At 37.9% G+C, this 71,425-nt stretch overlaps 6 protein-coding genes across 16 annotated transcripts in view; 2 read left to right on the forward strand and 4 right to left on the reverse strand.

Moving 5' to 3' along the window:
* LOC138904642 (uncharacterized) overlaps positions 1-234 on the forward strand; it is a 1,049-nt gene extending 815 nt beyond the window's left edge. The window contains exon 2 of the mRNA XM_070193148.1: positions 1-234. This exon is cut by the window's left edge and continues 248 nt beyond it. Coding sequence (XP_070049249.1) covers positions 1-234 — 234 coding nt within the window.
* A 21,550-nt stretch (positions 235-21,784) lies between these two features.
* LOC104096832 (2-hydroxyacyl-CoA lyase) lies at positions 21,785-25,978 on the reverse strand. The gene is made up of 2 exons (XM_009603264.4): positions 24,251-25,978; positions 21,785-22,537 (listed from the first exon to the last, which is right to left on the reverse strand). The coding sequence occupies exons 1-2, from the start codon at positions 25,658-25,660 to the stop codon at positions 22,223-22,225; spliced, it is 1,725 nt and encodes a 574-aa protein (XP_009601559.1). The 5' UTR covers positions 25,661-25,978; the 3' UTR covers positions 21,785-22,222.
* A 3,646-nt stretch (positions 25,979-29,624) lies between these two features.
* Positions 29,625-33,535, reverse strand: LOC104096833 (probable histone chaperone ASF1A). The gene is made up of 3 exons (XM_009603265.4): positions 33,134-33,535; positions 30,485-30,600; positions 29,625-30,348 (listed from the first exon to the last, which is right to left on the reverse strand). The coding sequence occupies exons 1-3, from the start codon at positions 33,240-33,242 to the stop codon at positions 29,995-29,997; spliced, it is 579 nt and encodes a 192-aa protein (XP_009601560.1). The 5' UTR covers positions 33,243-33,535; the 3' UTR covers positions 29,625-29,994.
* A 1,782-nt stretch (positions 33,536-35,317) lies between these two features.
* LOC104099979 (DNA ligase 6) lies at positions 35,318-58,209 on the reverse strand. Of its 11 annotated transcripts, XR_011413804.1 has the most exons (20): positions 55,679-58,209; positions 55,418-55,535; positions 54,881-54,962; positions 52,658-52,760; positions 52,432-52,528; positions 51,450-51,552; positions 50,413-50,532; positions 50,019-50,066; positions 49,521-49,618; positions 49,339-49,404; positions 45,862-46,021; positions 44,978-45,173; positions 44,414-44,521; positions 43,820-43,945; positions 38,074-38,108; positions 37,912-37,973; positions 37,647-37,808; positions 37,484-37,572; positions 36,860-36,959; positions 35,318-35,670 (listed from the first exon to the last, which is right to left on the reverse strand). XR_011413804.1 is itself a non-coding variant. In XM_070195198.1 (19 exons), the coding sequence occupies exons 1-19, from the start codon at positions 58,053-58,055 to the stop codon at positions 35,362-35,364; spliced, it is 4,278 nt and encodes a 1,425-aa protein (XP_070051299.1). In that variant the 5' UTR covers positions 58,056-58,203; the 3' UTR covers positions 35,318-35,361. The 11 variants fall into 11 exon arrangements, 5 of the variants coding, with proteins under 5 accessions (XP_070051299.1, XP_070051298.1, XP_070051300.1 ...); XR_011413806.1 differs by lacking the exon at positions 44,978-45,173 and having other exon boundaries at positions 55,679-58,207; XM_070195198.1 differs by lacking the exon at positions 44,978-45,173 and having other exon boundaries at positions 43,896-43,945; positions 52,667-52,760; positions 55,679-58,203.
* A 7,592-nt stretch (positions 58,210-65,801) lies between these two features.
* Positions 65,802-69,441, forward strand: LOC104099980 (ATP synthase subunit beta, mitochondrial-like). The gene is made up of 9 exons (XM_009607127.4): positions 65,802-66,520; positions 67,016-67,091; positions 67,258-67,346; positions 67,613-67,730; positions 67,824-67,927; positions 68,013-68,171; positions 68,282-68,506; positions 68,591-68,902; positions 69,076-69,441. The coding sequence occupies exons 1-9, from the start codon at positions 66,056-66,058 to the stop codon at positions 69,187-69,189; spliced, it is 1,662 nt and encodes a 553-aa protein (XP_009605422.1). The 5' UTR covers positions 65,802-66,055; the 3' UTR covers positions 69,190-69,441.
* Positions 69,442-69,666: 225 nt separating this feature from the next.
* The window catches only part of LOC104099981 (loganic acid O-methyltransferase-like), a 3,770-nt gene continuing 2,011 nt past the window's right edge, over positions 69,667-71,425 (reverse strand). The window contains exon 4 of the mRNA XM_009607130.4: positions 69,667-70,196. Within this exon, the coding sequence (XP_009605425.1) occupies positions 69,837-70,196 (360 nt within the window). The 3' untranslated portion in view covers positions 69,667-69,836. The remainder of the gene's footprint in view (positions 70,197-71,425) is intronic.

Here is a 71,425-nt window from a genome sequence, read left to right on the forward strand (position 1 = left end):
TGTCACGCCAAGACTGTTACCTTGGCGATGCCAGAGTTGCCTAGATTGGAGTGGAAGGGTTCATCTATCAGCACACCTAGTCAGATCATCTCTTTTATGAAGGCTCGACACATGGTCAAGAAGGGTTATTTGGCTTATCTAGCCTATGTTCGAGATACTACCGCAGAGACTCCGGCGATTGATTCAGTACTTGTAGTCCGGGAGTTCTCTGATGTGTTTCCTTTTGACCTTTAAGACATGCCACCAGATCGGGATATCAATTTCTGCATTGATTTGGCTCCAGGTACCCAGCCTATATCTATCCCACCATACCGCATGGCTCCAAAAGAGTTGAAGGAGTTGAAGGAACAACTTAAGGAGTTCTAGCAAAGGGGTTTGTCAGGCCGAGTATATCACCTTGGGGCGCACCAGTGATATTTGTGAAGAAGAAAGATGGGACTATGCGGATGTGCATTGATTACCGCCAGTTGAACAAAGTCACCATTAAGAACAAGTACCTATTGCCGCGTATTGATGATTTATTTGACCAGTTGTAGGGTGCTAGGGTATTTTCTAAGATTGTCCTAAGATCAGGGTACCATCAGTGGAAGATTCGAGGTTCGGATGTTCCGAAGACTGCTTTCCCGACTAAGATATGGCCATTATAAGTTTCTAGTGATATCCTTCGGTCTGACTAACGCCCCGACAGCGTTTATGGATTTGATGAACCGAGTGTCCAGGACGTATATTGATTCGTTCGTCATTGTCCTCATTGAAGACATCCTTATCTACTCGCGTAGAATGGAGGAGCACGAGTAGCATTTGAGAGTGGTGCTTCAGACCTTACGAGAATAGAAGCTATATGTTAAGTTATCCAAGTGTGAGTTTTGGCTAGATTCGGTAGCATTATTGGGGCATGTTATATCAGGCGTTGGTATTAAGGTGGATCCCAAGAAGATTGAGGCAGTTCAGAGTTGGGCTCGTCCTACTGCGGCGACTGAGATCAGGAGCTTTTTGGGGTTAGTAATTTATTATCGCCGGTTTGTGGAGGGCTTCTCATCTATTGCAACACCTTTGGTCCGATGATTGTGAGGCGATCTTTCAGAATCTCAAGACAGCTTTGACTACGGCACCGGTTCTAGTGTTTTCTTCCGATTTGGGGATGTATACCGTGTATTATGACGCTTCACGCGTTGGTTTAGGTTGTGTATTTGTTGTTGCATATGCTTCACGTCAGCTAAAGCCCCATGAAAAGAATTGCCCTATGCATGATTTTGACTTGGGCATGATTGTTCATGCTCTTAAGATTTGGATGCATTATCTTTATGGGGTGTCCTGTGAGGTTTACACTGACCATCGCAGCTTGCAGCATTTGTTCAAGCAGAGGGATCTAAATATGAGGCAGCATATGTGGCTTGAGTTACTGAAGGATTATGATATCACCATCCTTTATCATTCATGCAAGGTGAATGTAGTCGCGGATGCCTTGAGCAGAAAGTTAGAAAATATGGGTAGTTTGGCATTCATTTCAGCGGAGAAGAAGGACATAGTTGAGTATGTAGCTAGGTGCCTAAATTGCCAGCAGGTTAAGTATGAGCACCAAAGTCCAGATGTCCTACTTCAGCAGATGACTATACCGGAGTGTAAATGGGAGTGCATTACTATAGACTTTGTAGTTGGGTTGCCGCAGACCTTGCAAAAGTTTGATGCAGTTTGGGTCATTGTCGACAGGTTGACCAAGTCACACTTCATTTCGGTTGTGACTACATATACTTCAGAGAGGCTGGCCCAGATTTATATTCAAAAGATAGTTCGGTTGCATGGTGTGCCTATTTCCGTCATATCATATAGAGGCCCTCAATTCACTTCGCATTTCTGGAGAGCGATACATGGTGAGATGGGGACTCATGTAGAGATCAGCACTGCCTTTCATCTATAGACCGACGAGAAGTCGGAGTGGATAGTTCAGATCTTAAAGGATATGCCCATAGCATGTGTGATTGACTCTGGAGGGTAGTGGGATTGATTCTTGCCTTTCGCCGAGTTTACTTACAACAACAGTTATCAGTCTAGCATCGAGATGGCTCCATTTGAGGCTTTATATGGTCGGCGATGTCGTTATCTCATCAGATGGTTTGAGCCCGGCGAGGCCAAGTTATATGGTACTAATTTGGTGAAGGATGCCTTGGACAAGGTAAAGTTTATTCAGGGCCGAATTCGTACAGCGCAGTCCAGACAGAAGAGTTACCCGGATCAGAAAGTACATGATTTATCATTTATGGTGGATGAAAAAGTTCTCTTGAAGTTTTCGCCGATGAAGGGAATCATCAGGTTCGGGAAGAATGGCAAGTTAAGCCCAAGGTTTATAGTCCCATTTGAGGAGTTGAGACGAGTTGGGGAGGTTTCTTACGAGCTTGCCTAGCCTCCCAGACTATCAGGAGTTCATCCAGTTTTCCATGTATCTATGATCCGGAGGTATCATGCCGACATGTCGCATGTGTTAGACTTCAGCATTGTCCATCTAGATGAGAGCTTGGGTTATGAAGAGGAACCAATTGTCATTGTTGATAGGCAGGTTCGCCAGTTGAGGTCCAAGAAGGTTTTTGCGGTAAAAGTTCAGTAGAGAGGCCAACCAGTCGAGGAAGCGAATTGGGAGGCTGAGGAGGACATGCGGAGCAGATATCCACAATTATCCATCACTCCAGGTATGATTCTAAACTCGTTCGATGACGAATGTTTGTTTAAGAAGTGGAGAATATAACGACCCAACCGGTCATTTTGCCTTCTAGAACCCCGTTCCCCTAAATACGACTCCACCTATGTGCTTTTACTGTTTTATGACTTGCGGGGATGGTTAGTTCAGGAATTGGAAGGGTTCGGGTTGAAATCGAAACACTTGGTTCCTTAGTTTGGCTTTAAAAGGTTAAGTTTAACTTCGGTCAATGTTTTGAGTAAACGACCTCAGAATCTAGATTTGACGGTTCCAATAGGTTTGTATGACGATTCTGGCCTTGGGCGTATGCTCGGATCGGGGCGCCTAATAGTGAAAGTTGGCTCTTTGAAGGTTTTAAAGTTCTTTAAATTTGGCTCTAAGTAGGATTTGGTGTTATTGGGGTCCAATTGGGATTCTGAGTCTGGGAACAGTTCCGTATGATGATTTAAGACTTGGCCGCAAAATTTGGTGTCATTCCGAGTAGACTAAGTATGTTTCGGCGCGTTCGAAGCAAGTTGGAAGAACTTGAAGTTCATAAGTTGATTCAATTTGGTTTGGGGTATGATTCTTAGTTTAGTTGTTTTATGAGTTCTGAGGATGCGAGCGAGTCCATTTTATGATTTCAAACTTGTTGGCACGTTCGGACGGGGCCTCAGGGTCCCCAGAGGCCATCCAGATGATACGTGAATTGAGTTGAAACTAAAGAGGGCTGCTCGTGAACCAGTTCTGGTGTGCCCGCACCTGCGAGCTTTGGGCCGCAGGTGCGAGCCCACAGATGCGTGACTTGGGTCGCAAAAGTAGCTTTGGGAACGTTGTCCTTGGACCACAGATGCAGGTTCTTATGCGCACCTACGAATGCGCAGGTGCGGTTGGGGAGGACGCAAAAGCGGCTCATGCCGCAGGAGCGGCCCACTCGCCGCAGAAGCAGAAATCCCGTCCGTAGAAGCAGCCCTCGCTGTGCTTGAGGAACTCAGCAGAAGCGGACCTAGCACCGCATATGCGGTAGAGGCACCACAGGTGCGAAAAATGCTGGAGGCAGAACCTCATTTAATTCTGGACTTAGACATTTTGAGCTCATTTATTTCATACCTTGGGCGATTCTTGGAGCTCTTAGAGAGGGTTTCACCTAACACTTTGAGATAAGTAATTTTTACACAATGTGAGTTAAATACATAGATTATGGGTAAATTTAACATGTAAAATTTATGAAATCATGGGTTTAGATGAAAACCTCGGTTTTTGATAAAAATGGGATTTAACCAAGAAAATGGTTATGGAATTTAGTGAAACTTTTATATTTGAGTTCATGAGGTTATGGGTAACAACTTTCTTCAAAGATTTCCGAAATTCGGGCACGTGGGCACGGGGGAGAATTTTAGGAATTTTTCAATTAGAGTTGGGAAATCACTTTAATAGTTAGGATATGAACTTTTGAACATGTATTGATTATTTTATGTAACATTTGACTAGTTTCGAGTCGTTTAGTACCGAGTTGAGGGTTTAAAGCACAATTGTGAAAGTAAGCTTTGAGGCGAGGTAAGTCTTTTTACTAACTTTGTAAGAGGGAACTCATCCCCTTAGGTGATTTTTGTTGTAAATTGCTTGTGTGGGGAGATACATACGCACTAGGTGACGAGAGTCTGTGCGTAGCTATATTTCATGTGAAGTCCGGGTAGTATTAGGTTTACACCATGCCTTGTTGATACCGTTATTTGATTACGCTTATTAATTGCCTTGAATAGAGCTGAAATTGAGGATTTCAAGATTTAAAAGTTTCCAATTTGAATCTCTTATTTTTAGAAAGAATTGAGGAATATTATGATAACTTTGAGAAATCTATGTTCACTCGCGTCGCCAGTATTTTCCGCGAGCGAGGTAAACTCAACTACTCGCATAGGAGTGGGTCGTTCGCCTCGGCAGGTTAATAGATGCATCTATGGTTTGTGTCGTTCGATCATCGGCAGTGCACACAGTATATGTATATGTATTTTGGATCGAGGCATACGTCCTCGGCATGATTCGTGCGTAATAATATTTGGGGCCCATTGGTACTTGATATCGTTTTATTGGCTTGAAAGGTTAAATGGTTAAATGAGGGAAGTTAATTTGGGATTTACTATTAGTGAAAGAATTGTTTATTTATTCCTTGTTATTGAGCTTTCACTTACATTTTTGCCCATGCTTATTTAAAATTTCATTATTTTATTGCTAGCCCATAGTAAGTGTCGAAGTCGACCCCTCGTCACTATTTCTTCGAGGTTAGACTAGATACTTACTAGGTACATGTTGTTTATGTACTCACGCTACACTTTTGCACTACCCGTGCAGGACCTGAGGCAGGTGCATCTGGTTATCAGTCAGGCGCGCATCCTTGATTTCCATGAGACTCTGCGGTGAGCTGCCTTCCGAGCCCAGTTTTTGGGCATCATTTTCGTGGCCATTATGCGGGCCGCATATCGATTATGCGGCACGGTCTGCGATCGTAGACTCAGTTTCAGCAAGTTTAAGTTTTGGAAATTTTACCTGATCCCATTTTTATAAAAAAGGCTTTGGGGGTCATTTTTAAGGGCTTCATATGATATTGTTAGAGAAAGGTGAGAGTATATTAGAGAGAGAAAGAGAAGACCAAGCCATTTGTTCATCAATTCTTGCTCAAGGCTTGAAGATTTCACAAGGATCTGGCTAGGGGTTCAAAGAGGTAAACATTTCTTTCCCCAATTCTTCAATTTCAAGTTTGGGGTAAAGATGGGTGATTGGGAGTATGATTCTTGAGTGTAAGAGTATTATTTATACATGCATGTACTAATAAGATTTGTGGGAAGATTGTTGAGCTCAAATGAGTAAAGATTGGGTTGTGGAGTGAAGGAAATCTTGTGGAAGAACCTTTAATCAAATTTGCACATCTAGTGTTTGATAAAATGCTCAAATGAGTTGAGACCATGAATATCTTCCAAATTTGTGTACAATTCTATTATGTTTCAAAATAGATTGGGATTGCTAGGATTTTCGAAAAGTTGTAGTAACTTAAGGAAAAGCTCAAGCAAGGTATGTTGGCTAAACTACTCTATTAGAAATGAATTCCATGATGTTCCCGTAAGTTTCAATTATGGTTAACTCAAGTTCCTTACTCCTATGTTCCGAGTTGTTCCTTATAAATTCGATTGTCCCGAGTAAGCAAGTGTCTAGAATTATATATTCAAAAAGTATTTCGAATGTTCCTATCACATTATTTTATCCTTTGGGAATGTGTTCAAGAATGATATGTGTATTAAAATGTTATGGCTTTGTTCCTTGTTTCAAATGAAAGTCTATTATTCTTAACTTGGAAAGAATACTCCATGTGTCTAAAACTCCAATTGCTTATATGTGTACCCAAAGTCTTGATTAGAAATGCCTTGTTGTTGATAACCTATAAGAATGCTTGGAAGTGAAAGAAGTGGGTTAAAGATGTAATGTGTGGCCACCGTGCCAAGAATGAAAATTATACTTGTGGCCAATGGTTCCAATAAAATGAAATGATGTGAGAAGGTTAATAAATTATCCATGATGCAACTATTCCAAATTGACTTCATAAATAGATTTGCCTAAAAGCTTATGTACTCAAGTCGTGCCCAAATGTGGTTGTTTCAACGAATACTATGCTTTGTAAGTACTTCCAACGTGTTTGAGCTCCTATATATTAATGAGTTGAAATTGTGTATTGCCCTTCTGGGGGGAAAAGTATTTCAAGAATAAATAATATGTTACTCGATTATGATTTTAACTTGTGCTCCGATTGCCAATCATTTTACTCCATATTCTTGGAAAATAATTTATTGTGTTTAAAAACTTCATTACTAATGAACCTAAAGTTGTGATTTTCGGAATATTCTATTTGTTGATATTTATGATGATGATCCATGATGAGGAAAGATATGAAAGTGTGGAATATGAAATACGGCCATTGTTCCACGAATGAAGAATCATATGTATGGCCAAGAGAGCCAGTGAAATAATGATGTCGTAAGTGGATGAAAATGCCAATGAGACTATAAATGGTGTAAAAGGTTAAGAGGTAAATGCATTTATATTGTTCTTTCCTTTGTATGCAAATCATAAATATTTTTGAGACTATCGTTAGTCACCGAGGAAGGGTAGGTTGAAATAACCTAACCCCAAAATTACACGTGCCGGTGTAGGAGTGCATTGTGATTATTCCCCTTATTTGGGATGAGATTGATGTGATAAAATTATTTCCCTTAATTGGGATGAGATGATTCATAGAAAAGGATGATGTTGATCCATACGGCATTGTGGTGAGATGGCCTAGTCGATCGGGTTGTGATCGGACGCCATGTCGCACACATGGTGGTGATTGTGCTGGAAATTATAATTGAAATTGTGATTGTGGTTGATATCTCGGATGAGATGGCCTAGTAGATCGGGTCGTGATCGGACTTCGTGCTAAAAGTACGGTGGTATTGGTATTGTGAACGGTGGTATTGTGAACAGTGGTATATCAGTGCTAAAGATCTCCCAACCAAAACAAATATATAATATTATCTTCGTATTTTGAAAATTGTTATGTTTTAACTTCAAATTTGGATATCATTGATTGTTGATTGTTGATTATTGTTCCATGGTTTTCCCTTTTTTTTATTGGCATTCTATTTTGAAAGAGGATAGTTAGCTTTACATACTAGTACTATTCTATATGTACTAACGTTCTTTTTTGCCGGGGGCGCTACATCTTCAATGGATGCAAGTGGTTCGTCAGCGGGCAACTTTGGTCCTCGGTAGTAGTCACTCTCCATTCAACAGGGGCCTTGTTGTCGGTACTTCCATACTACTCTTCTATTGTACTTAGAGGCTACGTAGACAGGTTGTGGATGGTGTTTGATGTGGGGAATTGAACTAGAAATATTGGTATTTGGCAAACATGTTCTTCATTACATCTATAAACCTATAATATTTTGGAAATTATGTAGGAAGCTGCTAATGGAAATGAAATGGGAGTTCGTAATGAAATCTTTTCACTGTTTGATTAATGGAGTGCATATCCTCTTTATTCATGGATGAGTTTGGGTAGAGGGAAATCTAGCAGGCTTGCTTAGCCGAAGTATCACGGTTGAGCACCGGTCACGCTCCCCGAGTTTGGGGAGTGACAAGGACTTGAATCAAATTCGGGATCAATTACTCCTGAACCTACATTAAGGAGATCTAAAAGAGTCACAAATGCTCCAGATAGGTTAACTTTATCTCTCCACTATTTACTTCTGACTGTTACTGGAGAATCAGATCATTTTGTTGAAGCAATGTAGGTAATAAACTTTGATAAGTGGAAGCTAGCCATGAAAGAAGAGATGAATTCTCTTCAAAAGAATAAAATATGGATACTTAAAGAGTTACCTAAAGGAAATAAGGCATTACAGAAGAAGTGTGTGTATAAGGTCAAGGAAGAGCATGACGGTAAGAAGAGATACAAAGTACGATTAGTAGTAATTTGATGACCCGGCCGGCCGTCTCGAGACTTGTAGCCCAGTTTCCCTATTTTCTGCTTCTATTGTGTTCTACAGCTGTTATATGACTTACCGGGTTGGTTGGTTCATGTCCGGAGTGAATTCAGAGTGAGTAGAGACACTTAGTGTCTTAATTGAAAGCTTAAGTGGAAAAGTTGACCGGATGTCGACATATATGTAAACAACCTCAGATTTGAATTTTGATAGTTTTGTTAGCTCCGTTGGATAGGTCCGTAGTAGAATTAGGCTTGAAATGGCAAAAATTAGAATTTTCGGCAAATTTGACCGAGAGTGGAAAATTTGATATCGGGGTCGGGTTGGATTTTCGGGAATTGGAATAGGTTCGTGGTGTCATTTGTGACTTGTGTGCAAAATTTGAGGTCAATCGGACGTGACTTGATAGGTTTCGGCATCATTTATAGAATTTGGAAATTTCAAAGTTCATTAGGCTTGAATCCGAGTGTAATTTGTGTTTCGAGGTTGTTTGAGGTGATTTGACTATTTGACTAAGTTTGTATTGGATTATAAGACTTGTTGGTATATTTGGTTGAGGTCCCGGGAGCCTCGGGTTGATTTTGGGTGGTTAACAGATCAAAGTTTGATGTTGAAGGATAGCTGAAGTGTTGTTCCTGCTAGTGTAATCGCACCTGCGAGTGGGGAACCGCAGGTGCGAGCTCGTATAGGCGGAGAGGGCAGCGCTGGTGCAGAGTTTGAGGTGAGGCAGCAGATGGTCGCAGGTGCGATACTTTTCTCACACCTGCGTGACCGCATATGCAGTAGTAGGACCGCAGAAGCGGAAGTGGACTATGGGTTGGGCTTAGCAGAAAAGGATATTTCCTCACAGGAGCGAGCCCGCAGAAGCGGGATTTTGGTCCGTAGGAGCGAAATTCTTCACAGAAGCGGGTAACTTGTTCGCACCCGCAAAACCACATATGCGGGTAAATGGCCGCAGGTGCGGAAGGCCTGGGCAGAACCTATATAAGCAAGGTTTTGAGATTTTTCACCACTTTGAGCTCGAATTTTGGAGGCGTTTTAGAGGGATTTTGAAGTGATTACTGAGGTAAGCTCCATGTGTCCATTTATCTTCAATAATGATGTTTCCCCACTAATTTTACACCTAGTTGGTGAGGTTTTGAGGTACAATTTGGGGGTTTAGGACTAGAGAATTGGAGAGGGAATTTTGGGAATTTGGATGACCAAATAGTGTCGGATTTTGATAAATTTGGTATGGTTAGACTCGTGAGTGAATGGGCTTTCAGGTTTTATGGCTTTTGTTGTATTTCGTGATGTGTGCCCAGGGGGCGGGTTGAACCTATTTCGGATTTCGGCTTATAATTTCGTGTCTTTCTTGTGGAATTGATTCCTTTAGCCCGTATTGATTGTATTGTATTTCTTGTGGCTAGATTCGGGACGTTTGGAGGTCGATTCGCGAGGCAAGAGCATTTTGGAGTAGAATTTTGCTCGGACTGAGGTAAGTAATAGTTTTAAATTTGGTCCTGAGGGTATGAAACCTTGGATTATGCGTTATGTGATTGATTGGGAGGTGACGCACATGCTAGGTGACGGGAGTGTGGGCATGAACCGTAGGAATTGGGACTTGGACCCTTCCGTGGAACTGTAAAGTTGAATAACTTATTGTTAGCTATATGCTCTCCCTGTGTTATAGAAATTTGACTACAATTCATGTTAGAAATCATGCTTAGGCTATGTGATGGTACTGTTGGGACCCGCAGAGGTCAAGTACTTATTGAATTATATGCTAATTTATGTCTTGTACTCAGTCATGGTTTTACTTGCGTATCATATATCAGTCTCTTCTTGATTCTTGTTCATACACTATGTTATTTCTGTTTGGGCTAATCTTTATGATTTCTAAGAGCCCGAGAGACTAGAGAGGTTGGTGACTGAGTTAGGGCCTAAGTGACGAGTTGTGAGCTATATGGATCGGGTTGCATGCCGCAATGAGCCTGAGGGTTGTATGTATATGGATCGGGTTGCACGCCGCAAAGAGCCTTAGGGCTGTATATATATATGGATCGGGTTGCACGCCATAATGAGACTTATGGCCAATTACATATTATGGGATCGGGTTGCACGTCGCAACGATATAGCGCTTGGGCTGAAGGAGCCCCTCCGGAGTCTGTATACCCCCAGTGAGCGTAGGTACCTATTGAGTGTGATTATTGAGGGCTAAGAGCCGAGTGTTTGAGCCATTGAGAGCTTGAGTGATTGTTACCCTGAGAGGTTGCATTTGTTTCCTTTGTTGCTGCACTTAGCTGAATTATGTCATTGTTCTAAACTTCTGGAAAATATTGTATCCGGTTTATCTGAACATAGTAAATGTACAATTGACTTAACTTATATTGTCGAAATTGAATCATGTCTACTTTCATTGCTGAAATTTCTAAAGTGAACTGTAATTGTATAGCTCGTCACTACTTCTCAGTTCCTTATTTATTTTTGTCACTTACTGAGTTGGTTGTACTCACGCTATACCCTGCACTTCATGTGCAGATCCAGGTGTATCCGGTCGCGGAGGACGTTGATCTCGTGCGTGGTTGAGTATTAGAGATTCATGAGGTAGCTGCAGGCATTCGCAGTCCTTGTCTCTCCTTTCTTATTATCTTTATTTTTTGTATTGGCATTTAGACACAGACTCTTGTAGATACTATTTCTTAGACTAGTTGTTTAGATGCTCATGACTTGGTGACACCCTGGTGTTTGGGGCTATTTTTCCGCGTTGTATTTTGAGTTTAACTCCTACTTTTATGAAAAGTCTATCATATCAAGCTTTTGGTTTATTTTGTAAAACATTTGTAGTATTTTTGAAAAATCGTCTTGCCTAGTACCATCGATAGGCGCCATCACGATAGGTTAGGGTTTTGGGTCGTGACAAGTTGGTATCAGAGCCTAGGTTACATAGGTCTCACGAATCATGAGCAGGTTTAGTAGAGTCTTACAGATAGGTACAGAGACATATGTACTTATCTTCGAGAGGTTGCCAAACCCTTAGGAAAATTTCACTTTCTTGTATTCTATCATGCGAAAATTGATTCAGCTTGAAACATAACTCTTTGAATTCCTTCCACGCATTCGTGTGCGCATGTGAGTGCTCGGTATCAGTAGTGCATCATGGGCTTGTGATTCCATGAACGAATTTTGAGATGTGTATTCTGTGTTTTGGTGATGGGCCAGTGTGAGGACTTGAGGCCAGGGTTAGACCACAGCTTAAGCATGGTAGTTTTGGTTATGAGAACTTGTGAGTTTGGACTCATGCGACCGGTAGTATCCTTATAAGTGAAAAATTATGGCTCGATGAGCGGTCGAATGGCTATATGATGAGTATGATGTGACTGCGGGATGTGTTCAGGTGGGTTGAATGTAACGAATAAAGTTTTCTTGTGACTCAAGACTTTGCTATGGGGTATTTGATTTCTGTCTTAATTTGACGTATAGTCTCGAGTTGTGAGTGTATTGAAGGATCTTTAACATTGTCTAATTGTGGAAAAAATTAAATTCCCATGTCATATTAATGAGTTTGGACTTAGGAAGATTAAGTACTTCCGTGGTAATTGTGGCTGCGAAAAGGAATAATAAGATGCCAATTTAAGGCTAAGCAGGGGGTTATCTCTTGCAGAGTAATCTATGTACGTGTGTTCCTTATAATGTTGAGCGGGAGAGTTTCTATTCTGCCAGCAGAGTGTATGTGTTGAGATTTGAATTTGAATTTGGGTGAGAAAGCTGACTTGACTGTCAAGAGAATAAATGCGAGCTTAGCGGATGATTGAGGTACTTTATGGTTTTCGTTACATGAGCTCGTGAAGCATTTTCGTTGAATCGACTGCGGTATTATGACAATAGTATAGTATGGGTATAGCGAGTTATCATATGTTTTATTATATGGCTTTGAGCCTAGTGGAGGAGTCTGCTATCTACGATTTGATTACACGATTATGTGCTACATTGGTTTTTGCGCGGGGCATACATGTGGATTAGTTATGACTTGCAAAGGTTGATATTGAGGATGGCTCGAGTAAGGAAATTTCTGAATACGGGCTACATTGCACTTTATGAAAAAATATATGAAAAATCATAGAATGAATAAGTTGTTATTTTGAAGAATGTAGTGTGCACGAAGTATAAATTTTATTGGTGATGTTTAGGCAGGGTTACTTCTTTAGGTGTTATTGTGCTAAGGGGGCATGTGTCTTTCGACCCGTTTGGGAGGTGCAATTTGGAATTGAGCAAAGTGGGTGTCTCGGTTGTGGTACTTTGTGGTGCTTAAGAAGATTACAATTGCTTATGGGCCTTAAGGCGGTGTCGTTTTATGTTAGGATGTCTTGTAGTGAGCTTTGGGTAAGGATCATTGTGTTATGACAAGGAGAAGTATCAACTTGAGGGTAATTATAATGTGGTGAGGCTCTACAAATATTTTTGTGGCAATATTCTTGGGTTTGGTGACCTGCGTGGCTTGATCGAGTTAGAGGAATTTAGTTCTGATAGCTGGATTAGGTGAAAATGGATTTTAAAGTGTTCTTGATAGTTTCTACCATGCTTTGAACTGGATATTTTCTACTGGTGTGGGGAACGTGTTGTGTATTGTGATTTCCTCCTGGAAGGAAGCAAGAGGAAGGGTTCTAAATGACCGGGTATGTAATTTGCCAGTTACCCAGAGTTGATAACGAGATTCTTGTACTTGTCACATGATGGCATGATAGATGTGGTGTGTTGTACGGAATTAGGATTTACATATACAAGGTGGCAGTTCAGTCTTAAAGGGAAGATCACGAATTATGGACGGAATGGTCAATTTCAGATGTTTAGACGAATGTTATAGCTGCTCGGTAATCCTTGAGAAGGGTGCGCATTTCAGTAGGCGCATTGTGTTTTGACTTACGGATGTTCATTGGTTTGTGGTACTCACCTGGTTGATAGACTGCTGACATTAAAATTATTTCTATGTGGCACGAAAGAATTATGAAAGTATTCCTCGTGGGATGATCGTGCATGAAAGATGTGTTAGTCATTCTAGTGTTGGAGTTGGGATCAGTTATGGTGGTTCATGTGTTCTATGAATTTAGAGACTGGGAGTTCTCCGAAGCATATTGTTTCAGGTTGCGACCTACTTGAGATGAGTATTTTATTTAAACTTAGTGGAGGCACTAGTTGCACTAATTATTTGTTATAGCTACGTGCTATGAGTGCATATTTATGTGGGGTTTGATTCCATGTGCGGGCATCGAAGCAAGTATTCATACTCGGAAGAATGCTTAGGCTATGATCTGCCTAGAGTTGACTGTTAAGCGTAAAGTTATAACGTTTCTCGTATTCGTGCCTTTATTGAGAACTATCTAGGCTATACTTGAGGTTACAAAGAGGATGATTCCCTGAATAAATTGGATAGTTACTATTTCTGCGTTAGCCTGCCGATTTGAGTTGTGATAGCACACTTTGCACATGCCTACTCTATGGCATGTTATTTATACCAGACCAGAAGCATGTGAATCTTATTTCATTTATTATGTACATGTGTACTTATTTGATTGCTCCTGTATGATATGTTTGGACCGAAGGCTTGTGACCATGCCAGGTGGATTATGTTATTGGCACGTGAGTTGTCCGTGCAGATCTATGTACTGATATTATTGGCACGTGAGTTGTCCGTGCGGGTCCAAAGATTGATACTATAGCACGTGAGTTATCCGTGCGGGTGATGTTAATGTGAGCTATGGGAGAGCTGGCTACCGTTATTAGATTTGGGTGTCTTGGTTCTACTATTTGAGATGAGCTCATAACATTTCGGTTGTGGTGGCTCTTGTTGAACCTGCAAAATGGCTCTCTTCTTTGGGACATTTTCTATTTTTCGGTACACGGATTGCGCAGTTTGTGGCTTGAATTATATTGGTGTGGCATGTCTGTGGAATAGTTGTGTTCGATAATATAAAGTCATTGGACCTACAATGAGTACTATCAAGTTTGACTATGGCGTGTTTGGGAGAATAATTTATAATTCGGCTTAAATAATTGGCTATGGTACTTGTTGAACGAATGAAGCTCCATGACCTGTAGATTTTTCACCATTTTCACCACTTTGAGTTCGGATTTTGGAGGATCTTTAGAGGGATTTTGAAGTGATTACTGAGGTAAGCTCCTTGTGTCCATTTATCTTCAATAATGATGTTTCCCCACTAATTTTACACCTAGTTAGTGAGGTTTTGAGGTGAAATTTGGGGGTTTAAGGCTAGAGAATTGGAGAGGGAATTTTGGGGATTTGGATGACCAAATGGTGTAGGATTTTGATAAATTTGGTATGGTTAGACTCGTGAGTGAATGGGCTTTCAGGTTTTATGACTTTCGTCGTATTTCGTGACGTGGGCCCGGAGGCGGGTTGAACCTATTTCGGATTTCGACTTATAATTTCGTGTTTTTCTTGTGGAATTGATTCCTTTAGCCCGTATTGATTATATTGTATTGCTTGTGGCTAGATTCAGGATGTTTGGAGGTCGATTCGTGAGGCAAGGGCATTTTGGAATAGAATTTTGCTCGAATTGAGGTAAATAATAGTTTTAAATTTGGTCTTGAGGGTATGAAACCTCATATTATGCGTTATGTGATTGATTGTGAGGTGACACGCATGCTAGGTGATGGGAGTGTGGGCATGCACCGTAGGAATTGGGACTTGGACCCTTCCGTGGAACTGCAAAGTTGAATAACTTGTTGTTAGCTATATGCTCTCCCTGTGTTATAGAAATTTGACTGCAATTCATGTTAGAAATCATGCTTAGGCTATGTGATGGTACTGTTGGGACCCGCAGAGGTCGCGTACTTGTTGAATTATATGCTAATTGTTATCTTGTACTTAGTCATGGTTTTACTTGCATATCATATCTCAGTCTCTTCTTGATTCTTGTTGATACACTATGATATTCTGTTTGGGCTGATCTTTTTGATTTCTAAGAGCCCGAGAGACTGGAGAGGTTGGCGACTGAGTTAAGGCCTAAGTGTTGAGCTGTGAGCTATATGTATATATATAAATCGGGTTGCACGCCGCAACAAGCCTTATGGCTATTTATATATTATGGGATCGGGCTGCACGTCGCAGCAAGATAGCGCTTGGGCTGAAGGGGCCCCTTCGGAGTCTGTACACCCCTAGTGAGCACAGGTACCTATTGAGTGTGATTATTGAGGGCTGAGAGCCGAGTGTTTGAGCTATTGAGAGCTTGAGTGATTGTTACCCTGAGAGGTTGCAGTTGTTTCCTTTGTTGCTACACTTAGCCGAATTATGTCATTGTTTTCAACTTCTGGAAAATATTGTATTCGGTTTATCTGAAATTAGTAAGTGTACAACTGACTTAACGTATATTACTGGAATTGAATCATGTACTTTCATTGCTGAAATTTCTGAAGTGAACGGTAATTGTATAGCTCGTCACTACTTATCAGTTCCTTATTTATTTTTGTTACTTACTGAGTTGGTTGTACTCACGCTACACCCTGAACTTCACGTGCAGATCCAGGTGTATCCGGTCGCGGAGGACGTTGATCTCGTGCGTGGTTGAGTATCGTAGATTCACAAGGTAGTTGCTGGCGTTCGCAGTCCTTATCTCGCATTTCTTATTATCTTTCTTTAATGTATTGGCATTTAGACACAGACTCTTGTAGACATTATTTCTTAGACTGGTTGTTTAGATGCTCATGACTTGGTGATACCCCGATGTTTGGGGCTATTTTTCCGCATTATATTTTGAGTTTAACTCCTACTTTTATGAAAACTCTATCATATCAAGCTTTTGATTTATTTTGTGAAACATTTGAAGTATTTTGAAAAATCGGCTTGCCTAGTACCATCGATAGGCGCTATCACGACAGGTTAGGGTTTTGGGTCATGACAAGTAAAAGGCTTTCCGCAGAAGGAAGGAATTGACTACACCTAGATCTTCTCTCCTGCAGTCAAATTAGCTACTATAAGATTGGTGCTAAGTATTGTAGCTACAGAAAAAAATTGTATTTGGAGCAGCTAGATGTTAAAACTGCTTTCTTGCATGGTGACCTTGAAGAAGAGATCTACATGAAGCAACCTGAAGGGTTTTAAGTTTCTGGTAAAGAAAACCTTATGTGTAAGTTGAAGAAGAGTCTATACGGTTTGAAACAATCTCCCCCACAATGGTACAAGAAATTAGATGGATTCATGCATAACAATGGTTTCACACGATGTGAGATGGACCATTGATATTATACTAAAATTCTTGATGAATCCTATATCATTTTACTGTTGTACGTTGTTGATTTGCTAATTGCAGGATCTAGCATAAATGAGATTAACAGGGTTAAGTAACAACTGGCGGAGGCGTTCGAAATGAAAGGCTTAGGACCAGCTAAGCAAAATGCTTCGGATGAGGATTAGCAGAAATAGGTCTGAAGGAACCTTAAAGTTATCTCAAGAAAAGTACATATAGAAGTTACTAAGCAGGTTCAGTCTTCATGATGCAAAGATCAGAATCACTCCACTCGAAAGCCATCTTAATCTGTCAAAGGACCAAAAACCAAAGACAGATGAAGAAAGGAAGTACATGTCAAAGTTCCATATGCTTCAGCAGTTAGAAGTTTGATGTATGTTATAGTTTGTACTAGTCATGGTAGGCTATAATCTCATATTTTAGTCACTTATTACACTCTAATTCACTGTATTTTAGATGTTGTGGAGCTAATTCGAGCTATTTAGAGCTTTGAATTCTGAGTAGAAGCCCAAGTAATTAAGTCGAGATCACATTCGGGGGTCGAAAACCAAGTATGGAGGTCAAAATTTTGAAAAACTCATTTCTGGCCATAATATGTACTACCGCCCCGCGGCATGCCCCACGGGGCGCGGGGCGTGGGGTGCTAGTGCAAAAAGTGGCCAGAAATCATATTTTGGCACGTTTTGGAATTTCCTACATACGCGCCGCATGGGGCGGCGCGGCATGCGGAGCGGTAGCCCAAAAATGTTAGAGTGACTTCCCATTTCCGCTAAAAAGGGTAGTTTTGTCCGAGGTTTGTTTTGGGGCGGCTTAAATACACCAAAATACCATTTTAGAACCACTTTTAACACAATTTCGACCTATGGAGGCTAAGGAGGCTAAGGAGGAGTTGGAAGAACACAAGCACAAGGATTTCATCATTCCTTCCTCACTCAAGATCCGGGTTTGGATTGAATTTATGTTTTTCTATATTTTTGTTATATTTGTGAAGAACTTCTCTATGTCTATGGAGTAGATCCTTTTGGGTTTTGATGGATTTGGTGTATAGATGATTGTTTGTGGACTATAACTCTATTTTTATGTATTTGAATTGTGTTTGGAGGATTTAATTGCTGCATCTATATTCACTTGTTCTTTTAATCGAAAGAGGCATAACTTGTGATATCTTTGCATTATATTGTTGGATGAGTTTATAGATTCTTCTAAGTAATCGAAAGAGGCTAGTTGAATCATTGATTAAATCTAGTTTGGAGAGTAATCGAAAGAGGTTTTCCCAAAGACCGATCTACTACGCATTCTTGCATATCTTCACAGTGCTTAAATTGGTTCATATCGTGAGGTTAAGACTTAATCGAGAGAGGAATTTTTGCTGAACGTTTGAACCGATAATAAAGTGAATTCCAGAGACTCACTTGAACATTAGAAGTGAATTATCTAGAGTTAGATCCCGAACAATTATCTAGCACATATCCTATCAAAACCCTATTTTCTCCCATTGATAACCTTCATTTCTTATTCCTTGCTTCGATAGTCACTAGTCAATAGCTGTAGAATTTAGATTCTTAGTTAAAGTTCAGTATTAATCATATAAATCTCAACTTTTGATCCTCCTGGATAGAAATCTAGCTACAAACTACGATAATACTATTTAACTCCACTCCCTATGGACACGATATTTTACTATACTATCTTTGACTAGCGAGCACAATTTAAGTGTGTATTTTGCGCTCGTCAAATTTTGGCATCATTGCCGAGGATTGGTAATCAATAGTGTTTGAAATAGTTTGTAGTGTTAATTCATGAATTAGCTTTTAATTTTTATTTTTTATTTTTAGTTTTGTTATGTTAACTTCTCTTCAAGATTTCTTTTGTTGAAGAAATCTTGAAGAGCATATTCTTGATATTGAACTCTAAATATTATAAAGATGGAGTACAACCAGCCTAAGTAAATGGTTGAAGAGTTAGCAGTTGAACATTGTCAGCGGTCTACTATGTGTTTTAAATGCGATGGAAATCATCTATGGGTTGATTGTCAAGAAGGTAGGTATTCTTCCTATGGTTCATATTTTGAAAACTCTCACTTTGTTTCTAGTCCGTACAAGTATGAGGATTCATATGGGCACAATTCTGACTCTGATTGGGATGAATACCCTTATTATAACTGGAATGAAAGCGAAGTGATACAACCACCTCAAGGGGAGAATGGTAGTTTAGAAGAGCTTATGTATAAGTTCATAAATAAGGTGGAAGAGAGATTTGCACAAGATGATGAAGACATTAACAACCTAATGATGCAAGTGAGTCAAATAATAAATACACTTTCAGAAAGCTCATTGTATTGTGATGGTGAATATATGGAGGAGATACCCGGTGAGAATGAGCCTACCCGAGATGATGACATCTACAGAGAGAGTTTTCCACTCTACAAGAGTACTCTATGTCAACGGAGATGATTGAAAATGAGGCTTTGGGATTACGAAGCAATAAAAGAAGAGTTCAGATCACCATCCACATATCCACATTTATAATTTTTAGTAGAAGAGAGTGAAGAAGCATTAGTCTTGGACATACCACAGGAATATTCACATGACCTTTCTTCTTCATTTTCTTATTCTAACCTTGATCATGTGGATTTTATTTTTTGGAATTTACAGGAATATGAATGGATTGATCTTGTGAGTGAATGCAGAAACAAGTTGAGGATAATTCTACAAGAACAATCCACTACTCAAAATGAGGCCAATAAAAAAAGAAAAGAGCGGGTCTTACAAATATCCTTAGAGGAGTTTGGCCTGATGAGCTCCATAAAGAATCCCGAAGAGCGAAAACAAAAAATAAATTCAGAATTAGGAGTGGAGTTCACAAGTTCTCGAAAACGAAAAAAGTCGAGTATAGTTTTCTTTACCTCTTATTCTTTATTTGTGTGCCATGGGGACATGCCACAATTTAAAGTGTGAGGTGGGGATGTAAATATGTAAATGTGCATTTGTTTTTATTTCTTTTGATTGAAATTTTTAAGAGTCGAAAAAAAATTAAAGTGTTTTCCTTAAGTAGTGTAATAAACCCCTCTTGGTTTTTCTTTGTGCCGCGGTTCTTTTTCAAGATTTTTTTTTTTTGTTTGAACCGGATGTAGTTAGTTTTATTTTTCTTTAGGAGTAAAAAATCTTGTGTTGTGATTTTAAATGAAAGTAATATCTCTTAACTTTATTATGCCTAGAGAATAATAAGTGTTTTAGTTGTGACGCTTAGGCTCAGTTTTTGACTCTTGTATAAGTACCTTAAAGTGTATGATCTTAGCTTTGCTTAGCTACTTTGACTAGAGTGTCTTGATGAGTCTGATCCTGAGTGAGTTATATAACTTGTGTATGTGAGATTTTGGGTATTCTGTGCAGTGCATTTGATGTCTAGAGCTTGCCCCGTGTGTTTGCAAAGCGAAATAGTAGTTTTATTCAGTCTTGGAAACAATATAGTAATTTCTTTGTTGAGCTAGTTATATGTTGTTAACCACATGCTACGTATTCACCTTGAGTGGTACTGTTGTTAGCTGAATGTCGAGATTTTAGAAAAATGTTGCTCTATCTACCACTAAAGCAGAGTACATGGCAATCTCAGAAACTGGAAAAGAGATGATTTGGCTCAATTTTCTTAAAGAACTAGGTAAAGAGCAGACAATTGTGAGCTTTTCAGTGATAGCCAGAGTGCAATTCATCTTGCCAAGAATCCAGTGTTTTATGCAAGATCGAAGCATACCCAGTTGAGGTATCATCATATCCGAGAATTGATAAGTGAAGGAACTATTTCCCTACAGAAGATACCAGGATCGAAGAATCCGTCAGATATGTTAACTAAAATTGTCGATGTTGACAAACTGAGGTTGTGCACTGCCTTAATTATCCTTCAAGATTGATAATGTGAAGTCGCCATAAGAGAATAGCAAATTCTTTTTTTTTCTTTCTTGATGTATATGGGTTTGAGGGGGAGATTGATGGGACAAACCATGTGGGTAAATGAAAAGTCAAAGAAAAAGAAGCAAAGATAAGAAAGAAAGAGACATAAAGAAAAAAGTTCAGATAACTTGGACTGCCACAATAAAGAAAGAATTCGGAGCGCAGTTTGTAGTGTCATCCTGTCGCGTTTTTACATTCGCTGAAACGTTTTTTCCAGCAGAGTTTTGCCTATAAATAGGCATCTTCTTCTTCAGTTGTAATCAATCCTCACAACTTCTTCTTTCTCTTTAATTAATAAAGAGTTATTCTTCATGTGGCCGTGGAGTAGGCAAAAATTGCCGAACCACGTAAATCTTGTCTTGTCTTGACTTGTGCAATTTATTGATTTTCTCTTTTAATTAATTTTTCACTTCTATTAGTCTGACACGCTTCCCAACCGGACCCAAAATTTTATACAAGCGAATTCAATAAAAAATCACGGTAGTAAAAGCACACCGGTAATCCAAATTTGTTCACGACTCTTTTTTGTTCATCACACAACCTCAAAATGATTTTATTTTTTACTTTTAAAAAAAGTTGGGGAAAATTTAAAAAACAGTAACATAAAAAGTCTATTTCCTTTTATTTTTTTAAAACTTATTTATATAAATTAACAAACTTTACTTCAACAAATTTAGCCATTTTAACAAAAAAATATTTAACTAACTTAAAAATCTTACGGTAACTCTAAGAAAGAATTTGTCCAACAAAGTTGTTACAAACAAAAATACTTAAAAAGAGAGAGTTATAAACTAAACTAATTAATACAAACAATTAAAGAAAAAGAATTATATATCAAGCTAAAATTTTCAGTTTAACACAAATTAACAATTTCAACATAAACTAAACAAAATTAAATTAAAAGATTACAAGTAATTTTGTTAAAGCACTCTCATGTTTTATCAAAACTTACGAAAGAGAATCAAAATTCACTTAGTAAAAAGGTTCAAAAAAATTTTTGGAGTAAAATAGAGTTAAATAAGAATAACTTTTATTGGATTTAAACAAAGAAAAGAAATCATAAAGAGAACAGGAAAACAAAGACAATAGAAAACAACAAAGCTAACAATATATACGAGTATAACAAAAGTGATGAACTGAAACATGAATTCAATTGTGTGTTCAGGATACACGTTTAGCATAAGGGCCATTTGCTAAAATGAAAAAGAAAAAGTTTCAGCTTGGGTTTGAGAACTTGTGACCCATGCTACATTTTGAACCTACTTGGCCGTTGCTCTGCAACTTCTGGTTATGTCAAAGTGGGTTCAGGTTCTTTTTTATATACGTAATTTGTAAAAATAACAGATTTTTTTCGATGAAACGGGTTCACTTGAACCCTTTTCTATAAGGTGGGTCCGCCCCTGATGAGACTTCAGAAAAACCATAGGAATCATCTTAAAAGTAACCTTAGTCGGTACAAGGATGAATATTTATTGCAAATCCATTATACAGATCAACTCAATCTACTTACTACATAAGAGTTTTCCCCTCCTTAATGCCATAGTATATGAAAATTCATTCATCATAATCAACTGGACCATCCTCTATCTGTGACAACTCTAACAAAATATTTAAAAAATAACCTTCATATAATCATTAAGAAGTTGGCATCATTGAGATGAGACATTCACTTATCCTATTTCCGTTGTTATTCCTTTTCTCCACAGATAGAGGTTCATTCCAAGTCACAAGAGCAGTCTCTCTTCGTTTTCCTTCTTTTTTCTTTTCTTCCTCGTTTATACCAGTGGCAGACAAAAACTGAACTTCAGCAAGCATATCTTAGACACGAGTAATCACAGACCCCGAACCTCAGTTTTTGTGCTGAAGCCTGCCACTTTCAGCACCAGCATACGGATCAATTGTTACGTTGATAACAGCAGGCTTCCTAGCCGAAAAAGATTCAGAAAGTGCAGATCTAAGTTCATCAGGTGTCCTGACAAGGTATCCTTTCCCTCCAAAGGCTTCAATTAGAAGATGATACGATGCACCAGGAACAAAAGAGGTGGGTGCTGGATCTTCTTTGTAAGGCCCAGTGATTTCTTCAGGGTTCCTCCTATCACCACCATAAACTCCGCCATTGTTAAAGACTATAACCACAACGGGGAGCTGATAGCGAACTAGGGTCTGCAGTACATAAGTGCACTGAATTAGAAGAGTAAACAAAAATTCAAAAGAAAGTAAACCAAGAAATTGATATGGGAGCGAACAGTGTCACACGTAACTCTAACTAATAAGTTTAACTTAGAATTAGAAGGAACAAGTGCCATAGCAACTGATTGAGAACAAACTGAGGATGTAAGGTATATTTTGCAGTATAACATTGCGTTGCGAAGAGTGTGATCAATGCTATAAAGTTTAAACAGAAAGCAAAAGAGAGATCATGGTATCCATAAGAAACTAATAAGTCCTACAAATGTAAGAGGTTACTGCCACAAGCAACAAGGGGGAAAAGTTGAAAGCGTAACATTGCAGGGTTAATAAATAAATAGATAAGAAAAATCATGAGTCACCCCAGAACTGGTCTAATGGGGTAGCACAAGATGAATGCAAGTACTGATATGGCAGGTTATGGGCACAACATTAAGAACCGCACACCAAGGGAAGGGGCTAGGTTCCAGTCGTAACCGCTAGTTAACGAACTGTTGGTTGATTCAATGTGCCATCGAATAACTTTCTAGTATATGGAAAGTAAGATGTTCTTAAAATAATTATGTACTTGTAAAGTTTGGTCCATATTTCTACAGACAGAACCTTAAACTGATAATTTTGCTAACTCAAATTATAATTTGTGTGCTCATCAATTATACTAAGTATTGATTTCAAAATTAGAGCAGGTTACAAAAATCCCAATTCAAGAAATTGTACTAACTTATGACATCAAGTTGAATTCTCTTATGAGTTGCACGACAAGGTTTAAGTAATTGTACTAACTTATGGCATCATCGTGCAATGCCAAGGCACAGCAGATCAAGGCTTCATTCCTAATCCCCTTAACTTCTTTTTTAACTATCTTTTCAACTAGAAAACGATAAGATCCCCGTACCCTAGAAGATTGTTTCATTGGGCGAACTAGGATGTAACTCAGATTAATGGCTTAGGGACCTAAACTTAACAAGTTCTGAACCAATTCAAATCCACTTCTGCATTACAAGACTAAAACATGAGTCGGGTTTTACATTAAAAAAGTTGCAGAAGGGAACCTATAAAGCCAAACATGCACGTCTACAAGATATGGTCCAGTACGTATTAAAATTTAGTGGTGCAGAAGTGCCAAACGAAATAATAGTATGTCTCTAATATGGAATGGCATCAAGACGCCATACAAAATCTAATCCAACATCAAGAAGTCTAAGCTAATCCATTCATTGCTATTAATCCTGAAAACCAATGTGCTACTTAGAAAGATAGCAACTGCTGTTGACTATCAAATCTGACTAACCCCTGGAACAGCAAACAAGCGTATAATGAAACTACAGAAGAATCCTCAATCCTTAACAACCGATAAGGACATTAACTGCCTACAGCCAGTTCTCTAATTAGCAGGAAAAGTTAGCATTTCGAGCTTCATCAGAGCCTAAGATTAGGTACGAACAAGTTCAACTCCATATAAATGAGGAAAATCCATTTCGTGGGGATTAATTATTACTCAACAAAGAATGGTAAATTTACCAACGAGATATATATACTAGTAACAAGCAGCAAAAGTAATAAAGAACTTGTCAGATCACCATGAAAAGAAAGGCATTCTGGGGTAACAATTAAAGACAGTGAGATGCTATTAAATTACTATTAATAGAGGATCAAGAGTAAAAGATATAAGAAACAAAGACAACGAACCTCAACTTCCATGGCACTGAAGCCAAATCCAGAGTCCCCTTCAACAGCTACTACAAGCCTTTCAGGACAAGCAACAGCAGCTGCAATGCAGTACCCTAGACCAACTCCCATTGTCCCCCACGTCCCAGCATCCAACCGGGTCCTTGGCTCCGTTTGAACTAATACTGATCGTCCCACATCCATAGTATTTGCACCTTCAGAGACAACAACAGGAGCAGGACTGCCCACTTGCAATATTGCATCTCTAATAATTCTCATTGGTGTCATAAAATTAAACGGCACAACATCCTTTGCCAGCTGTGCCTCCATTTTGGAAACATTCTCCTTACTCTTATTTGCCAATGCCTCAACCCAAGGATGAGACTTCCCCAAACAAAAAGGGTCATCCTTAATCTCCTTATGTAACATCTCAACAACCTTAGTAGCATCACCAACCAACCCTAAACACGGTTTCCTTAACTCTATCTCCTCCTCAGCTACATCAACCAAAATAAACTTCACATCCTTAGACCACTTTGGTGGCTCTCCAAAATGCAAAAGCCAATTAAGCCTCGCGCCAACTATCAACGCCACATCAGATTTACCAATTGCCAGTGATCTAGCAGCAGTAGCAGCTAGCTCATGATTATCAGGCAATAAACCTTTTCCCATTGGTGTTGGCAAAAAGGGTATTCCAGTACTTTCAACTAAACTCCTCAAAGCATTTTCAGCTCTAGAAATTGCAGCCCCTTTTCCGAACACAATCAAAGGCCTCTCTGCTTTCCTTAATAAAGCAGCCGCCTTTTCAATTTCAGAATGTTTAACAATGGGTTTAAGATTAACCTCCTTAATCCTACAATTCTCAGCATCATTGATTAATTTCTGGGCTTCAGATTCACTAATAGTTTGATGGAGTACATCAGTAGGAAGATCCAAATAACAACCACCGGGTCGACCCGACATGGCCCTATCCAAAACACTGAAAACACAGCTAGGGATTTTCGTTATATCAGTAGCTTTAGCTGAGTATTTAGAGAAGGGTTTAACAGCTTCAATTTGGTCTAATTCTTGAAAATCGCCCCGGCCCGAATCTTTCTGATCACATGACCCGGAAATCAGGACCATGGGCCATGTATTAACGGTTGCATTGGAAAGTCCGGCGAGGCCGTGAACGCAACCGGGACCGGAAACGGTAAGGAGAATACCGGGTCGACCCGTAAGGTAGCCGTAAGCTGAAGCAGCATAACCGGCGGATTGCTCGTTGTGGAAAGCAATGAACCGGCTACCGAGAGCGACCGCCCGGTTCGCAAGGGAAGTAACGGGTATTCCGACGACGCCGAACATCCGGTCTACGCCGGCACGTGCAAGGCACATGGCAACGAAGGTGTTGCCATCGATAGCAGATGGGTTTTGGTGATCGGAATTAGACATTGGAGGAGTTTTACTAAACGGATGACTCTACAGTGTGGGTTTTTTACTGATGATTTAATTTTTTGGGAAAGTCGAGAGAATCAATTGGTATATTTAGAAATGGGAACACGTGTTTGCTTATATATAGATATAGATATCTGTTCCGTCAGAATATTAGATTTAGATATGCCTACACCAGATATTGGAGTGGCGGCTGAAGTTGTCGGAGGCAGTGTTTGGAATGACGAAATTGGTTTTGCTTTTGCCTACTGATTCCTTCTTTTGGTTCTTTGACCGAACGATTGCCAAACAAGAATTTAATTTCATATGTCAGATATTGATTTCATAGATTTCTAAAGTAACATTTATATATTTAAAAATACTAACTATCGCAATTCTTATAATTAAGGCAACAATATCGCTTCAATTCCAAATAAGTTGGATTGAATAATCCTCACTTACTAGTTTTATAATTTTAAAAAAGGTTAAATTTATTTGAAAAGATCTATCAAAGAAAAAACATATTTGCTTCACTAATTTAATTAATAGTGCCGAATAATTTTGGATAAATTCATATGAAAGTATCGCTAATTTCATATGTGTGAGCAAGGCTCTTTTTTTTTCTCTTCAATTTTCCTTTTTTTTTTGTAGCCTATAGATTTATCTTCCACGTTACATTTTCTTTCCCGTTTTACCGCCCCTTTCATCTCAATTCTCATTCCTTGCTCTTTATTTTATCCCTTGTACTTTCGCCCAGTTTAGATTGATTTTGGCCAAACTAGATTTATGTTTCTCTTCTTTTTTTGCTCCTTAACAAGTTATGTTTACACATGAGTAAGAATAAAAATCAATTAATTATTATCCAACTTATGAGAAAACTGTTCAGAAAGTAGGTTTGCAATTTAATACTGAGATTTTTACAACCTTTTATTTCTAAATTGATTAATACACTCCAATTACTTTACTTAAAAGCTTTTATTAAAAACTTAGAAAGCTAATAGTGGAAGATAATAAACTGAGTATCAAAGAATGACATGAATTTGGATCTTATATAAAGTTAGAAGAGTATTACTATCTATGTAAATCGTCGAGTATAATAGCTTAGAGCCTTAGACCCAATTTGACGTGTTAAAATATTCAAAAATCTTTACCAATTTTCTTTCTCTATTTTGATGGTGTGTACAGAATATTTAACCTGGTCAAAAAAATGAATTGAACTCATTTCAGTTTGATGATTATGACCAGAAAATTGAATTAACTAGACCAAATTAATCCAAAATATACCTCGACTATAATTTTGTGACTAGTGTTAGATTTACGCTAGAGAACTCATTACCTTCAAATCCTAGATAAGATAATTAGTACTCCCAGTTATGTCATTCCATAAATAACTTGTATAAAAATTAGTCAATTTATAAAATATTACCAATATTAGCAAATTAGCTATTTGTAGCAAAAAAAATATTTTTTTGCTTTCTTTTGAGTGGGTGTTGTTGGAATAAATTAGGTACATCTTACGGTGTTTGAATCTCAGATTTTGAATGATTTGATGGAGTTTCGAGGTTGTTTAAATTGAAACTTCGAAGTAGAAGATGACCATGGAAAAAGATGATATGTGTATCACATATGTATCATAGTTGTATCAAATGTATATCCATGTGTACTTATGCTTGAGATACATGCATGATACTTGTGTCGTAGAAAGAAAAAAAAAACTTGAGTTTAACTACGAATTCTGATACTCCCTTCGGTCCACTTTAATTAATTTTTCGATTATTTTCACACATATTAAGAAATTTACTTTTTAGCATCAATTAACAATAAAATTGAACATATTAACCTTAATTTGTTCATTGAAAATATAATAAACACTCCTAGACTATTTACTCTAACGGCAACTTTGGATAAAAAGAAGTTAATTTCTTCTTGCTATTTAAAAAAATAAAATATTGTGGACCACAAAAAAAGGCAAAAAATCAATTAAAGTGGACCGGAGGGAGTACTAAATTAGTCCAAATCACCTCTCATCTTCCTCAAATTTTGTATATATGACTCATCTATATGTTCTCAACGAATCTCAGCAACACCAATTGAAAAAGGTACCTTTTTGCTTAGGTTTGGAATCTTGTATTTTTTTCTGTGTTTCATCATCTTGTTGCTACTTTATCCATGAAATTTTCTTTCCGTCTTGCATCACATTTAAAAATATGAAAGGAGGTCTTTTCCTGTGATTCTTGGAGATAAAAAATCCTTATTTATCTAAGTTTTTAATTTTTATATGCGTTTTGCTAGTTTTGATAAGTATTTAATTAATGACTAAAGGTTGGAAAGTTTAAGCTTATTTTGGACATTTCTGTAAGACTCTCCCTCCATAAATCCAGATCCAGTATCCCTAAGCTTGACCGACTAAGAAAATTAAGGTATGCGTGTTAAGCAATGTGGCATTATGCCTAGGAGTGTACAAATCGATTCGAAAAACGCACCAAACTGAAAAGTCAAACCAAATCGATTAAAAAACCCGACTAGGTTTGGTTTGATTTGGTTTGGTATTGAGTAAAAAAACGAACTAAACCGACATATAATTATATAATTTTTTATATATAATTTTAAGACTTTATATAGAATTTTATTTAAAAGATGTCTACAAATATTTGAGATCCTCTCATGGGATATAAGATTTAATAGAACTATAAAGTGCATTCATTTTTATTTACTTTAAATAATAGATTGTATCACTTTCTTATTATGTGTTATTGAAATGTGTCAATATTCTCTTTGTTCTTTCATATTCATATGTCAAGAATTATTATATGTTTTGAAGTGGTATTTTGATAATCTAAAATTACATAGAACATATCATTATTTAGGTATCATATTGATTTTTATGTTTAATTATTAAATTTGATTAACCCTAAAAGCGTACATCAACCAAAAATTATTGGTAGACGACTAAGAAAATAAACTATCATGTGTTACTAAAAAATATTCTCCCATAAGATCGCTTTAATAGATCATATGTTTGTTATTTTTTTTAAATTTTAGTAAATATATATTCACTTATCAAAATTTTATCTATAACTTTAATAATACAAAATTGAAATAGTATTCATGTAACAAAAAAACCTGAAAACCCGACAAAACCGAATCAATCCTAACCGATATAATTGGTTTGGTTTGGTTTTGATAAAATCCGAACCAACCCGGTCCACGTACACATTTATGCCATCCTTTAACTTATTGTAATAAAATGTTAATATTTGCACACGCCTCAATCAAGTTTTCACTATGACATATTATCATTCTTGTTGTTCTTTGAAAATTAGTGAGGCTCGAACCACTTTATGCACACCTAGACATTACATTAGGTGACCTGTCTTAAAACTTGGAGTAAAAGGCTCGCACCGATTGTGATCTAATTAATATATTTTCCTTACACATTACTAATAGGTTTGACGAAACGTGCCCGACACATGTTAACAAGTGGCCTTTGACGTCTCAAAATGAAATTGAAAACGGCAATACACAAAGAAGAGGAAAATTTCTCATTTTCGTTTCATACTCATTGAGAACAATTATCCGAGCCAAGTGGATCTCTATCTTTTTCGTGAAGTTTTCTACCCCATTTTATGCCAGCTTTTCCTCGATGTGATGTTGGATTATCGGTGTAAATATCAACTAATTGAACAAACTTGACTTAGAAGTCAGTCCAGAATAAGAGTCTAGAGGTTCATAAGTGCCCCCACTGGATATATAAAAGCACGTCAACATGAATACTGATTATGTACCAACAAGGCAACAACTGCTTAATTATGTCTTATCACTTACAATTCCGTCAAAAAAGGGGCATCAAATGAAACATAAACATTGCATGAATTACTGGTCCCTATGCTAGCATACTGCTGAGGGAGAAGAATGTACCAGCAATCATCTCGTGGAAATTTCCTCTTCTGATTAATGTGATTCAACTGATGGATGCCAAAGAATGTCACTAGATAAAAAGATATCTTGCTTAATAACGTTGCTGATTGTACTTCAGATGCACAAAAATAAAATCAAGACCATCAGTTCCATAAGGTCATTAGAGTCTGCATATCAACCAATTTGGACCAAATTTTAAAGCCAAAATTGGTATCTAGACGACATACAGTTGCTTCTGAACCCTAAAAACCAGCCTGGTTAACTGCTTCAAAATGTGACTGGACTTGATACATAAATCACAAGAAGAGGGGGCGAAAAAAGACGGGCTTTGGTGATCAGATATCATCCACGAGAACCCCGGATGAGATTCCTTCCAAAGCACAATACTGTCAAACCAAAACAGAAAACATTAGAAAAAAAAAGTAAACATCTTCATATTAGGCTCCATCTTCTTCTGATTTACTCTTAGGCAAAGGCAATTGCCCTTCGTTTGGATCTTCTTCAACCACGTGATCAGGTGGAGGGGCTTGCTCCTCTCTTTCACTATTTTCAGGGCGAAAGCTAATAGGGAACTTTGTTACTCTGGGTTTGTCTGATAATATATTTTTTTGAACCCTATCAATTAGGACTTTTTGTGGAGGCTCTTCCCTCAGTTGCTCATCATCATAATCATTGTTCACATAGTAGCCAACTCGTACAAATTCCTGCCCCACATATGAGCAGGTCAGCAAGAGCACAGTGACACCAATAATGTCTTCTTCACGAATTTTTGAAGGATCTGGAGGGTCCGCCTAGCATCAAGATTGTAAAATATAGCATAAAATCAATGAGGCAGACAAAGCATTAGTATAAGATATAGCATAAATTCAATGAGGCAGACAAAGCATTAGTTCCATAATGAACCATTGGAAATCCAGGAGATAATACCTGCAAGACAAAGCGGTAATTTCCAACATTTACGGGGCCAACAAGAACACTTTCTAGAAGTTGGTCATATGTCTCATCTTCAGCTGATCCAACATAGATAAGCTTCCATTCCAAATCTGCAGAGCATATGACAAACAGATTACCTGATGCAACCAAAATCAAATAAATTATACTTACAACAACATCAACCAAACAACTAAGCCTCAATCCCGAGCTAATTGGGGTCAACTGCATGAATCCTCACTAACCATGTGCTCCATTTAGACCCATATGAATCAAATAAATCAGATTAAAGAAAGAAAATAAGTGGCACACTTGGTACTTGGTAGTCTTAATCCATGAAACAGCCAGAACGCACTCAGTTTTTTAAATAATAAAAATCAATTTGGTGGGAGAATTTTTATCCGCAAAGAATATAGCTTCTATTCATTCAATTCATAGATCATTTTACTGAACTTTTGATCCTAAAAGAGAAGGGAACTGTGTTACCAAAACAAACAGATCACCTAAAAAAGGGTGGCCTCATTAAGCAAATATATTATCTTTCAACAGACAGATACTTACATAACAAAAGTAAGTATATGCAATAGCACATTACTTATCCAACCCCTCCCCAAAAAAAATAAAAAAAATAAAAAGGTATACGCAATAGCACATGAAAGAAGCAAACTAAGTTGGAACAATATGCATCTAAAATAGAAAATCCACAACAGCATTAAACTCTGTTTCCCCTCACTTTAGCATATAACAAAGATAATTTTCCCAATTAGTTCAAAAGAAGCACGTATCTCTAAAATCATCATAATCTGCAGCAGACAGAATCACAAACTTAAATTGACAGAAGTTCCTGAGTAAGATAGAAGGTCCCCGAAAAAAATGCTAAAACATTAAGCCCATTCTCTTCCCTGTTAACCACCTATAGAGTCCTTAAAAGTTGGGACAGATGGTTGAGGTCCTAATGATCATTTGCTGTTCTGAGACATGGAAGCAAATAACGCTCAATCGGATTACGAAGGACTAACATCCGCCTTCCGTTTGACTTTAGGTGTGAATAAGCAATTACACAAAACTATCCTATGTCTGTTCTTTGAATTGACGATCTGATGGCTGGCTCCAGGCAGATATCACTTTTACCGAGGGGATTATTCATACCATGGGTCTTAAACTAATTCATCTCCTCCAGAGTTTTTTCAACGTCTACCAACCACTGTGCCACTAGACCAACTCCTATGAATTTTTACGAAAATGTTTTACTTAATTAGATGTCACTTAATCGAGTCATGGAAGCAGCCACTAATGCTTGCATTAGGGTAGGCTGTCTACGTCACACCTCTTGCGGTGCTGCCCTTCCCCGTTCCCCGGACCCTGTGTAAACGTGGGATGCTTTGTGCACCAAGCAGCCATTTTTTTACACTTAATTAGATGAACACCTGGGTTCAAAAGTTGTTTTCCACCCTGGATCACATGAATCAAGCGAATAATAAAAACTACATTAAATCCCATATACAGGTTTTCACCATTATAAGATTTTTTATATCTCCTCACAACAATCCATTTCACAAAAAACTTCTATCCAGATCCGTCCCTAGTCTGATGGTATTATGGCACCCTCGAATCCCATAAACAGACCAAACAGCCCCAAAGGAAAAAATGCAAAGTAGGTTATTTAATTCATCTTGTGCATGAGGATTTAGAAATGGAGGACTGCTGAATGTATTAATGCTTCACATAAAACATGGTATTGAATATTATTACTATGAAATTCCTGTAGTATTAGAATCTCTTAGCTGCGGGCCATCAGCAAATGAAAATCCTTTTCTTGAAGCTACTGCTGGAACTAACACCAAGACACCACCTCCCCCACCTTGAACCAACTATAAAGGATACTTTAAGGGACAGGCCAAGATGCTTCATTGCTTTGGGCACACATGCAAATAATCTAATTCAGATCATCAAGTTAGATCATGGGCTGTAAGTGAAATGAAATAAAAGGCAGAGGTTCACAACGAGTTCATTCTTAAAATTCAAATATCCACAATCAGAATCAGCATAACATTCGGACTATTAGGAGGAAATATATGCCTTTTATGCTGCACATATAACATGATAAGTGCACCGTGCAATAAACTCCAACATGAAGGAATCCACAACTTTCATGAGCCCAAGGCTGATTACTCCTATAATTCGTATTCAACCTCCTCTGAGCAAATGATAATACACAAATTGCTCATATGATGCTATTCATCCCCGCAAAATACTAGCAAGGCCAACCAATTGACAATATTTATGATTGAAAGAATCACCTCACTGTAGAACCCTACTTCTAGCAAAACAACCAAATTTATGCACAAACCTTTTCTGTATCTTTTAACTGAGGTGCCTCAAACACTAATATATTTGTCCTCTGGATATTTATACTCAAGTCACAAGATTCTACAACAGCTTAGCAACACGAAGGCCAGTGCTTCAATGAAATACACAAGTACTAATTCCAACAATATGAAAAAAATCTAAGCAAATTAGTCAAATCAGTTCAGTGAACTCTCTTTATATAAAAGTAACCCTAATATGTATCGAGATGCATCATGCAAAAATAGGTACCAGTAATAGGCAAAAGAGAAAAATGGAAGAAAGAGATAGAGGAAGCACCATCGTCGAGAGGAGTAACGCACTCGTAAGAGATTTCGAACTGGAAAGGGGTCAAAAAAGACGCCGGATTGTCTAACACGGTGACATTCGTGATGTTCACCGCACTCATATTGTAGCGAAACTAACCAAAGCTGTAAGTGGTGAGAATGCTGGATGTCGGATTCAGCGAAGATGAGCTCAAATTCTAGAACCTTCACAAAAGAGAGCAAGTTTTCTTCACCGCCATGACCAACAATTTCAAGTAAAAGGCAACTGATTAGAACAAAATACATCAAAAGAACGAAGCAGCAGCAGCCCCTCTATTTTGTGGGGGAAGTTGCTCGGACGAAATGATTTCGTTTTATAGGTGTGACCTGCTGTTTCTCCGGCTACCGGATATAGTAGGTTTCTGGCGGGAGTTTTCATCAAGTCCCTCATAGCTCTTGGGAGAAATTTATATATTTCCATTAAATAATGTAAAATATTATATACATTCGTTTATACATATATAATACTGCTAGATAATATGTTATATGCATACCAATAATAGGGATTTAAACTATTTAAAAATAAAAATGTTTTTAATGCAAATTTGAGATGAGGGTCTTTCGGAAACATACACACTACCCTCCACACACCCCACTAATGTAATTTCACTAGATCGTTGTTGTTGTTGTTGTTTTTTAATGCAACTTCCTACATAACAATCTTCTTTATTAGTCGTTGGATAATCAATTCCTTCATTATTAATCATTGCATGGCAATTTATTCATTATCATTCGCAATTAAACTACTCATACATGTGAAGCAGTGTTTTAAAAGGCGTTTTCGGGGCGAGCCCTAGGGTGAAAGTCTCAAGAGGCGTATGCCCAACAATTCGGGGCGTACGCCCGAGCATTTGAGGCGTAAGCCCAGAGAATTTTTCAAATTAAAACAAAATTTATTGAATAAATCCTTCATATAATACCCAAATTCTCAAAAGTCAGCTTGGTAATTACTCAAACGTTTTAAAAAGGAACTAAAATGTATTAAATTTAAAAGTCAAGACCTTTTTTGTTGATTGAAGTCCTAAATCATGGTCTTTCCCAATTTTTTATCTTGTCAGCTAGTCTGCTAATATCTCCCAAAATCAATAAATATTTAATTTTTTTACAAATACAAAGAGAGCTCCATTCTCCTTCATAACAACAAGTTCAAAGTTCAAATTGCAGGTTAGTCATCTTTTTTGTTCCTCCATGTAGAAAACTTTATTCTTTTCGACTCAAGTTACTTGTGCTTCTAAGTAGCGTATAATAGATTGTTTTGACTAGTTTTTTGTGGGGATGGAACATATATATATATATATATATATATATATATATATTTCACATATTTATGTTTTTCTTTAATTTTTATGCAATTTTACATGTTTATAAATATTGACTGTAATTATATTATTTTATAAAATATTAAAAATTAAATATCTATTGGGCTTACGCCCCACTAAGGCATTTGTAAAACGCCTCGCCTTACGTCCACGCCTTTTAAAACACTGATGTGAACTATACAACTCTTTACTTCATCTAGTAACGGGACCTCCGGGCGATAAGTGCTAGCCATTCCCAGGGATTCTATTTAAAGATTAGTCAATGCTTATTTTGTCCTGAAATTTTAAACTAAAAATGTTAACTTCAGAACATTTTCTCCGAAAAATTAAACTAGAAAACTAAAATTCAAGATGCACTGGCTAATTCCTAAATAGTAGCCCTTTAGAGTGTGACTGCCCGATGTAATTTCTACATTTTCTTAAGGACGCAGATCAAAGCCCAAACTAACCCAGTTTGTCATGTACAAGCAGTTGCTCTGCGTGAACTTGATATGATTTGATCAGTAGATTCTTTATTATCATGGGAGCTACCACTTTTTTTAAGCAAAGGCAACAGCAAAGCTGAACCTGTAGGTAACACAATCTTTCAGCATTTCTCTGAGTAGGATACGAAAGTACAAAACCAGTGGCGTAGCCCCATAGAGTGAACACTAAGTATATAAAAAATTATACTATGTATATAGGTCAAAAATTAGTTTTTATAGACATATATTAAACTTTGAACACCCTTTCTAAAATTTCTGGCTTCGCCACTGGTGCAAACTCACACCAGTAACAATGTTTCTGCTTGTTAAACACTCTGGTACATTAGTAATGTGCTAACACGAGAGAGAGCGAGAGAGAGAGAAGAGGGAGGTTCCTTTAGGATAAACAAAATTTACAATTAATGTTCAACATTCACGTCCATTTTTCTAGTCTGAGCGCGGAACATATCGGCTATATCTGCAGATGTGCTACATTCCTCAGGTTTTCTATCTGACAAACACCGAATGAACCTAGGGAATCTGACAGAAATACCACGAGATGGATGGACTGAACCAATGGCTGCATGATGCACTGGTGACACCGTGAAGTCAGCACCCCTTATCTCCCACACAACTTCTGGAGAAAACCACATATCGGCCACTTCTGCAGTTCGATAGTAATGTGGCTTTTTGTTGAAGATTTTGTCCCCAGAGAAGAACTCTTTCATCTGAAACAAGGTTAAATCAGTAAGTCGCAATTAGTCTACTGAGTGCTCAGAAAGTGACTGCTTTCTTCCACTGATGTAATACCCTTCACTACCTTCTCTTCTTAAAGTTGTAATTTGTTATTCTTAACTTTTACATTCCCATTGACACTAACCCCACATAGGTGCTCTGCGCACTCGAGATTCACATTGATGATAAAAATGTTTGTAGGAAATGAAGGCCTTCTTCAAACACCATTTCTAAATGCATACATAAGAATTTGATAAATAGAGACAAGCTGAAATATTAGTACATAAATGACAACAAAAAGAAAATTCAAGAGATAATTTTAAGGGTCATGGTCAAGCATGCTTTTATGCGCAAGTAACTAGATATATTTAAAGAGACAGCACTCGCTTTCTGAGTATTTTCTTTCCACACCCCAAAACCACAGCTCTCACGTGTAGCAAGATTTTAATTCTACTCCCCATATAAAGCACTCTTTCAATACACAATCAACTATTAACTGGCTACAGCAGTTTGTCCATCCAACTTACACAGCATCTAGCTATGCCTCAACAATAAATTGGATCCTCACAGAGTAAAGGTTTACAGACATTGGATTCTCAAAACCCCGTCTATCACCTAAAACAGATGATATAGATGCTGGAGCTATTTACCAAGGTAACCAACTCCCTATCATGTGCTGATCTATGTGCTCTATTCTCTATATTTGTGAACCACAATCAAACTCAAAGACCTTGCACACCTCAGGATCCTAACAAAGCAAATAAAAAATGCAGGAGCTTCTTTAAAAGATGACCAGCTCCCACTCATGTAGTGGACTTATGTGCCCTTCTTTGTGTTTATCTATAAAAGCGAACCATGGTTAAAATCAATAACTCTGCACTGCACCCCTCAAAATTTCACAATAAAAGATATCACTAACCCATTATCCTCGTAATTCACATAAAACAGAATGTCTTACTATGAATAACCATATAAAAGCTTAAAGCAGAATAGGGAAAAAGCCGTTTTTTTTTGGGGGGGGGAGGGGGGGAATCAGATATCAAAAAACAATCTTTCTGATACAGATCAAAAGACAAGTTAATCAAAGGAGAGTTTGTTCACCAGAATGCCAATACTAGTATCTACATGTCCAAGACTAAGATGTAGAACATGGTAATCAAGTTATATCGTTATTGAACTCGCCTCTATGTAGAATGAATCAGAAAACCCAGACATGACCCGGCAGACACTCTGGAATTCCTCAGTGTCAGGGTTGTAGCAGCCCATAAGGAAAGGACTATACCTGTAATTTAAAAAGTAACGCATTAATCACATGAAAGCACTCATGCAAAAGAATCCAATGCAACTTATCAGCGGTCATAAAAGAAGCGAGAGGGGGGAGGGACGTTTTCTTACGTGCCCAAACAATATATGCATAACATATAAACATTAGGAAACAACTCAGATGTTTGTAGCACTGAACTGTCAAAATGACATACAGTAGCAGCATATGCTTCCACTTTACTGGTAATGCCAGCAAAGTTTGTACAGCACAATCATCTTTAGAGTAGACATCCCCGCTAAGCTATCTCAAAACCTTAAATAAGATTTCTGGGTGAAAAAATGCTCAATTCGTGGGAATTTGCAGTTTACTCCTTAACTTTCTGCATAGTACATATTTAGAAAGGTATTCCTGCTAAGCTATCTCAGAACCTAAAACATATTTCTGGGTGAAAGATGCTCAAATTTGAGTGAATTTGCAGGTTGATGCCTTAACTGTCCGCATAAGAAAATCAAAAAGAAAAGAAAAGAAAAGTTGATCATTACCATCCTGCTTTCCTTCCATTCCCATACCAAGCACCAATCGGAACCAAGTCCAAGGAATCACTTAGTCCTTCCACGTAGTCTCTCTTGACCTGCAGACAAGTTCCAGGATTAGGACTAGAGCTCTAATCTTGCTAATGCAATACATCACTCTTCGAGGCAACACCTTTAACCATGCATCAGTGCGCTTTGATGGTGTGTACCCAGCATCTATATCAAGGGATTTCACCATGATTCCTTCACAAGAAGAACGTAGCGCATCATCAAGAAAGCTGTTCATCCTAGCCAATGTGGCTTCGTTATCTGCACAAGCATCATCGGACTCTACCTAAAGAAAGATAGGTTAGGTAAATTACTGAATAGCCGGCAACAGAATGCTCATGTTACGTACTAACCAACAAAACAAAATTATACACCGAGAAGAAACTTACAGTCATTTCTGTCGCATACTCGAAATAACCTCCTTTGCCATCACCAAATAAATCCTTCAGATCTGATTTTCACACAGCAAATTTCAAAAATTAAGAGGACAGTTTTACAATGTCTATTACTCCTAAACTTCTACACTTGTAGGAAGAAATAAAGATGCATACATTTTCGCCTTTGACGGAGTGGCAGATGCAACAATCTGTAGACAAAGAATTCTACAGTTATAGAATCCTAAAAAGGATGTGAACGTCTCAAATGAAATATTAAAAGAGAGCAACAAGAATCAGCTAGAGACAAATTAATGTGGAATAGCCATAAAAGCCTCAGATTGCATGATCAGCCAAATTTTGAAAGAAGCAGCATATGGAAAGGTCTCCTCAAACCTCACAACCAGAAACACTAAGGTTACACGTGTTACATCTCATTGTACAACATCACATTGTATAAACTGAGAACCCCAATCATGAACCTTTTTTTTAAAGGCTCTTGATCAAGTTAAGAAATCTTTTACTCCCTCCATCCAAAAAGCAATGACATGGTTCACAGCAAGAGGTCAAATTCAACTGTTGAGGTGATTTTTGTCATTAATTTTTCGACTATTCACAATGAAATTTATATATTACAAAAGAACCAGATAATTTAGAAACTGATATTTTTAACATGTTTGAACACTGTAATCAATGAAAAACTTTTCAATCATTCAATAATAATTGTCATATAAAATCAGATAGAGGAAGTATAGTATCATTTCTACTAGCTTCATGTGCTCTCCTCCTTTCCAATAATCTTATGGTATATTATTTTCTTTAGGATTGAATTTAACTGCCATCTTTCTCAACAAATTTAAAGCCCATTGAGTCTTGTAACCTAGAAGTCTAATTGCCAACATTAAGGACTTCTTAATGAAATAAGATATCACTTTTTTCAGGGTTATCTTTCCCCAAAAAAGAAAGGACAAAAGGGATGTTATGGTGTATATTCGTTAGAATCTGTGAGAAGGCACATGAGAAAATATGTTATTGATATTGGATGATAAATACATTACAAGAGGTCCCTATTTATAACTATACACTACAAGGAGATATTACTCATCTTCCAATGTGGGACAAGACTACACTATACATATCTGTAAACTAACATTCCCCCTCAAGTCGGTGCATACACATCATATGTACCAAGCTTGTTACACATGTAACTAATACGAGAACCAGTAAGAGACTTAGTGAAAATATCTGCTAGTTGATCATTCGACTTTACAAACTTTGTAACAATATCTCCTGAAAGTATTTTTTCTCCGACAAAGTGACAGTCGATCTCAATGTGTTTAGTCCTCTCATGGAACACCGGATTTGACGCAATATGAAGAGCAGCTTGGTTATCACACACTAGTTCCATCTTGCTGATTTCTCCGAACTTTAACTCCTTGAGCAACTGCTTGACCCAAACTAACTCACACGTCGCCATAGCCATGGCCCGATATTCGGCTTCAGCGCTAGATCGAGCAACTACATTTTGTTTCTTGCTCTTTCATGAGACCAAATTACCTCCTACTAGAACACAATATCCAGACGTCTATCAAAAGGTAATCCTGCCCAATCAGCATCTGTGTACCCAACAATCTGCTCGTGGCCTCGATCCTCGAATAGTAATCCTTTGTCTGGAGCTGACTTTATATACCGAAGAATGCGAACAACTGCATCCCAGTGACTATCACAGGGAGAATCCATAAACTGACTTACAACACTCACCGGAAAAGAAATGTCAGGTCTAGTCACTGTGAGGTAATTCAATTTGCCAACCAACCTCCTATATCTCGTAGGGTCTCTAAGAGGCTCCCCCTGTCCAGGCAGAAGCTTAGCATTCGGATCCATAGGAGAGTCAATAGGTCTGCAACCCATCATTCCAGTATCCTCAAGAATGTCTAAGGCATAATTCCGCTGGGAAATAACAATACATGAGCTAGACTGAGAGACCTCAATACCTAGAAAATACTTCAATCTGCCCAGATCCTTAGTCTGGAAGTGCTGAAAGAGATGTTGCTTCAGATTAGTAATATCATCCTGATCATTACCAGTAATAACAATATCAACAACATAAACCACTAGATAAATACACAGATTAGGAGCAGAATGCCGATAAAACACAGAGTGATCAGCCTCACTACGAGTCATGCTGAACAATAATTGTGCTGAACTTACCAAACCAAGCTCGAGGGGACTGTTTCAAACCATATAGTGACCTCCGCAATCTGCACACACAACCATTAAACTCTCCCTGAGCAACAAAAACCAGGTGGTTGCTCCATATAAACTTTTCCCTCAAGATCATCGTGGAGAAAAGTATTCTTAATGTCTAACTGATAAAGAGGCCAATGACGTACAGCAGCCATGGACAAAAAGAGACGAACAAATGCTACTTTAGCCACGGGAGAGAAAGTATCACTATAATCAAGCCCAAAAATCTGAGTATATCCTTTTGCAACAAGACGAGCCTTAAGCCGATCAACCTGGCCATCCGGGCCGACTTTGACTGCATAAACCCAACGACAACCAACAGTAAACTTACCTGCAGGAAGAGGAACAAGCTCCCAAGTGTCACTCGCATGTAAAGCAGACATCTCGTCAATCATAGCATGTCGCCATCCTGGATGAGATTGTGCCTCACCTGTAGACTTAGGGATAGAAACAGTGGACAAAGAAGATATAAAAGTATAATGAGGTGACGACAGACGATGATAATTTAAACCGACATAGTGGGTATTAGGATTAAGTGTGGAACGTACACCTTTGCGGAGTGCAATTGGTTGACTAAGAGGAGACAAGTCCGCAGTAGGTGCAGAATCTGATGCGGGGCGTGAATCACCTGGGCCTGATGCTGGATGTGGACGACGATGATAAGTCAAGAGTGGTAGAGCTGCAGAAGGTTGAACTGAATTATGTGGAGGAACTGGAGCTACAACCGGAGCTGTAGGTGGTGGAGCTACAACCGGAGCTGTAGGTGGTAGAGCTACAACCGGAGCTATAGGTGGTGGAACTACAACCGGAGCTATAGGTGGTGGAGCTACAACTGGAGCTATAGGTGGTAGAGCTACAACTAGAGTTGTAGGTGGAGGAGTTGGAGTGACTGAATCTCCAAAAGATGAAACTGGTAGTACCTCAGAAATATCTAAGTGATGACCTGAACCTGTGAAGTATGATTGGGTATCAAAGAAGGTAACATCAGCGGATATAAGGTACCGCTGGAGGTTAGGAGAGTAGCATCGATACCCCTTTTGTGTTCTCGAGAAACCCAAAATACGCACTTAAGAGCACGAGGAGCTAACTTATCTGTTCCTGACGTAAGGTTATGGACAAAACAAGTGCTTCCAAAGATACGGGGTGGAAGAGAGAACAAAGGTAAGCGGGGAAACATGACAGAGAATGGAACTTGGTTCTGGATAGCTGAAGATGGCATACGATTAATAAGATAGCAAGATGTAAGAACTGCATCCACCAAAAACGCAACGGAACATGAGATTGTATGAGTAGGGTACGAGCAGTTTCAATAAAATGTCTATTCTTTCTTTCAGCTACCCCATTTTGTTGAGATGTGTACGGACAAGATGTTTGATGAATAATCCCATGAGATTTCATAAACTGCTGAAATGGGGAAGACAAATACTCTCGGGCATTATCACTACGAAATGTGCGAATAGAAACCCCAAATTGATTTTGAATTTCAGCATGGAAGGTCTGGAACATAGAAAACGGCTCAGATCGATTTTTTATCAAAAATATCCAAGTGCACCTGGAATAATCATCAATGAAACTGACAAAGTAGCGGAATCCTAAGGTGGAACTGACCCGACTAGGACCCCAAACATCTGAATGGACTAAAGTAAAAGGTGACTCTGCTCGATTATCAAGACGCCGAGGGAAATGGGAGCGGGTATGCTTACCGAGCTGACATGACTCACACTCTAGAGCTGACAAGTGAGATAAACCAGATACCATTTTCTGAAGTTTTGACAAACTGGGATGTCCCAACCGTTTATGTAATAAATCTGGTGAATCAGTAACAGGACAAGTTGTAGAAGGAAGACAAGATGTGAGTCCATGTGATTTAGCAAGGATAAGGTAATAAAGTCCGTTTGATTCACGTCCGGTACCAATGATCCGCCCCATACTGCGTTCCTGTATAAAAACATGGTCATCAAGAAATAAAACAGTGTATTTAAGTGATTTGGCTAAGCGACTAACAACTATGAGATTAAAAGGACTATTGGGAACATAAAGGACTGAATATAAAGGTAAGGAAGGAAGTGGGCTTGCTTGACCTATTGCAGTTGCCATGGTTTGAGACCCATTGGCCATTGTGACCATTGGAAGAGATTGAGAATACGAAATAGTAGTGAAAAGAGATTTGTTACCAGAAATATGATCTGATGCACCTGAATCAATCACACAAGACTCAGAGGATCAAGATTGGAAGAAACAAGTCACGCTATTACCTGTTTGAACAACAGAAGCTATCTCAGAAGATGTCTGCTTACATGTTTTATACTGAAGGAACTCAATATACTCTGCTAAAGAAACCATCCGACTATTCAAAGCATCGGTTCCCATGTCGCTACAATTTGTAGTAGTAGGGTTAACTTGAAATAGTGGAACACTGTTCACGCCGGAAACATTGTAGCTCGCCGGAAAATTCCAAAGTTTGTCGGAATTTGTCGTAACCAGGATGGATAGACTCGGAATTCCTTTGCGAGCAAGCTGTCCTGAAGAAATGTTTTCAAAAAATGGCCGGAAAGATCACTGTTCACGCCGGAAAAATATAAAAGTGGTCAGAATTTGATTTGAATTAGATGGGTAGGCTCGGAATTTTGAGGAGAGCACACTGTCCTGAAGAAGCTTCGCGAAAAAATGGCCGGAAAGTGGCCGGAACCCTCGCCGGAAAAGTTGTTGCCGACGCGTGGAGGAGCGTGGCGGCTTTTATGCCGGATAAAATTTCAGGGGTTGGTCGTCGGAGGGTGATCTACTTCGTGGTGGTGTTGGTTTTAGCACAACACCGACAGAAAGTGACTTTCACTTAGACAAGCCTTAGGTCACCGGAAAAATTGCACGATGACTAAGTTCTTTCTTCCCGGTTAACGCTGGAATGACACACAACGATTTTTTCTCACTAATGCTCTGATACCATGTGAGAAGGCACGGGAGAAAATATGTTATTGATATTGGATGATAAATACAATACAAGAGGTCCCTATTTATAGCTATACACTAAAAGGAGATATTACTCCTCTTCCAATGTGGGACAAGACTACACTATACACATCCGTAAACTAACAAATCGATAAGGGACTATTATATCTATGTAATTATGTAACCTTGATATCTTTCCTAGTTTAGAATAGGTCTACGTACTATTTGAACACTCAATAGCTTGGGAGCATGATCAAGAAGTCTTTTATCTCAATCTTATTTTCGTTGTTTCATTTCTCGCAAGGGAATTGGCATCTTTGCACTGGATAAGCTTCCCTATAATTTTTCTTCACGTGCAACAAGTAATACCATAAACATATTTAGGAATGACATCTTTCTATATTTAGGAACAATTAACTTAAACTTCCCACGTTAACCTTAATAATGAGCCACAAAAAATTTTATGGCTAGTTTTAGACCACAAGTTTTAGAGGTCTTTCTTTGTTAATTCCATGACTAGTCGAACACCGTAACATATATTGTCAGGGAGTATAAATTATAGACCTATTCACATCATATACCTTTGTGTCTCATCACCAGGTAAATCCATTTATCAAACTATCAAAGCTTAACAATATTAACAAACTACCCCAACTCATTAAATGAGATTTATAGATCAAAACTGGTGTATTTTCACCGACACAAAACATGATTACTATGAAACCAGTACCGTTAAGGATAGACAAATGTGTAACAGCAGGTATTGCCATCCACAACAAAATTGGAGAAATGGTTTTAGTAATTACTGTTCTCCATTTGCAAACATGATATCGAAGACAAAAATGCATATCTCAACCTGCACAAAGAATGGTAAAAAGAAAGAGATGTCAGATAACAGAATATATTTTTACAGACAAAACATCTTTTAGGGGGACTGTCTATCACAGGCACAGCATAAATATTCTAAAAAACTTAGTTGATCAATAAGGTACAAATATCACACCCCTTGGGATGCGGCCCTTCCCCGGACCCTGCATGAATGCGGAATGCTTTGTGTACAAACTCCAATTGAAAATAAAACATAACATAAGAAGACATTTCTCATTACTTTTTGACAAGGGACATTTCTCATTACTTTAGCATGTAGATTAAAAATGAATAAAGACAGGCTCCAGTGGCAATCTGCTGTGATCATTGTGGAAATGGAGAAAGGGGGTCAACCACCATCTTCCAAACACAAGGTCCAAATCCAAATGATAAATTAGATTGTTATGGGGGAGTCAGAAGGCTAAAGATATTCCTGATTGAGAGGATTGACAATTACCTTAATTTTATCTAATGCGATGATGGAATCTTTGGTCCCTCTCTCTCGTGAAGATAGTTCTTGGAACGACATGAGCTTTGAACCATTTTTTCTATCAATTGCAACAACCTGAAAAAAGATGGAGGTCGTAAACAACAAAAGTTCATTAGTGATTACAATTTCAGCCCAACGGCTGCGAGGGCACTTCGACTATTCATACATTAAGCACAGACACCAAATTTAAGTATATAACGACATGGTTTGGTGATGGACACAATCAGACATGATGCATGCCAGGTGAACTCCAAACACATGTTGAACCCTTGATTTAAACACATGTTTCCAATTATTGTAGAGCACGTATATCTAAAACTTCACAAGAATATGGAGGCCTTACTGTATTCAATAAGATTATTCAGAAGAGAAATCTTAAGCCTAGCACATTACTAAAGCTCCCCAATCTACCGTCTTCCAAACAACAATGACCTAAAACACAAGGCCGAACCAAAAGAACCACCAGCATTCTAATTAACATCGGAGTAGAAGAAGAAGAATCTGGCTTAATAAAGAAAAGCATGGTTCCACCTTTTGTTTTAACTTGTTGGAACTTAGCAGTAAAGTTTCTATTTGAGCTTGATTTACTCGAGTTTGACATCTGAAATTGAAGTGTTTCGATCTGTTCTTGAAGTTGAGAAGGTGAATATTCCGACTGAAGACCACGATCCACAATATGTCTAACTGCATTTCTTAGTGCATTTATTTCATAACTTATAGCCTTCATCTGCGAAAAAGATAGATCATTTTAATTCCCTCCGAATTCTTCACAGTTGTTTCTCAGAGTCACTCTTTTCTTCTTATGTTTCTTTTTCTTCTCAATTTTTTTATTGGATATATTCCCTGTGAGTTTTTTTAATTTTTTTTTTCTCAGAGCTCTTTTTTTGATATATTCCCTGTGAGCTTCTGCCCCGGCTCTAGTTGGCTCACATGTTCGAAACTACTGAGATTATGGGTCCACTCCTTTATCCTGCTTCCAACTTAAATACCAAATTATTTCCATGGTAGTGTTAGAACCAATGACGTGTTCTTTTTTCTTAAATTCTTCCACTAGGTCACCGTGCTGATTCATTGCTTTTACCCGTTCTGCTGGCATATTTTCTTCTTTAGCTGCTCTATTATAATCATCTTTTTCAATTGAATATCCAAAAAAATTGCTGTGCTTTATATATGCTTTACTTGGTATTGAGCTGTTTGGATGCTTTATTAGCAATATCACAGAATGGTGTAATGTGCTTTTCTTGCATTGTAAGGACAGTCTTAAAACTTCTGTGTTTTATAAATTAGGTATTATGTTACATCCTTTAAATATAATATCATGTCTCCCATATAAGTCTCCGAAAGTTTTTAATTTAACGTGGCTTCCCTCGAATCTGTCCCGTGCTACTTAAAGTGGAATTCCATATAAGAAATACCTCTGCATCCACTATGAATGTCGCTCCTCTGGGACCACATGATTCTGTAATTATGTTTACCAAATCAGGGAATCTAGATGTTGTTTCATCCCCATTCCGTGAAAATACACGAACCGAACCATCAGCTAATTTATGAATTTGAGCTCGCTGACCATCATATCTGCAAAATAGATATCAGTACTTTAAGATATGAGTATGTTCAAAAATAGCAATATCTACAGGCTATATTTCAGCATCGCTAAAACATTGTTTCAGAATCTCTCTTCAGATGTCAATTCATTCATTTTTTCAGAAAGCACAATTACTCGGTTGGAAATTCAAGAAACCGCAAGATACCATTGGTATTAGAAATGATTGTTAAGTCCACGTAAAGCGAAAATTTTCAGCAATAATCCCGGCATTCAAGTATTCACTCAAAATAGAAGCAAAGAGAAGATAGTGCACCAAAAAAACATAATCACTCCTGTATTTTTCAAAGTTAATTGGATCCTACTAGATAATAGGCTACTAAATAAAGGACCGTGGTACTACAAGAGCTGCCATCACTCCCCTTGCATGAAAACGACAGAATACAGCATCAGCTCTAAGATAAAAAACAACACCCAAATAAGAAGAAAAGTCGACAATATCAAATAAAAAATAAATAAGAATAGGAATCCTAAACTCTTTGATACTAGTACTCAAATGACATAACTGAGGAACTCAACAAGAAGTAAGTGAACTCCAAATAACCCTGCAGTTCACTCTCCCTAAAGTTTAAGACATAGTATCTTCTTGAACTATGACTTATTACAACAACAACAACCAACCCAGTATAATCCCACAAGTGGGGTCTGAGGAGGGTAGATAGTATGCAAACCTTATCCCTACAGTGAATGTAGAGAGGTTGTTTCCAGTAGACCCTCGGCACGAGGAAAAATGAGAAAAGAGTCGTAACAACAAGAAATGACGAGAAAAAAATAAAAGAAAACAAGGCGAAAGAAACAACATGAAGATAGAAATCTACAAAATTAGAATACAAAACTGCTACTAATAACACTGGAAATGTCCGGAACCCCGTACCACTACCTATTAACCTACAATTTTAATCCTCGACCTCCACAACCTAACCTTCCTACTAAGGGTCATGTCCTCGGTCAGCTGAAGCAAAGCCATATCTTGCCTAATCAGCTCTTCTCAATACTTTTTTGGCCTACCGCTACCTCTTCTAAGACCCACTAAGGACAACCTCTCACACCTCCTTACCGGCGCATCTGCGTTTCTCCTCTTCACATGCACAAATCATCTAAATCTCGCTTCCCGCATTTTGTCCTCCATGGGAGCCACTCCTACCTTGGCCTGAATATCCTCATTCTTAATCTTATCAATCCTGGTATGCCCGCACATCCATATTAACATTCTCATTTCTGCTACTTTCATTTTCTAGACATGAGAATTCTTGAATGGCCGACACTCTGCCCTATACAGCATAACCGGTCTCACTACTACTCTCTTACCTTTAAGTTTAGGAGGCACATTCTTATCGCATAAGACACCGAATGCGAGCCTCCATTTCACTCACCCGCACCAATACGATGCGTAACATCCTCATCAATCTCTCCATTACCTTGGATTATAGACCCCAGGTACTTGACACTATCTTTCTTGAGGATGATTTGTGTATCAAGCCTCACGTTCGTTTCTTCTTCACTAGACCTATCACTGAACTTACACTCCAAGTATTCTGTCTTAGTCTTACGTAACTTTAAACCTTTAAACTTTAGGGTCTGTATCCAAACTTCAGTCACGCGTTACCACCACTTCGCGTCTCGTCAATCAGTACAATCTCATCTGCGAATAACATACACCAAGGCACTTCCCCTTGAGTGTGACGCGTCAGTGTATCCAATGCCAAAGCAAATAAAAATGGACTAAGAGCCAACCCCTGGTGCAACCCCATCACAACTGGAAAGTGGTCCGAGTTCCCTCCCACTGTCCTCACCTGAGTTTTAGCTCCTCCATACATGTCCTGAATCACCCTAGTATACGCTACAGGAACACCTCTAGCCTACAAACATCTCCATAGAACCTCCCGGGAACTTTGTCATATGCTTTCTCTAGATCAATAAACACCATGTGCAAGTCCTTCTTCCTCTCCCTATACTGTTCCACCAACCTCCTTACAAGGTGAATGGCTTCCGTAGTCGAACGACCCGGCATGAATCCGAACTGGTTTTCAGAGACACTCCTACTCACCCTTGCTTCCACCACCTTCTCCCAAACTTTCATAGTGTGACTCAGCAGTTTGATACCCCTATAGCTGTTGCAATTTTGGATATCTCGTACTCCACCTCCATTCTTCAGGCATCTTCGTCGTCCTAAATATGATGTTAAATAACCCAGTGAGCCACTCCAAGCCTGCCTTGCTCACGCTCTTCCAAAATTCCATTGAAATTTCGTCTAGCTCGGTCGCTCTCCCCCTACTCATCTTACGCATCGACCCCTCGACCTCCTCAATTTTAATACGCCTACAATAACCAAAATCTCGACGACTCTCGGAGTGCTCCAAATCCCTAACACGATGTCCATGTCTCCCTCTTCATTTAGGAGTTTATGGAAGTAAGTCTACCACCTCTGCCTGATATGCGCCTCTTCCATCAATACTCTGGCATCCTCGTCTTTAATACACTTCACTTGGTCCAGATCATGAGCCTTCCTTTCTCTCACCTTGGCTAGCCTGTACAGCTTCTTGTCCCCATCTTTGTCCCTAAGTTCCTTGTACAAACGTCCAAATGTTGCAGTCTTAGCTACCGTAACCGCTAACTTAGCCTCTTTGGTCTTCTTGTACCACTCCTTATTCGCCCTCTTCTCCTCCTCGTCCTTGTTCTCCACCATCTTCAGATACGCCGCTTTCTTGGCTTCTACTTTTTCTAGGACCTCTCTATTCCACCACTAGTCCCTTTGTGCCCACCAAAGTAGCCCTTCGAGACCCAAAATAGCTTTAAAATTGTATGTGGTAAAAAAAGTTATTAAATGAACATGAACCCGGTGCTACTTGCAATCAGCTAAAATACAGAAGGTAAAAGAATATTAGCTCTGTTATCACAATTTCTTTCCCTCATTCTTTTTTTACTTTTTTTTATTTATTTCTATCTTTTTGAGGGTGGGGAGTTGAAAGGGGAATAGATGCCCTAGTATTCTCAATTGCACGAAGACAAAAAATGCAGTTTGGAGCATTGTGGTGTGACACTAATAAAGCACAAAGATCCATAAAGGGACATAATTTTAGAATATTTACTTGAAATATGCCAGTCCGACAAAATCCCTATGGAGATGCTTCACTTTTAAATAAATCTATGTCCCTACCAGTTTCTTCAGAGTAGGAATTTCATTATCCCACAAAGACCATTTCATTACATTGATGGATCAGCAAACAAATCAAACAATTAGCTACAATGTCCAAAAAAACTGATGGAAAAGGAAGTTTCGAGCAGTTACTTGTACTCGCATGTAAAGGTTTTGTTTTGGAAGAGCTTCAGCACTTGAGGGGTGCCATTAGTAATTCTATCATCAGCGAAAAATTGAGGAAGTATAAGAGATGGTCCATTGTGAAATAAACAGTAAGACGAATCGTAGTACAAAAAAGTGCATCATAAACACAAGTACACATTTATCTGTACTTTGCAAGCATTGGTTTGATGGGTATGCCTGGATCCATTGACAACGTATTTAAGGAAAACTCAATCCCCTTTTCCATCAAAGAAGGAACAAGTACATCCTGGTCAAAACAGAGCACTAAATTAATTAGAGACAATAAAAATTAGATAATTCTAGGCAAATCATATACAAACATCGATAGCCTCTTGCAGAAGGAAATACGTGACTATTAAACTTGAATAAATTTAAATGCTTCACTATTTTAAAATGGCACATTTAGCTCACCGAAGAAAAAATATGAAAAATAATAGTAGTTTTTCCTCCTTTTTTTTGGGTAAGCACTTGGAAACAGTTGAGTGAAATGGAAGTAAAATTAACATACGGCCCAGTCAATGATTAACATAAAGTAGAATCACAAAAGATCTACACACACGCGACTAACAACTTCTAAGTGCATGAAAACTTAGAACCTAATACCAGTCTTGTTAATAAAACCATTAGACTTGAAGAATAACGCTTACCAAGCTAGGAAGGATGTTATATGCCTCAACTACTTCTGCTGAAAGTCGCTAACGTCAAGGAAAAAAAGAGTACTAGTTAGTAGGAAAACCATTAAGGCAATATCAATGAGTTCAGAAAAGGGGAAAAGCAGCAGACATGGACGGTAGAAACATAAATTCAAGCTATCAAGAGAATTTCCCCACTTCAATCAACAAAAAGGCAGATCAGAACACCAAACATCAAATGCCCAGCAACTCTTACTCATCTCCACAAAGGAGTAGCATCTTTGAGCGTAGTCCACCAAAACAAAAGCATGGGACTCAGGGTGAAACATTCAAGAAGAATGACCCTCCATATGGAATGAAATTAAATACGGATTACTATCTCCATCCTGTCAATCTCCTATGAACAAACCTGCAGATTCTCTTTCATATTTTCGACTGATCCATCATAAAGAACAGAATTGAAGACAATAGCTTGAGCTAATGCAGGAAGAACAGTTCTCATCATGGCTCCAATCCGCAAATTCCTAACCTACAGCAGAAAAAGTAAGCAGAGGTGAAACAGTTAGAAGAAAGCAAGCAGAGGTGAAACAGTTAGAAGAAAGCAAGATATCTTGCTATACATCACCTTTCACAACAAATCAACATACAATGTAATTTGATATTGACAGAAACAGGAAAAAGAGCTTGTTTAGGTCTTTATTTAGATTAAAGTGTCCTCAGGGGATTGGTTCGACACCATGTCAACTGAACAAAACTAACACGCTCTCCTAAAAGCCAAAATTGCAAACAAGAACAATCAAGAGCTGTGGATAGCAGAAAATTCTTTTAATATTCTTATTTTTTGAATAACTTGATGCTATATAACCTTGGGTAATCATATTTACTAATTATTATCTACTTTTTCATCCAAGTACAGGACAATCCAAGGGCTTGTATATTACGAGAATGAAAGCAATTAGTACTAATTCTTCTTCTTTTTTTCGAGCATCAAGTTAGTACTAATTCTTAACAGTCACATTAAGTGGAAGAACAAAAATTGTTGTTTCATAAGTAAGAAAGTAGCATACTTTCAACTCTAGATATGTTAAAAAAAGAGTATTAACCCATGTTTTACCACAGAATCAGGAAAGGAAAACTACTGCATCAAATATAGATTTGAGACAAATATCATGTGGACTTCAAAGTTCTCTGGTGATTATAATATTCTATTAGGTTGAGTTTGCCAACAAGACCAAGTTATTGTGAAAAAATCTGGAGCCTGCTGGTTTGGAGGAAATAAAAAATGCAAATAAAAAGTTTTTTCTTTTGCTTACGCTGTTTTAGATGAGATGTGCAGGGATCCATACAACTACAAAAGTGCAATTATCAGTTATTTTACACATTTATGAGCCTACAATACCACAGAAGGGCTTTTTATTCTTTGAAGACTGAAACTGTGAATCATACCAAAGTTCGGACAAGAAACTTCATCTCCTTCTCCCTACATGAACACATGAGTTTGACAATGAGGCTTTTCTTTCGGATGCCACTCCCACTCCCTGCCTGTAAACTGATATAATGTATATAGCAATTCATTTTGTCATCGAAAGCATACAGAAACCATAAGAAATAAAAAAGGAATGTTTTGATACTTTGCAACAAGATAAGTTCAAGATAAACTATCCTAGCAGTATATTTTCAAGCAAAACCAGAACATTAAAAATGCACGAAATCCAGGTTTGCCCCCTTTATCATCTGATTAATGATTTAAATACATATGTACATACATACACATGTGTGCGATTTTTTTTTGGGGGGGGGGGGGGGGGGTGCCTCGATATAAAAACACACATTACACAAACCAAACCCAGACAATTGTAAGAGAAGTCAAAGGCATAATGAAGTAAGCTTATCAAAAACGCAAAATAATCCTCTTAAGTGGGTAGACAACTCCCCACGTTACAATGAAATTGTGATACAGATCGCAGAAGCTGGTATAATTCTGAATATACAAAGGTCAACCTTACGCCCCATCCAAAACAATAAAAAAGAAGTCCGAAAGAAGATCATCAGAACCAAATAACTAGCTATGTTACCGTGGATAGCATCCATTTACTACGTAAAACATCTAACATTTTTGCAACACTCTATTATCTTTCATCTTAGACAGACTTCGTTGTATAAATGAGAAAGGATACAAAAAAAGTACAGATTGAAGCTTGCCATAAAAGGAAAACATAGTCTGATATTCACGAGAAGGATGTGCATGACAGAAAAAGAAAAATAATGATGCAGGAATACAGTGGACTAAGGGAGGGAGGCATGGTTCTGGGCTAGGAGTCAAAAAACCCAATATAAAGAGAACCTATTTGAATACTGAAAAGACTACATGATCTCATTCAAACGATCAGCAACAACTATTGCATACCAAAAGGAGTCAAAATCATACCTTATCCTTCTAAGAGTAGAGTATACACCCCTAATTGTAAGTGCCATTGGAGGAGCAAGTAACGATTGTGTTTGTCGGCAAAGTTGAGCAACATCACCTAATCCCAAACAAACAGTCAATAAAGTTCAACCCCGCAACAAAAAGCATCCAACCAACCAAAGAGAGGAGAAAAGACAAAACACAGGCTGTCCATTCTCCAGAAACCTAGAATGACAAATGCTCCTACCAAGATCACCTAAGCTGTTATATAATTCTCGTACTTTCGATCTCTTTTTCCCGCATGCCTCCTCTAGTGCTGCTATAACAGTATTGCCCCCAATATTCAATTCCTGGACCATGATAAGATCACAGTTGAGATGATACTCTTTGAAATTCAAATAAGAGCAAATAAAATAGAAGTAATGATGTATCAAATCATGCACATATATAAAAAGAATTTAATCACAAAATAGAAAGGAAATTTGTAAATTGCAACAAACCATATATGAGCATAACACTAACAAATATGGTTGTTATTGTCACAGCTAATCTCTTTTTGACACTGTTTACCAGCCTTGAACCCTTGACCAAGTAGTTTGGAGAGAACTCCCCACCACTATGAACAAGGATGGCCGGTATTGTCACATCTAATCTCTACCATCTGCTGCCCAGCACGAAAGCAAGAAGTTACTGAACAGATGTGACATTGTGAAAGGCCCTGGCATTTTGTAACAGCTGTTGTTTAGCTGATGCATTCCCAATTATAAGGATGGGTCTTTTTCAATTTTCAGTAAGATTGGGTAGCTATGGCAGGAAAGTCTTCTTCAATAAATAATGTGAAGAATGTCAGTAGAACAACATTATAAAGGAGGAAACCCATTTATTTATGACTAGGGCGAGACATTTAGACTCCCCTTTGCTTCATGAAACACAATTGAAATTCCCTGCACTTTGAGATATGCATTAGACCAACCTTTAGTTTAAAGTCACTAGAAGGACCTCCCTTATAGTCATTACTTTTATAGCACAGTTAAAAGCTAGTAATCTCATCCAAAATGCAATTAATTTAAATTTCTACTCTCCAATGCGAAGGTATTTACAGAAAAATATAGGGCAAACAATAAAATGAAAAAGTTGTCTGCAATCTTTAAATGGGTCAATCCAACTAACTGAATCCACGTTGAGTCACTTCTCTCCTTTCTCGAACCTCCGGACACTCCACCTCTCCCATTGCCTTAGCCCCCTTCACTCACCTTTCCCCTTCCTTTAACCTTCTGGTTACTACACTCCCACTCCCAACAACCAGGTCCTGCCCCTTCCCTCATCCCCACTCTCTCTCTTTGCCACCAACTTCTCTTGACCTACAGTCATACTTCCATTCCTCAACTCAACTTTCCTAGTCCAATGTTGGCTCGACTCCTTCAATTCCCAACCCCTTCACTGTCCATCTTCCCCCCCCCCCCCCCACACACACACAAACCCCCCAAAATTTTTCTCTCTTTTTAGCCTGTTTTGCTCTAGATTGCTTTTCAGATGTGAATTTAATTTCAAAAATGCTCTAATTTGCAGTTTCCATAATATGATCCTTAGTTGATATATTCTTATACATCCTTTCTTGGTCTAAAAATAAGAAAACTAGTTAAAGTAACAATGGGATAGCTTGGTAGATGACTAGAGTTAAGCTAACAACATACTGTGTATAGACTCTTAGCAATATCCACCTGGTATTAGTGAAGGTGTGTGCATCCTGACCTAAACACTAGGGTTATCAAAAAATGGATACTAATGAAGATTATTTGAACTATCAACAAAAAAAAAAGGTGACGACCTTTAATTTAGTTTATTTTATTTTTGGGGTCTAATTTCAAATCATCCCTTTTGTGACTACAAATGCCATTACAACATATACAAGTAATACCTTGTATGTTTTTACCAACTTTTTCCTTTCAAAGGTGGTAATAATGAATCATGAATCCATTATGTGACCCAAATGCCACTTCCGGAACAAGCTTAAATAGAGATAGTACGCAAACGACAAACCTATAGAATTGCTGCGAAGACATTTCACTTTACGTATTTGGACAACTTAGATAGAATCATAGAAAGGAACAATAGGCGTCTTGAGGATAGCTTTCTATCTTTATTTTTTGCAGACTCAGAATAGTTTATAAAATCACACCTTTGGTGTAACTGAAAAGCTCACTTTGCTTACCCAAAAGGACAAAGAAAAAAAAAAGGAATTGCAATGGAAGAAGAAACTTAAAGAATGTTAACATATGAAAATATAAAACCATGGGCCAAACTTGAGGTAATTATGTCAAAGTAGTCAACGAATACACACTCCTGGGCATTAGTGAAAAGAATTAATTGGCACACAAAAAACAATAAGAAGAAAAATGCATCACAATGTTAGAACTCAACCACTAACCAAGAGGCAAAATCTTATAGACAATTATGGTATTAGACTAACCATATTTTCATGGTCAGGAGCTATCTTGTTTGTGCACAAGTACACTGCAGGAAGCACATCCTCAGGAGACAATGCCAGCAAGCTGTGAATGAGCAGTAACTGATCAACTAATACAGCCATACTTTCTTCGAGATTAGAGGGTGGGTGGATGAAAATTTTGAATCCACGCTACTCCTAAGTCTGTAGACTCGTGAAATTGTATTATTTATTGGTGGTGGATCTGCGGGATTGGATTCTCCCAATTAACATAAACTACCATTTTACCTCTCATTCATGCCACTACCCCTGCTCCCCAAAAAAATGGGAACGCTGTCTTTTTTTGGTTTTGAGCTGTTACTTATGAGGATAAGGATATAATTGAAATCCAATCAAAGCAAGAACCCAGCTAGTAATCCAATAAACCCAATGCATAATAAAATCTATAAGAACATCCCATGCTTAAACCCTTAACAAATGCCCCTCAGTATAACCCGGCTATCTTAGAACCCTTGAAAAGAAAATGATGCCTTAAGGGTTAAAGAGTAGTAGGCAACAAACCTCCGAAACATATTGCATAACATTGATGTTGCTTTTATCTTGCCTTTTTCTTCCTCTACCAATTCAAAAGTCCGTGAAAGATGTAGGTATGGAGCAGCCTGCCCCTTGTTCCAGCTAGCTGGAGAATAGAATGAAAGAAAAAGAAAGGAAAACAAGTAATACTTTACTGGTGAACAGATTTTACTTGGATAACAAAGTTGGAAATTATGCTTGAATATATCCAAATAATTACATCAGAAATGGTAATTACAAGACACCAACCATGTTCCAAAGGAGAATATTTCTCAGGTGGAAGTGATACATAATTTACGCCAGTATTGGCTAAGGGAACTCCAGACAAGGACCAATCCGGGTCATCTCCTAATCTTTTGGGCGACTTTTCATCTTTGGAAGAAGGGAAAACCTCTTTAACAGGTTGCACCACTTTGCTGCTTTCAGAAATCCTGCATCCATTAGTTTCTCCAACATCTTTGTGTTCTGAAAAATAAATATCAAGTGCCATACTTATGTCTCCTTTAGTCTTTGCTAGTACTGTGGCAGCATAACTTCTTAATGACTCATCTGCATTCACAATCTGAATAAACCGATCAGCTTCCTCTTTATAAGACTCAAAGGAGGCACTTAGTAGCATACTGTTATCATCGTGGGAATTTTTACTAGCAGTTGCATCATTCCATTTCTGCACGGATGGAGGAGCCATTTTACTGAAGAACTTTGTTATAGTACACTGCTTTGATCCACCAGGTTCCATACTTACATTTCCTCTTGCTTTTTTAAGCGACTTGTTTTCAGCACTTCTCTTCCTTTTACCCGGAGAAATAGTTTTGCAACTGGAACGGTTCATGTTGGCCAGTTTAAAGGTTTTATTTGATGCAGTTGTCTCACCCTGCTGCGGCATTTTACCAACCCATGGTTTGGGAGACAGCATAGATTCATCTCCTTTTGGTTTAAAAGGCAATGCAGACCCATTTGGTGAGTTTGGCTCAAATGAAGAGGTAGGAGAATTACTGACAGTGACCCGTTCGCGGTATTCGGTTTCATGTTCATAAAAGTTAGTGACTGCATCAACAATATTTTTTCCCGAAATACTAAGTAAATCCAACATCTGGTCTTTAGTGACCCAAATGGGTAAACAGTCTTTAAGCTCTTTCAGCTCTTCTTCCACATCACCTTCACTTATTTTTTCTAAACCTTGCAACTCAGGTTCTCCTTGAGGAAATGAATGGATAATATCCTCCCTATCACCAATATTGCAGATCTTAGAATCCACTGACATATCCTCATTTTCTTGCTTGGTGATACTAACTAAAGCATGAGCAGATTTGCCTGTGTTTTCTTGATTGGTGATACTAACTGAAGCATGAGGAGATTCTTTTGCATCCATATCTTCCTCCCCTTGGACACAAGGATGAAAACCCATTAGAAATTCTTGCTTAATGGCCATCTCATCGACCAAGCCAGCAAAATGCTTCCGCATGGCATTAGCATGTTTGCTATCCAGCTTCTCAACATCTATGCCTACTGTTGGTATGACACGTTTTGGTTTCAGAAACTTCACATATTGTCTAAGCTCATCATAATTAGAATGTTCACTATATGGAACAAGATGTATCTCAAAGGAATCTTTCTTCCTCACTGAAAACTTATTTCGCTTCACTTCATAAGTCCAGCCAGTTGGGACAAAACCAACCACCTTAGAATACCCTTTTTCATTCATGATCTCGTTCATTTTCACAAAATTGGGTCTGAAATATGGCCAAGTCTCACCCAACACATTCCACCCAACAACATGAACATCGGTTTTAGATTCAAAGGTAGTAAACATCCCATCCTCCCCACGACCTAATACCTTCAAAACTGCTACTTTCCTGCCATCGACGTGGATCTTTCTCTTACATCTCCGCGCAACCTCCACTAAAATCTTCTCCTTCCCAATAACATAAGTAGCAATAATAAACAATATATTTTTCAATGAACCCTCGTTCTCAACTCCATATTTCTCTATAACACCAACTATATAATCAATTGACTCATCTTGACTAGGGAATATAAATTTCGGATTACAGTAAGTTGTATCTAAAAATACAGCATCAGCACCAATAAATGCATTTAAAACAGGCTCTAATTTCATTTTGTCACAATAACGAAAATCACCTGTGTGAATATACCGCTCAAATTTGCCATAATTAACTGGAATTTTAAATAAAAATTGCACAGCACCAGGACAATGATTGGCGTCGATGAGAAATACCTCGGAGCCGTCGACTAAAACGGCTTCGGAGAGCGGTAAAGACACTACAAATTGCGCAGGAACATTGAGGACTTGGATGAGAAGGTTAGCGGTTATGGAGGAGCAGAAAATGATACCTTTGGACCAATTAGGGGAAAGGCCAGTATAGTGATCGGAGTGGAAATGAGAGAGGAAGTATGAAACTGAGAAATCGCCGGCGTATTTGAAACCGTCGATGATAAAGCGAGTTTTTGGAATCAGTTTCGGTTGAGGGACTGAGGGAGGGATTGGGGGAAGAGGGAGGGGTGGTGGGTTTGAATGTGAGGAAGATTGGCCGGGGAGGGAGTTGAGAGCGGTTGTGTAGAGAGTGGTAGAGTCAAGGGTTAGGGTTCCGGCATCGGAGGACATGGTCGCCGGTGAAAGCGATGATTACGGTGGAAATTAAACGACTCGAAAGAGGACTTGGGTGCTGCTTTTTATGTTTCGAGGCGGTTGGATTGGCGCCAGAAGAACTACAGGCTTCTGTCGGACCTCTCTCGCTGTTTTGCGATTTGGTAATCTGGTACTCTTTCTTTTGAAAATTAGACATTAACCCCTGATAGTTTTGCTATGCGCCTATGAGTTATGAACAACAGCTTGTGGTTACAATTTACACAGCTACTAAAGAACTTTGCATGTTGTCGCTTTGATTAATGTTACCATTGAGTTGCTTGAACAATTCTAGGTTCCAACCCAAATTTTCATGTTCTCCCTCATAGTTGATTTATCAATTTTTGTACCATTCAAAATTTGAATTTAGTACCATTGAACATTCTTGATGTATTATAATTTAGTTGACATCTTCTTGACCTTCTAAACTTCCGTTTAGTCATAGATTTTGGCTATATTTTTTCAAAAAAAAAAAAAAAATATTATTTATTCATGGAATATGATCAGTTATTGAAGTAGCCAAAAACCAGTTTTTGAAAATTTGAACTTCAACTTTAAGAACTCTTTTCTCAACTAAACTAGTTTTTGGGAATTTGAAAAAAAAAATCAAAATTTTTTTCAAAAACTGATCATATTCCATGAACAAATAATATTTGAAAAAAAATGCCAAAATTTATGGCCAAACGGGAGTCGAGTATCTAAGGACAAAAAATAATCTAAAGTTGTTATCTCTCCATATGCGCACTGTTGTAACACGATCAATATCTCAAATACCTCGACGCTAATGAGCAACTCATAACCAGCAAGAAGAATGAATATCAAATACTACTATTTTTTTGTGTAGAAATAAAAATACAAAACTATAGCAATAATCATAGTCGGATTTAGGATTTAAACTCTGTGGGTTCAACTTTAAAAAAATTTAACATTAAACTCATTATATTTTTAAAGTTATGAGTTCATATCTATTATTTTTATAATTTTAATAAATTTTTACATATAATTTTTATTCTACGTCAAAAGTTATGGGTTAAATTTAACTCGTAACTGTCACACTGCATCCGCCCGCAATAACACAAAAAGTTCAACCTAAAAGTTTGTTGTGTACAACTGCATAGAACATTAGAACTCGTCCTAAAGAGCTTCAGTATATGTTGCAGCTCCCGCTAAACTCTACTTACAAATCATAAAAATAAAAATAAAACAATATAATTGATATTTAGAAAGGAATAAAAATGACAAATAGTGATAAATTAAAGTATAACAACAACAACAATAACAATAATAACAATATGTAGTCCCACAAATGAGGTTTGAGAATTATAGTGTGTACGAAAATCTTACCCTTACCTTTAAATATATTTATTTAACAAATTAAATTAAAAAAGAGGAGGGAATTATTTTCTGTCTATAATTGAAAAATAAATTATATTATAAAATAAAGACTGTAAAGTAAATAAATCGAAGACAAGTATAAAGGGAGATTGATATTTTTATTTAACTTCAAACTGTTGTCCATAATGAACTGAAAAATCCTCTATTTATATAAGAAAGGAAGCAATTGCGAGGCTTTTAAGGAAGCAGCTGCAAAGCTTTTCTTTAGCTACTTGTAAGATGTCTGCATTAGCTGCTTGCAACCTGCCTGTTTAATAAGAAGCTGCTGCAAATCATTTCATTGAGTTGCTTGCAACCTGCCTGCATGAGCTGCTTGTAAGCTGTCTGCATGAGCTGCTTGCAACCTGCCTGTTTAATAAGAAGTTGCTGCAAATCATTTCATTGAGTTGCTTGCAACCTGCCTGCATTAGCTGCTTGTAGATAAATTTCAACAGAGTACTAAATGGATAATCTTCTTCAGGAAGATTATCTATAGCGGAGTAATGAATGGACATCCATAATATAATATTTTCATAACACTCCCCCTTGGATGTTCATTAAAAGATATTGTGACTCGTTAAAACCTTACTAGGAAAAACTCAGTGAAAAAAATTCCAGTAAAGGAAAAAGAGTACACATATTTAGTAATACGTAATTCTAGTTGCCTCATTAAAAACCTTATAAGGAAAACCCTGTGGGAAAAATCTTAGTAAGGGAAAAAGAGTACAACACGTATTTTACTCCCCCTGATGAAAATTTTATTTCAAATATTTAAGTCTCCGCATTCCAATCTTGTATACTATTTTCTCAAAAGTTGAAGTTGGCAAAGATTTAGTGAACAAATCTGCTAGATCGTCACTTGAACGGATTTGTTGCACATTGATGTCACATTTTTCTGAAAATCATGTGTGTAGAATAATTTTGGTGAAATGTGTTTCGTTCTATCTCCTTTTATAAATTTTTCCTTTAATTGGGCTATGCACGCAGCATTGTCTTCGTATAAAATTGTGGATCTTTTATCACATTCCAAACCACATTTTTCTTGAATAAAATGAATCACTGATCTCAACCATACGCATTTCCTACTTTCTTTATGAATAGTTATTATCTCAACATGATTTGAAGAAGTAGCAACAATTGATTGTCTTGTGGAGCGCCATGATATGATAATACCTCCACATGTAAACACATACCCGATTTGAGATCAAACTTTATGAGGATCGGATAAATAACATGCATCTGCATAACCAATATGATCTGCACCAACTTTGTTAGCATTAGCAAGATACATAAGTGCACCAATTGCACTGAGATAGAGTATTTCAGGACCAAGGAGTTCCTCATACTTTTCTGGAGGTCAGAACGGATCCATATTCACTTCAAGTGATCGAACACCCATTTGGTTTATTTAATGGGTGCGCTTTGTTCATGTAAAAGCGTTTTAAGATATTTTCTGTATAGACAGATTGATGGATAAAGATCCCATCTTCTAAATATTCAATTTGCAGACTAAGACAAAGTTTTTTCCTTTGGAGCTCTTCTGGAGTTCCTATGAGATTTATGCCATTAACATAAACAAAACGTATAACAAACTCTGATATTGTTTTCTTTGTAAAAACGCATGGACAAATGCCATCATTTATATTGTAACATCCCGAAAAATTTCGAAGTACTTAAGTGTAAAGCCCGGTAAAATATGCAAAGAAAATAATGTTTGATGGTGTCGGACTAGGCTTACGTGTTTGAGGAGTGAACAATGTTTCATGATGCCGGACTAGGCTCGGACATTTTGGGTTGAACAATGCACGGAAAAGTAAAAGAATTTTTTTGGCAGAAATGTGCATTTCTGCGGTCCACTATGCGACCGCAAAATCACTTTGCGGACCGCATAATGGGCGCAGAGTGAGGCAGTTAATTGGGTCAGTTGGAAGCAATTATGCGATCGCATAAATGTTATGCGATGCATTATGCGGACCGCATAGTGACCGCATGCACTGACGGCTTTTTTGATCATTTTATCAGCAATTATGCGACTGATATGCGGTCCGCATATCCATTATGCGGTCGCATATGCAGTCGCATAACTGTTCCGGAGCTCCATTTTTAGGTTTATTTTTTAAAACCCGACCCTATTTCGTTAAATACACTCGTTGTGCCATTTTAGAGACATAATCTGATATTTTAAAGTGTGAGAGAGTGCCCTAGAGTGAGAAGGTGTTCTTCAATAACTTTTCTTCAATTCTTTCTCAAGTTTTGGAAGATTAAGAAGGGAAGCTCACTATGTCTTCATCCTAGAGGTAAGATTCTATACCCTAAACCCTAATTTCGAAATTATCTGAAAATGGGTAATTAGCAAGATAATTTTTGGGCATGAGAGTTGCTTATTTTATATGCATGTGCTATCAAAGGGTGTAGGAAGGTTGTTGAGCTAAAAATGATAAATATTGGGTTTGTGGGATGATGAAATCCTTCATAAAAAGGACATTGAAACTTTATGCACACCTAGTGTTTGATAAAATGCTCAAGTGAGCTAGAACCATGATCATCTTCCTAATTTTGATTCAATTTGTTATATTTCTATAATAGATTGAAGTTGCTAAGAATTCCGGAATATTTAGAATGTAAGGAAGCTCAAGTGAGGTATGTTGGCTAAACTCTTCTCTTATAATTGAATCTCACGATATTCATGTAAATTATGTAAGTACCGAGTGATTCATTATGAAATTGGCTATTCCGAGTAAGATTGGGTTGAAAGAAATATGTTCAACAAGCATCCCAGATGCTTTATTCATGTTGTGTTACCAATTGAGGATGTGTTAAAATATGGGTTGTGCATTAATAATGTTTAGACTTTAAGTCAAGTTCAAATGAAGGCTATTATGCCAAGTTTTGTGAAATATCTCTATGTGCCTTAGACTCTAAATTGCTCACATGTGTACTACACACTTTGATTTGAATTGTGTTTGTTGTTGATGATGAGGATGATATTTGAAATTGATAATGTGAGCATGAAATACTGAATATGGCCAACGTGCCAAGAATGAACTTATAATTATGGCCACTGGTGCCAATGAAATGAAAAGATGTGAAAGTATTATGAAATGCGATGATTAATATAAAAAGGTTGATGTCTCAAATAAGACGGCCTAGTCGGTCGGGTCGTGATCGGACACCATGCCGCACACATGGTGGTGATTGTGCTGAAAATTATAATTGATGGTAATTGTGGTTGATGTCCCTAATGGATAGCCTAGCCGATCGGGTCGTGATCGGACTCCGTGTTAAAGACGGTGGTATTGATATTGAGAGAAATTGTGGTTGATGTCTCTAATGAGATGGCCTAGCCGATCGGGTCGTAATCGGACTCCGTGCTCATAGTACGGTGGTACTGATTTTGTAAATACCGGTTTTGTGAATAATGGTATTATAGACAATGGTATATCGATACTAAAAATCTCCCAATGTGAGATATGAAAATTAATTTGAACACTGTCTTGATCCTAAATTGAGATTTGATGTTAATTAAGGCTTTCATTGATATTATGATAATCTTGTTTGTATTATTTGTCATTCTATTGAGAGCCTGTTTAGTTATACATACTAGTGCTATTCGACGGTACTAATGTCCCTTTTGCCGGGGGCATTGCATCTTTAAATGGATGCAGGTGGTTCCACAACATGAGATATTGATCAGTGATAGCAGTACACCTTCTTCCCAGCTGACTTGGTGAGCCCCACTTCATTTTGGGGTCATATATCTTTTGTACTTTGTGTATTCGGTTTGAGGTATAGCGGGGCCTTGTTACCGGCATTATCATTGTACTCTTCTTTATCTATAGAGGCTCCGTAGACATAGTGTGGGTTGTGTATTGGTGCTGGGGAAAGACAAACTATGTTATGTTGTGGTTGTATTACTTGTCCATTTGAGACTTTAAAAATGATGAAACTATTGGAAATGAATTGGTATTGTAGACATGAACACATTTTCGTCTAATTAATGAAAATATGTATATCTCTATTCATGAATGAGTTTGGGTAGAATGAAATCTAACAAGCTTGCTCGGTCGGGTTCACTCGGTTGAGCGCCGGTCGCGCTCCTCAGTTTTAGGATGTGACAAACTTAGTATCAGAGCCTAAGGTTTTAAAGTGTCATAGGATGTCTCGGAGCCATGTCTAGTAGAGTCCTTATTATCAGTGTGTTGTCGATCACATCTATAGTTAGGATGCTACATGGGCATTTAGGAATAATACCCTTCTTTCATGTCCTTGATCGTGCGATAAAGCTGGTTGTAAGATTGTTCCTTCTTTAACTCCTGAGTTGCTCTAATTTTCAGTACATGGCACCTAAGAAGAAGACAAGAACTGGCCAAAGAGCCAATGTCACCCCATGAGTGACAGTTGATTCTATAATTGATGATGCGGGTGAGCACCCGAGGAGTGAGAATATTCCTCCAGCTACTACACTGCCTGACTCAACTACAACTGATCAGACCGCACTTGTACCTACACCTACTGAGGGTGCAACGGTCCCTCCAACTGATATACCAGTTCCATCTCCAGTTCCAGCTTCCGATTCTGGTGTTTCTGATGTTGATCTTAAGGGAGCCATACAGATGTTGGCTCAAATAGTGGCTTCCCAGATACAGAGGTCAAATATTGCACCCACTTCTTCCAGTCAACCAGGGGATTCTACTGGTTCCAGGGTGAACAGGTTTATCCAAGATGTTTTACGTACAACAGGTACGTGCGATAATGATCTTTATGCCACAAAAATAATATTTATATCCTCTGTTATTCTAGCTCTTCCGAATGTGAGTTGTGGTATTTCTTCATTCACTCCAGGGAATGAAAATGTGCTTCAAAAATAACTTTGAATAGCACAGAAAGACACAATTTCATAATATTTTCATGCTTCGGGAGAAAATTTCAATTGTGTTACTTCTTCAGGAGTAAATTAAAATACGAAAAATTAAGTATTCACTCCAAGGAATGGATTAATATTTATAAAAATTCACATCCTTCAGGAAATCGAACATAATTATCTGAACATGCATTAATCACATCAAATTGTGATGCTTCAACCTCTTTTAAAATATTTACTACTTCAGGAGCAAATCGAGACGTGCATGTAATATAGAGAATATTTCTCTAGCTTATCTTTAATTGTAACCATAGAAAGCCTAAATTATCACTTCTGGTTGTCATAGGCATATACCATTTTTAGTGGTTAACAAAATTTAGTTACAATGAGATATACGAAATATAACCACTTCTGGTGGTTGTATATTTCTTGCAAACTCTGTTAGAGTTTAAGTGGATCTAATAATGTTATCCACTTTGTAATCATTTATTAAGATAATAAAGATGAAAATAAATACCAAAATAGGTATTGTATACGTAACATACAACCAAATAAGCGATGATAAAAATATTAAAATATAAGCAAAAGACTCAAATTAAATTACGCAAATTTGGCCACTCCAGATGTAAGTGATATCTATATCACTACTGTCAAGAAGAAAAACTCACCACCTCAAGGATATAATCTATCTTATGATGTTAGGAATGAACAAGATCTAACCACGGACGTAAGAGCGCCGCCTTACATCGGAGATGAACACTGAAATAAAAATTAAATTCGAGGTAAGTGCTCAAAATGGCAGAGTCTCGTGATGAATTATGTTATAAAATAAAGACTGTAAAGTAAATAAATCGAAGACAAGTATAGAGGGAGATTGATATTTTTATTCAACTTCAAACCGTTGTCCATAATGAACTGAAAACTCCTCTATCTATATAAGAAAGGAAGCAGCTGCGGAGCTTTTCAGGAAATAACTGCAAGATTTTTGTTTAGCTGCTTGTAAGTTGTCTGTATGAGCTGCTTGCAACCTGCCTGTTAATAAGAAGCTGTTGCAAATCATTTCATTGAGTTACTTGCAACCTGCCTGCATGAGCTGCTTGTAAGCTGTCTGTATGAGCTGCTTGCAACCTGCATGCATGAGCTGCTTGCAACCTGCATGTTTAATAAGAAGCTGCTGCAAATCATTTCATTGAGTTGCTTGCAACCTGCCTGCATGAGCTACTTGTAAGCTGTCTGCACGAGCTGCTTGCAACCTGCCTGTTTAATAAGAAGTTGCTGCAAATAATTTTATTGAGTTGCTTGCAACCTGCCTGCAAATAAACTTCATCAGAGTACTAAATGCATAATCTTTTTTAGAAAAATTATCTATAGCGGAGTAATGAATGTACGTCCACAATATAATATTTTCATAACTAAGTTCAATATTTAAGACAAAATTAAAGGAGAAAATGAATTTTGTCCATTATTCTCTCTAAAAAAAACACACACACACACACACACCTGCAGCTAAACTGAAAAGGGAAAAAACGGCGGCGAATAAACAGCCAATGGTAGCAACACGTGGTGCTTCAGCATTGTTTGAACTCGTCGGACGCAGAGCTCTCAGCAGAATATATCGTTCTCTACTTCTCTTTCTTCAAACCGAAACACAACTCTCTCTTTCTTTTATTCATTCACTTCCTTCATTCATATGCAAATGTAAAATCAGCTGTATCGTGAGGGTGTCACTCTGATCACACTACCCATGGCTTCTCGAAGGTTCCTTTCCTCCATGCTCCGCTCATCCATACGTCACTCTTCCTCAAAACCCTCACTCACAGCCCATATCCATCGCCCCTCCCCGGCCGGCCACCTTCTCCACCGCGCCGTCAATTACGCCACCTCTGCCGCCGCAAAGGCGACGCCGGCGCCTCAGAAAAAACCTCCTTCTCCGAAGATTAAGGAAACTGTCGGTAAGATCACCGATGAGTACACCGGTGCCGGTGCCATTGGTAGCGTATGTCAGGTGATCGGAGCTGTTGTGGATGTCCGGTTCGATGAAGGCCTGCCGCCGATTTTGACGGCGTTAGAGGTGTTGGATAATGATATAAGGTTGGTGCTGGAGGTAGCTCAACATTTGGGAGAAAATATGGTTAGGACTATTGCTATGGATGGGACTGAAGGGCTTGTGCGTGGTCAAAGAGTCCTCAATACTGGCTCCCCTATTACTGTAATTTTCTTATCTCGCTTTTAAGCTCTATATATATGTGCAACTTTATCGAAACTTGACATTGTAGTTTATTTACATATCCTATATTACGTTACACGGATCCTTAATCTTCCATGAAGTACCCGTGTCAGATAGAATTGATTTGGGTATGGACTCTGCTTTCTGCGGATATTTCAAAATACACTAAAATTGGTAAAATTTTACACTTACTCATACGGTCATACCATATATTTACATACACCCGTAAAAGAATCCATTTATAAGTTAAGTTACAGTATATTGTCTCTCAATTAATAATTAAATATGTCTTTAATTTTTTGTGATATTTTATCGGTCTGAATTTCTTCTTAAAAGTGTGTGTAGAAAAACACTTTGTTTCACTGCTCATTTGTTTAATTTAAGAATTTGTTTAGGGTCTTTTACCCCTGAATAGGATGTTTGCAAGCTTATATTAGCTCGTTCATACTCCTTCTAATCTTGGTTTTGAAATGTCAGGTGCCTGTTGGCAGGGCTACACTTGGTCGAATTATAAATGTCATTGGAGAGGCCATTGATGAAAGGGGTGATATAAGTAAGAATCTGCCCCTTGGCTAAAATCATGTTTTTCCTGTTAATGGCACTACATACGTAATGTTGCTTTTTCCTATTTCAATTTTTCATCTTGATTGGGACGAGCTCTTTTTTTATTGTCTTTTCTTTTTTCATATTTGCTTTATTGAGATGTTGTGGATCTACAGAAACGGAACATTATCTCCCGATTCACCGTGAAGCTCCATCTTTTGTTGAACAAGCAACCGAGCAACAGATCCTTGTGACTGGAATTAAGGTACGTGATACTACTTTTCTGTATATTAGGAACTGAACACATCTCAGTGTGATAGCTTCAAGGCATCTGTCCTCATTTCTATACTTTTGGTGGAAGCAAAACAGGAGTAGCAAATATTTGATTAGCACATGCAATTTATGAAGTAGTATATAATTTCATGTGTAAATGCTTTTGTAAGACGATATACAAATCATTTGCTGTTGAATGCATAAATCATGTTGTTGTCTATTGTCTCTGGGTATGATTTGACTTGCTTTTGATGACAGGTAGTGGATCTACTTGCTCCTTATCAGAAAGGTGGAAAGATTGGACTTTTTGGTGGTGCAGGTGTTGGAAAGACGGTGCTTATTATGGAGCTTATTAACAACGTTGCCAAGGCCCATGGTTTGTTACTAGTTGAACTAGGAATGAAAGTGAGTCTTCATGTATTCTCGTTCTTTAAGTGAATTTAATTTTATATTCACTTCTCGTCCTCAGGTGGTTTCTCAGTGTTTGCTGGTGTTGGTGAACGTACTCGGGAGGGTAACGATTTGTACAGAGAAATGATTGAGAGTGGTGTTATTAAGCTTGGTGATAAGCAGGTCTCTGTAGATAACATTTGCTTTTCAAAACATAGCGCAGAGATTTCTTGCAATTGGCTGATTTTGCACGTATATTTATCCGCAGGGTGAAAGCAAATGTGCTTTGGTATATGGTCAAATGAATGAACCTCCTGGTGCTCGTGCTCGTGTTGGGCTCACTGGGCTAACAGTTGCTGAACACTTCCGAGATGCTGAAGGGCAAGATGTGCTCCTTTTCATCGATAATATTTTTCGCTTCACTCAAGTGAGCTATCTTTTCAAATATCTTAGTTTGAGTATATTTTACTTTTTAATTGCTTAAACTTTTGTAAAATGATTTCTAATTCTTTCCATCCGTCTCTGGGATTGTTCTAGGCCAACTCTGAGGTGTCTGCTTTGCTTGGTCGTATTCCCTCTGCGGTCGGTTACCAGCCAACTTTAGCTACAGATCTTGGGGGGCTTCAAGAGAGGATTACTACAACTAAGAAGGGGTCTATCACATCAGTCCAAGCTATCTATGTGCCTGCTGATGACTTGACTGATCCAGCCCCTGCTACCACCTTTGCTCACCTTGATGCTACAACCGTGTTATCTCGGCAGGTTAGTTTCTTATATTAGCAATTATGTATCAGAAAAACACTTTTCATGCTATTTTATTAACATCGTCGCTCTTCTCCATTGCAGATTTCTGAGCTTGGTATTTATCCTGCAGTGGATCCCTTAGATTCTACATCCCGTATGCTTTCTCCTCACATCCTAGGTGAAGATCATTACAATACTGCACGAGGTGTACAAAAGGTTCTCCAGAACTACAAGAATCTCCAGGATATTATCGCCATTCTGGGAATGGATGAACTGAGTGAAGATGACAAACTAACTGTTGCCCGTGCTCGTAAAATTCAGAGGTTCTTGAGCCAGCCTTTCCATGTTGCAGAAGTATTTACTGGTGCCCCTGGAAAGTATGTGGATTTGAAAGAGAGCATCCAAAGTTTTCAGGTAATTGAGAGCAACTTTCTTATTGAGTCACTGCTCACATGAAGTACCATTTTGGGAACAATCACGTGTACTTCATTCTTCTGCTGAACTTTAACAATCACCTGCTGTTGTTCTTGTTGAGCAGAAATTTTCATTCTGTACATAATTTTGACCTTCATTTTCATTCTGAGCAGGGTGTCCTGGACGGGAAATATGATGACCTATCAGAGCAATCGTTTTACATGGTTGGGGGTATAGAAGAAGTCATTGCTAAGGCTGAGAAGATTGCGAAGGAGTCAGCTAGTTGATTATTTAGCTGCAGTTTCTGTTTCTCTTTTTTGTTTTGTTTTTTCTATTAGGATATATAGCTCATTAAATGGCAGAGAGACTGGAGATTTTAAACGGCTTTATTATTCTTGTGAGTTAGTCTAGACTAAGCATTATTATTCTTCTCTTTCGTCGTAGTTTTCCACCTAAATTGATTGAAACGAGTTACAGGATATCAGGTCATTGCCTGTTTTCCATGAGGCTCTTCAATACCATGGATCTCTTTGTGTTGACCTTTTCTGCCTGCTGAATAATGTTCTTGACTATCCAACTGTTTAGGTTGTGTCCAAAATTTGCAGGAAATTTACTTAATCATCATTTGAACGAATCTTTGGTACAGCTTTGGTGGAAATCAAGACAATATCACAATATGATGGTTTTCCATGTCCTTTTATCACAGTTTCTCCACACATTATATACTCAGTTCAGTCATGAGCATTCTCTGGTGGCAGTGTTTATTTTTCTGTTTTTAATTTCCAGAAGAGTTGGAATTGCCATATAAAAATTTCAATTCTGCAGGGGATTATTTCCCTTGGTTTATACAAACAAGTGCACAATCACAAAGTTCTGCAAATGCCTCTTTCTCGCATAACTGTTTCGAGGCGCATGGTAAGTTCTAAGAATCAAACTAGGTTCCTGGTTTGGATGTATAGGTTTTGCGCTTGAGAAACACAAAGTAGTTGGCGTCTGTTCGGTATCTATTATCGTACAGAACTGGATGTGAACCAACTTTTTCAGCATAACGTTGAAACAATTCCTCAATGATATCTTTCCCAAAGTGTTCCTCAAATAGTCCCTCTGTTACCACTCGTAGAGATAAAACTATAGTCTGGATATCGTGTACAACATGTCTCAAGGGAGTTGGTAGCTTCTCAAACCTTGCGATGTCAAAGCATCCGTGTGCCTTTATCAGTGTTTCCAGTTCCATTTGAGATGTGTAATAGTATGGGAGGTTGAATGAATCCAACTTTTCCTCTGATATGATGCCCTGAAACGGAAGATTCATCATATTTTCGAGTACCCGAGGAGGGGATAGACAAAAACTTAGTATTGGATATAATTTGTTATAGGGATGAATGCATCTCAAGTTAATAGTTTTAGGGTGTGTTCGGTACGAAGGAAAATATTTTTCAATTTTCTCATGTTTGGTTGGTTTAAATATTTTACTCAAGAATTCATTTTTTTCCCTATCAAGAAAATGGAAAATATTTTTCTAACACTCTTTTTCAACCTTCCCACCTTATTCCCATCCTCACCAACCCCCATCCATCCACCCCACCCCCTCACCTACCCACCCCGCCCTAAATTGAAATATTATAATTAATAGTACTTTTTTTCAAGTTATAGATAAAGTACTTTTTTTCATTTCAACAAATGAGTATTTTCTTTTCATGATATAAAAAAATATTTTTTTTTCATTTTAACAAAAAAATTACTTTCTTTTCATGATGTAGAAAAGATATTTTCCTTCGTTTCAATAAAATGATGTAGTAAAAGTATTTTCTTTCATTTTAACAAAAAAAAAATATTTTCTTTTCACTATGTAAAAAAAATATTTTATTTCATTTCAACAAAATGAGTATTTTATTTTTATGTTGTAGAAAGAGCACTTTATTTTTCAACAAAAAAAAAGTATTTTCTTTTTAGTTATGGAGCACAAATTTCAATTGCGTAAAAAAGTAAAGCAACACATTAGTTCCTTTGGGTTTGTGTGAATTTTTAGAAGAATAATTAATTTTTTGAAGAAAATAGAGTCATGAAAACGTTAGGTATTTGGATGGGGGATGGGAGCACATGAAACATAGGGACTTGAGGGAAGAGAGTGAGTAGAGTAGTATAAAAAATTATTTTCCTAAAAAATATTTTCTACTATCTAACCAAACACTAGAAAAGTTTTTCACTCATCAACCAAACAAGGAAAAATAAGTGATAAAATCACTCATTTTTCATGAAAATATTTTCCTTCATACCAAACACACCCTTAAACTCAGTAGTTCTGTCAAAGAAGAATCTAAGTTTTTTTTTTGGATTGTCGTGGTACACTGGATCAACTTGCGCACACCTTGACTATTTCATTGGTTATTTGTTATCTCCCACCACATGTATCGAATAGCTCTGCCAACCTAGGCTTAGGTAGATGACAAGAAATCAAATACCATTTTTTTTTTTATCTCTGTTAGTATTTGAATGCAAATGGTTTTATCGCACTTCACTGAC

Source organism: Nicotiana tomentosiformis, chromosome 2, assembly GCF_000390325.3.
Source record: "Nicotiana tomentosiformis chromosome 2, ASM39032v3, whole genome shotgun sequence".
Lineage (NCBI taxonomy): Eukaryota > Viridiplantae > Streptophyta > Magnoliopsida > Solanales > Solanaceae > Nicotiana > Nicotiana tomentosiformis.

What these genes read in the sequence shown, in the direction of transcription:
- LOC104099980 (XM_009607127.4), top strand. Translation starts at nt 66,056, where the DNA reads ATGGCTTCTCGAAGGTTCCTTTCCTCCATGCTCCGCTCATCCATACGT. An exon ending in TTAAGCTTGGTGATAAGCAG is followed by an intron (nt 67,928 to 68,012) that starts GTCTCTGTAGAT and finishes ATTTATCCGCAG; the next exon opens with GGTGAAAGCAAATGTGCTTT. An exon ending in CAACCGTGTTATCTCGGCAG is followed by an intron (nt 68,507 to 68,590) that starts GTTAGTTTCTTA and finishes TCTCCATTGCAG; the next exon opens with ATTTCTGAGCTTGGTATTTA.
- LOC104096832 (XM_009603264.4), bottom strand. Translation starts at nt 25,660, where the DNA reads ATGTCTAATTCCGATCACCAAAACCCATCTGCTATCGATGGCAACACC. An exon ending in TCAGTGCCATGGAAGTTGAG is followed by an intron (nt 22,538 to 24,250) that starts GTTCGTTGTCTT and finishes TATGTACTGCAG; the next exon opens with ACCCTAGTTCGCTATCAGCT.
- LOC104099979 (XM_070195197.1), bottom strand. Translation starts at nt 58,055, where the DNA reads ATGTCCTCCGATGCCGGAACCCTAACCCTTGACTCTACCACTCTCTAC. An exon ending in CTCCTGACCATGAAAATATG is followed by an intron (nt 52,761 to 54,880) that starts GTTAGTCTAATA and finishes ATCATGGTCCAG; the next exon opens with GAATTGAATATTGGGGGCAA. An exon ending in ATAACATCCTTCCTAGCTTG is followed by an intron (nt 49,619 to 50,018) that starts GTAAGCGTTATT and finishes TGTTTTGACCAG; the next exon opens with GATGTACTTGTTCCTTCTTT.
- LOC104096833 (XM_009603265.4), bottom strand. Translation starts at nt 33,242, where the DNA reads ATGAGTGCGGTGAACATCACGAATGTCACCGTGTTAGACAATCCGGCG. An exon ending in CGTTACTCCTCTCGACGATG is followed by an intron (nt 30,601 to 33,133) that starts GTGCTTCCTCTA and finishes TATGCTCTGCAG; the next exon opens with ATTTGGAATGGAAGCTTATC. An exon ending in ATTACCGCTTTGTCTTGCAG is followed by an intron (nt 30,349 to 30,484) that starts GTATTATCTCCT and finishes TCTTGATGCTAG; the next exon opens with GCGGACCCTCCAGATCCTTC.